Genomic DNA, 72,089 nt, shown 5'->3' on the forward strand with positions numbered 1-72,089 from the left:
CTGTATATCAAAATTTGTGAAGTCAAAGTGATCTTTAAAGGGAAACTTGTAGTTGTATACACTGACATCAGGTCCCTGGTGACTCAGACAATAAAGAATCTGCCTGCAACGCAAGAGACCTGAGTTTAATCCCTGGGTTGGAAAGATCCGCTGGAGAAGGAATGGTAATCCACTCCAGTATCCCTGCCTAGAGAATTCTAATGGGCAGAGGAGCCTGGTGGGCTATGGTCCATGGGGTCTCAAGCAGTCAGATAAGACAGCAACTAAAACATGCATGTTTACATTAGAAGATAAGAAAATTCTTGTAATATACACATGTAGGCAATTATCACATTATATTATATATCTTACACTTATGATGTTACCTGTCAATATCTCAATAAAACTGGAGGAAGAGAGAAAATTCTCAAATGCAATTGTCTAAATTTTGACCTTAAAAGCTAGAAAAAGAAAAGCAAATTGAACACAGAGTAATTAAAAGGAAAGAAATTATAAACAGGAAAAATTAATACAATACAAATTCATAAACAACAAAGAAAAATCAATGAAATCAAATGACCCAGCAATATTATTCCTACACATTTGTCTAAAAGAAATGAAAACATATCTACCCAGAGACCAATAGACTAATGCTCATATGTTGCTGTGTATGTGTGTGCTTGGTCATGTCTGACTGTGTGTGGCCCCATGAACTGTAGACCACCAGGGTCACTGACTGAAACTTTTCAGGCAAGAATACTGGAGTGCGATGCCATTTCCTACTCCAGGGGATCTTCCTGACCCAGGGATTGAATCCACGTCTCTTGCATCTCCTGTACTGGCAGGCAGATTATTTACCACTAGTGACACCTAGGACGCCCAATACTTATATAAGCCTTGTTAGTAATAACTCCAAACTAAAAATAACACAAATGTTCATCAAGAGGTGAATGGACAGATACACTGTGGTAAGTCTATTTTAATGGAATATTAATTTGCAGTAGAAAGGAATGAACTATTAATATATGCAGCAATATGGATCTTTGACATTTTGAAAGCATTATGCAATGTAAAAAAAAAAAAAAAGACATAAAAATGCAAGCTCAGTCACTAAATCATGTCCCATACTGTGACCCCGTGGACTGTAGTCCACCAGGCTCCTCTGTTCATGGAATTTTCCAGGCGAGAATATTGCAGTGGGTTAACATTTCCTTTTCTAGGGGATCTTCCCAACCCAGGGATTGAACTTGTGTTTCCTGTGTCTCCTGCATTGGCAGGTAGATTCTTTACCACTGAGCCACATGGGAAACTCCCAAAAAGGTATATACCACATATAATTCTAGTTATTTAAAAGTCTAAATAGGCAAATCTGATCCTCTCCAGGGGATCTTCTCAACCCAGGGATCGAACCCAGGTCTCCTGCATTACAGGCAGATTCTTTACCAGCTGGGCCACAAGGGAAGACCAAAAATACTGGAGTGGGTAGCCTATCGCTTCTCCAGGGGATCTTCCCAAACCAGGAATCACACCAGGGTCTCCTGCATTACAGGTGGATTCTTTACCAACTGAGCTATCAGGGAAGCAATCTATATTGACTGAAAGTAAATCACTGGATTTCTGGTGGCTGGAGTGAGATAAAGAGATTGACTATAAAAGAGGAAAGGATTTTTTTTTTCAATTAAAAAAAAATGTACTTATTTCTTTTTTTTTCGGCCGCACAGGGTTTTTGTTACTTTTGCACGGGCTTTCTCTAGTTGCAGCAAATGGGGGGCTCTTTTTCATTGTAGTGCACGATCTTCCCATTGCTGTGGCTTCTCTTGCTTCAGAGCACAGGCTCTAGGCATGTGGGCTTCAGTAGCTGCAGCATGCAGGCTCAGTAGTTGTGGCACTTGGGCTTAGTTGCTCCACGGCATGTGGAATCTTGCTGCACCAGGGATCAAATCTGTGTCTCCTACATTGGCAACCAGATTCTTATCCACTGCACCACCAGGGAAGTCCCAGGAAATTCTTCAAGGTGATAGAAATGATCTGTATCTTGACACGGCAGGAACTGGGTATCTCTATTTGTCAAAAGTCATGGAGTTTAATATGTGTGGATTTTATTACAAATAGAATACATCATAATGATAACAATCATGAGAGATACTAAACTGTGAGTATGAACAATACATTATGTAACTTTGGATTCTTGGGAACCAAGAATGTTGACAGTGGTGTAGGACAGGTAGACACTTTTACAAGGATGTGTGGTTCTGTTTGTGAGGATGGGTAGGCGACAGAGGGTGGACAGTCCATTCTCTTCGCCCCCCCTCACTCTACCCTAAAGGAAGCACAACCCCGCCCCCACACACACACTTTGCTCTCACTTACTTTTCAAAGTGATTATTTTCCAGCAGACAGAATCTTTACCATAGAAGTATTTACAACACAAAAATTCAGTCAACAGTAAGGAGAGCTGCAGCTTTCTCAGTTCTCTGCATTAAATGCCTGCTACTGCAAATGGCACCCTACTCCAGTACTCTTGCCTGGAAAATCCCATGGATGGAGGAGCCTGGTGGACTACAGTCCATGGGGTCGCTAAGAGTCAGACACAACTGAGCGACTTCACTTTCATGCATTGGAGAAGGAAATGGCAACCCACTTCAATGTTCTTGCCTGGAGAATCCCCTGGCGGAGGAGCCTGGTGGGCTGCCATCTATGGGGTCACACAGAGTCGGACACGACTGAAGCGACTTAGCAGCAGCAGCAGCAGCAGCAGCAGCAGAGTATTATTCTCTCCAAGTTCCCAAAAAAATACACCACCTACTTCTCTTCAGGGTTTTTTCTAGAAACTAGGTCTTTCAGGCATATTGATTGATGGGTAATAATACACACAGAGAGACTCGCGCACGCACACACACACACACACACACACACACACACACACACACACACACAGTGCTGTACTTCCTGGGGGAATTCAGACCCAGTCTGAACTAGTTGAAAAGTCTGGCAGTTCCTCCGCTGCCTGCGGCTTAAGAGGATGTGGGGCTGCCACTAGCAACCAGAAGCCAGAATGAAAAGCAACGGGACCTCAAAAACTGTCCCTGATAGCGCCCAGTTTCCTGCTTTGAAAGACAGCTCCGCTTTCTGAGAGCTTTGGCCCCAAAGCAAAGGATAGCAGGCCTTATTGCATTTCATGGGTCATGTTTCCTGGTATCTGATTGGTTCCAGGGCCCGCGGGGATACCAAAATCTGGGGATGCTCAAATCTCTTATTCAAATAGTGCAGTAAAGTCAGTCCTCCTTATCCACGGGTTCTGCATTCGTGGATTCAACAAACCCACAAAAACTGAATCCGTGGATACGCAGGGCCAACTATACAATCATTTAAAATTAGTTTGTGAAGGTGTTTAAGAAGCTGGGTACACAGCTTCTGGGCTTTACAGATGGTGCTATGTGGAAGAATGAACAGAAGCAAAACAGCAAGGATTAGGTGGGGCAGAACCCAGGACAGCACACACGTGCCCGGAGCAGCAGAGAGCTGGAACCGACTTCCGGTGCCGGAGGAAGCGGGGCCGGGACACTGCCTTTGGAAGGGGTGCTGCCAGGTAGATACTGCCTAGCCAGTCTGCCTAGTTTTCTGAAGCTTGTTTTCTCAAATTTTCTAAAGTTGCCAATGACATAGGGATTAAGTTCTAGAGTAGGATAAACTACATCTACTCCCTGATAGCTCAGTTGGTAAAGAATCTGCCTGCAATGCAGGAGACCCCTGTTCGGTTCCTGGGGAGGGAAGATTCCCTGGAGAAGGGAAAGGCCACCCACTTCAGTACTCTGGCCTGGAGAATTCCATGGACTATATAGTCCATGGGGTCACAAAGAGTAGGACACAACTGAGTGACTTTCACTCACTTTCACTCCTCTCATGTAGAAAATTTTATCATTCAAATTGATCATGCCTAACACTAACTATTCAATGAGTTCCTCAAATCAAAAATGCTAAACATTGCTTTTTTCCCCTCCTAGTTCTAAGTTTAGGGATACCATTGTGTCATGTGAAAAACACTGGTCTGCCTGCCAGAAGCTTGTGCAAGGGAGAACAGCGTGCCTGTCACAGAAGCCAGACCAGCAATACAGAGATCTGGGCTAAGAGGTTCTGTCTCAAGCCCCTCTACAGCCTTCTACTGGGATCTGAACTTGACTTCGGAGGCTTCTGACACACCCATCAAATGGAGCCAACTCCCCCCTACATGTTCTTTTTGAGAATGGATATAGCAAGGCAGACAAATGACTGACACATTGGGTCTGAAAACTCAGGACCTAAAGAAAGTCAGAATTCTGAAGTTTAATCTAAAGCATAAGCTAATTGTCTTAGTTGCAGAAGAATTTACTTGCTCCCAGGAATGCTGGCCAAAAGATGTTAATCAAGTTCTAAACTGAACCAAAGGTCAAAAATAAATTTTTAAAATCTACCTGTCAAAGAAGAGATCTTGTACTCTTCTGTTCACTTACACTGTTGGTTAAGCCTTGAACTTGAAAAACATTAAAGTTGTTTCATTTTTAAGAATTATATATCCCATGAAAATCATGTGTGCTTTGAAAACACCTCTTAAAAAAATTCCCTGTGCTGCCTTTGTAAGTTTTTTGGAAATAAATCAAGTTAAAACCACTTAATCATAAGGAAACATCTGATATGGAGTCCTAGATTTGAAATGACAAAATTAGAGTCGTTTTAGAATCTGACTAAACAGGTACTGTTGCTCACAAACATAAATTCCCATCAAAGTTAAAAAAAAAACTTATAGCTAAGTAAAATAAGAACAAATAAATAGAGTATTTAACAAGACAGGAAAAATTTCCCCTCTCTGTATAGTACATTAAGTACATGACAGGAGGGTTTTCTTGCCCCAGAAAATTATCAGACTAAACATTAATGGTATTGCAGACAGCAGCAACTGTGAACTTACTAGGATTATTGTCAACAATTTCCCCCCCAATGAGTTAACATTTTCCTCAAAATAAGATATGCACTGATAGCACCAAACAAGAGTCCTCTAACATTACCCTGACAGTGAGCTCCAACTGAGTGCTAGGGTGACTGATGGGAGTGGAGAGTGGATGGAGACAGGAAGAGAACCCCACCCTGACTCATACCTTTGGAAGCACTGATAACTAATAGACCTTTCAAACATTATTAAAATTTAGAATAAGGATACTAGCAAAAAGAATACAAACCAGCCCAGAACAAAAGTTGCTGTGTGTGCCAATTCCTCACTGAAGTAAGTGATTGATAAGGTATTGATAAAAGAGAATTAACTAGAAGTTAATGTTGGCCCCTATAAAAATGTGTTTTAGTACCTAAGCCCATGATTGAAATGGTTCTGGACCATGATAAATTTCCTACTTAGGAAATATCATATTATATTCTGGAAAATGCTATTGTTTGTGTATAGAGATGCAAAGGCTTACAGTCACTTAATAGGCAGATAAAATTTAGCCTTTCCCAATGAACTTCAAAAGTTCCATGAAATTAAATTTTCATCTAGCTCATGAAAGGAAATCCAAGAAGTAGGGTCCTGACTTTCAATATAAAACAAGAAACAAGCCAGCTAAGATCTCTGGGAAGAAGTGTTGTGCATCACGACAGAGCCACATTATGAAGACTAAGGCTGGCTTGAGTCATCTGTCACATGAAGACCCTTCCTCGATACAACTGATAGTTTGTTATTGGGTCAGAATCACATCCCAAACAAAATCCTATATAAGATACTATATGTGTGGTTAACATGGGCTTCCCAGCTAGCTCAGTGACAAAGAATCCACCTGCCAACCACTGGACACAGGTTCAATCCCTGGGTCAGGAAGATCCCTTGTAGAAAGAAATGACAATCCAATCCAATATTCTTATCTGAAAAATCCCATAGACAGAGGAGCCTGGTGGGTTACAGTCCTTAGGATTGTAAGAATTGGACATGACTTGGTGGCTAAACAACAACAACAATATGTGGTTAACATTTGCTACCACTATGCTATTGGGGGAGGGGGCTTCTCAGGTGTCTCAGTGATAAAGAATCCACTGCCAAAGCAGGAGACACAGGAAACACGGGTTCAGTCCCTAGGCTGGGAAGATCCCCTTGAGAAGGAAATGACAACCCCCTCCAGTATCCTTACTAGGATAATCCTATGGACCATGGAGCCTGGTGGGCTACAGTCCATGGGGTTGCAGAGAGTTGGACATGACTGAGGGACTGAGCATGCACGCACGCAGCTATTAATATTATGAGCTATTCTTCAGGAATGAAAACAGGCTACTCTCTGTACAAGCGTCCTCGTGATGCCAGGGCAAAATACTTAGGGCACTGGTACCTGTCCAGAAATGAAAGGAAGTTGCTAGAAAACAGCCAGGTCAGTCAATCAAGATCTTGGACACATTTTCAACTTTCTGTAGTTTAATTCAGTGACAGAAATGTTACCTTCAGCCAACTCTGGAAGTGAAACCACTTCAACCCACTCCTTTGACTATTGCACCTCTGTTCCACTCAAGACAATGCTTTGGAAAGAAATCTCACGTTGCTAGCATGCTTACAGCCCTCAGTGTGAGCTAGGTCAGGAGACTGGGTAGGGGTGGGGAGAGGGATGGAAGTTCCTCTTAAATTCAAACTTCCCAGAAACTTTTTGCCTGAAGTTGTTAAAGTATTGGTAATTTTTTAATGAATTTACTCTATGTTTTGCAAACATTAAACTCTTGAGAGCCCTGTCTTATCAGAAGCAGAAGTACTCGGTTACATGGGATAACAAGGCCCCCAGGGTATTTCCAACCAGACTGGTAGTGAGAAGCAGCATAACCATCTAGCAAAGGAGACATCATTGTTGTACATTACCCAACAATTGGAGTTTAGCCCCAACAGGCTTAAGTAGGGTGCAGAAGTTTTAGAGAGTGATGTGGAGGCTGGCCGGCTCCCAGAAGAGACCCCACAACTCAGCACTTTCCTTGGAGAACCCACTACTTCCCCAAATCTTGTTGGTAATCTTGTAGGTGTAGAAATGATCTTGTAAGCATCCTAGAGTCGGCTAGACTTGAAATGCTGACTCATTCCAACAAAGCCCAGAAGTCAATGATGAGTAAAGCTAGAATGCTCATTTAGAAATTAACATTCTTGATGGCCTGAGTAGCCTACTTTTTCCTTCCAGACAAGCTACATTATCACCAAAGTGGTTGGTGAGCACGGGTGCCAACCAAGTTAATCAAGTGTTAGCCACTCAGTCGTGTCCAACTCTTTGCAACCCCATGGACTATAGCCCACCAGGCTCCTCTGTCCATGGAATTCTCCAGGTGAGAACATTGGAGTAGGTTGCCATTTTCTACTCCAGGAGATCTTCCTGACCCAAGGATTGAACCCGGGTGTCCTGTATCGCAGGCAGATTCCTTGCTATCTGAATCGCCAGGGAAGCCCAAGTGAATCAAATCACTGGGCAAAGGCATAGTCCCTGACAGAATACCTTCTTCTCACATGTATGTTGGTGAGTCTCCTTTTCCTCTGTGTTCATTGCTGATGAATTTCTTTTCTGGGTGACATTCCTTTTTTTTCTTTATGTGACTACATTCCCTTCAGTTTACCAATAGTCCTAGTGAATGTATAGGATCACTCGCTATGGCTGTGCTGGTCAGATGTGCTGATTTCTTTTCTTTTTTCCACCTTTGAAAATGGATATTCAGGGACTTCCCTGGAAGTCCAGTGTTTAAGACTTCTTCCAATGCAGGAGGTGTGGATCCGATACCTGGTCAGAGAGCTAAGATCCCACATGCCTAGCAGCCAAACAAACAAGACGTAAAACAGAAGCAATAGTGCAACAAATTCAAAAAATACTTTTAAAAATTGTCCACAGGGGAAAAAAAAATCTTTAAAAAGTGTTCATAGAAACAATTCCTCATTTTCTGGGACTCAGGAGAAAAGATCCATTTGAGGGGAAATCAACAGTGGAGACAGGTGTAGCCCCATCTTCCAAAATCACCTGCCCAGGTGCCAGGCCAGGTTTGGGCCAGTGCTGACAGTCTCCTGAGCCTAATGGGCCTTTGAAGCCACCCTCTCCTGCCTGGCATTGATTTCTTAATTTAAAGCAGTGTGTAGTCTCATGTCAAGTTGTTAGGGACACCTTCCCAAGTGCTTACATTAGCAAAGGATGTGAGGATATTAGGTGAAATCCTGAAGACACTGTGATTCCTTGAGGGATGGTGGCTCATGGAGGGGCTCATTCGCCTTTCCCAGAAAAGGGTAGAAAATGTGTCACCGAGATGATTGTATATCTGGAGGGTTTTATCCTTAAAGATGATTGGTTACTGGATCACTAAGGTGTGACAATTGAAGGAGGAAGGAGGAAGGGGAAAAGACAGACATCGATGCCTGCAGTCTGGAGGTGTGGCCGCCACATGGTGGTTCTGACCTGACTGCTCCTGGCTCAGGTGTGGTCCCTGACTGAACACCTGTCATTGTCAAGGTACAGAGCTCTGTGCTACGGGGCTCTCAGGGAAAATGAGGACGACTTGTCACAAATGATTCATGAACTTTGCTCTTTGGGCCTTGTCGGGGCGTTCATCGTTTTATTCATTGCCCTGGAATATCCAGTGGAGAGAAAGGCCAGACACAGCAGGAGGAGATTAGGGAGATTACTAGAAGGAACCCAAGGAGATGGAAGACAATAATCACTCTCTGGTATTCCATAACAGGAATCTGCAGCATAACATCAACTTTACAAACTTGCCTAAATCCTTGAGGAAAGTTTGTCCCCAGGTCTTTACCCCTTTAGCTAAGCTGCGAGCCTGCCTGACCAACTAGATCACAGAGTTTTACATGAGGTATCTCAAGAACAGGAAGTGGGTAAGTGAAGGGCAGTGTGTGTGGTGGGGAACAGGCTGTCTTTTTCTAACCCTAGAGAAGCAAGGAACTAGAAGAAAAAAAGGAAGGGAGGCACATAGTCAAATGAGTGTTCCATTTGCCCCTTCTTGGCTTTTGGTTGAGAGTGGGACTATATCTAGTCAATTCTTACTCACTGCAGTTCTGTTCTATAAAATCACTGCAAACACTGAGTTAGCAAATACTGGACCATTGCTTCTGGGGAAATACAAGATTATGATCTTGTGAGTCTATGGTCACACTTTTTTCCCCCTTTTAAATACATTTTATTTTTAGAGCAATTTTAGGTTCACAGCAAAACCAAGCAAAAAGTGGAGTGTGCATCTGTGTCCTCCCCCACTCCCTACACTTGCAGGCTCCCTAACTATCGACATTCCGCACCACAGAAGTGCATTTCTTACAATGAATGAAGCTACACTGACACATCATAATTATCCAAGGTCCAGCGTTTACTTTATATCTCATTCCTGGTATTGTATATTCTGTGGGTTTTGATGAATGACACTTGGCTGCCATTACAGTATCTTATAGGATAGTTTCACTACCCAAAAATCTGTCTGTCTCTCTCCTCTAACGCCTGCAATCACTGATCTTTCTCTGTCTCCATAGTCAGTCATGTAGTTGGAAACTCATTATGGAGCCATTTTAGCTTGACTTCTTTCACATAATAATATGCATTTAAGGTCCTCCCATGTCTTTTTATAGCTCAAGACCTCATTGTTTAATGCTAAATAATATTCCATTGTTTGGATAGACCTCGGTGTTATGGACTGAACTGTGACCTCTCAAAACTTGTATGTTGAACACCTAAGCCCTAATGTGCCTATGTGTAGCAGTGGCAGTATTAGTCACTCAGTTGTGTCCGACTCTTTGCAACCCCATGAACTTTAGCCCGCCCGGCTCCTCCGTCCATGGGATTCTCCAGGCAAGAATACTGGAGTGGACTGCCATTCCCTTATCTGGAAATAAAGCCTTTACAGCGGTAAATGAGGTCTCAGAGGTGGGGCCCTAATGCAGTAGGACCGGTGTCCTTATCAGAAGAGGCATGCTCACACAGAGAACAGGCCTAGTGAGGACAGAAGAAGATTTTGGCCATCTGCAAGCCAGGAATAAATTTCTCACCGGTGACCAAAGTTTTTGTTACTTTAATCTTGGACTTCCAGCCTTCAGAACTGTGAAAAATAAATAAATTTCTGTTATTTAGGTCATAAGGTCTGTGATACTTTATTTTAGCAGCTGAAGACTAATACACACAGTTTATTGATCTTTTCATGTACTGGAGGACATCTTGGTTGCTTCCAAGTTTGGGCAATTATGAATAAAGCTGCTATCAACATCCATGTTGTCGACATAGATGTTTTGTGTGGACATAAATTTTCAACTCATTTGAGTAAATACATTGAGTAAAGGACCATGACTGCTCAATCGTACGGTAAGAATATGTTTAATTTGTAAGACACGACCAAACTGTATTCCAAAGTGGCTGTACCTTTGCATTCCCATCAGTGATGATGAGAGTTCCTATTTCAGCCTTGCTAGTATTTGGTGTTGCATTGTTCTGGATTTGGGCTATTCTAAATAGGCATGTGCTGGTGTCTCACTGCTGTTCTAATTTGCCTTTTGCTAATGATATATGATGTGGAGTGTCTTTTCATATGTTATTTGCCATCTGTGTATCATTGTTGGTGGGATGTCTCTTCATGTCTTTTGCCCATGATCTAAACATGTTGTTCCTTTACTTATTGTTGAGTTTTATGAGTTCTTTACATGTTTGAAATAACAGTCCTTTGTCAGATATATCTTTTAAAATACTTTCCCCATTCTATGGCTTGTCTTCTCATTCTTTTGACGGTGTCTTTCATGAAGCAGAAGTTTTAAGTTCATTAACCAATCAATATATAACCCTGTTAAATGTGTGTATCTGTTTAAAAACACATTACTGAATAGATATTATTAATTCAAGAATATTGAGCTCACAGCCAACAGCTCTATAACACATGAAGGAAGCTTATTTAAAGCTTGTTGTCTTAGTCAGCTCAGGCTGCCATAACAAAATACCACAAACTGTGTGACTTAACAGAAATTTATTTTCTCACAGTTCTGGAGGCTGGAAAGTCCAAGACCAAGGTTGCAGAAGACTTCTGGTGAGAGCTTTCTTCCTGGTTTTTAGATGTCCCCTTTGTCCTCACATGGCCTTTCTTCTGATTGCAGAAAGTGAGCGGTCAACTCTTACGCTATTAATCAAGTCTCCGCCCTTAAGGTCTCGTTTGACCCTCATTACTTCCTTAGATAGCTTCACATACAATGGCACCAGAGGTTAGGATTCAACATATGAATTTTGAGGACACAAGCATTCAGTCCACACCATATTTTCTCATGTATTCAGTCCTTATCACATGTATTTTCTCTATTAAGGCACTTCACAGCCTTCTTGGCTTCCCTTGTGGCTCAGCTGGTAAAGAATCCGCCTGCAATGTGGGAGACCTGGGTTCAGTCCCTGGGTTGGGAAGATCCCCTGGAGAAGGGAAAAGGCTACCCAGTCTAGTGTTCTGCTCTGGAGAATTCCATGGACTGTATAGTCCATGCGGTCGCAAAGAGTTGGGCACAGCTTTCTTGCTCTTAGAAAGGCTACACAGCACTTCAGCACTACACTAGTGGGCCATTTTAAAGAGCAAAATCACCAATTTAAAGCATAAAAATATGAAAAGTATGGCACTACGCCAAACATGTAAAGAACACTTGTTTACAGTGTGAGCACTGAAATAAGAAGGCAGAGTATCACCTTACAGGACTTCATCTGGAAACATATACAAAGGGCAACTCTAATTTTTTACCACTCTGCACATGTCTACAAATGATGGTGCAAGCACAGGAATGTTGATTTGGGAGTTAAAAATAAATCTTAGCAAGTGGGCCAGTTCACAAATATGAAATCTGCTAATAATGAGGATTGACTGTATATATTTTTGATAAATTGAAGGAATCACTCAGAGGAAGGGGCTCCCCAACCTGCCCATTCGGATCTTAGGGAGATGATTACGGTGCAGAAGGCCCATGACATCATGTGGCCATATAGGTACTCAAGAGAGTGAAAGGACAAGAGCAGATAAGAAAGGTCTAGCTAGAATTCTGGAACCTCCCTTGTTGCTTTTGCCCCACAGGTTGCTGAGTTGAATGTAGAAGACCAGCCACAGGCAAGGTGACCCCACAGCAAAAGTCATGGGCAGAAAGCCAAGCCAAGAAGCTGAAGGGACAACAGCAGAAACCTAGGGGATGTAGATCATTAGCATTGAAGAGCAGCAGAGTCAGTGAACAGGAAATGCATGACAAGTTCTTCTCAAGAAACTTGCTGGAGCCAGCTGCAGATTCAGAGTTTGCCAGCTAAAGATTTAGAGTTTGCCAGCTAAAGATTTAGTCCTGAAATGCAACAGGGCATCTTAGACAAGGAGCTGCCTACTGGAGATGGGCAGATTCCTGGCAGTGCAACCCATGAACCCTCATGAGGCCAGGCACCTGTCCAAACCCTTCCTTCCCTCCAGCCCCCAACAGAACAGAGAATCAGTAAACCATGCTCTAGAACCCACCATTTCAACTAGGGGAAGACCAGTCTAATTGTGTCACTGAGCAGTTTTATCCAAAAGTCACTTAAGATGCTAAGTGACTATTAAAATCACTGGACCTTTAAATCAGACTGGACATTTAGCTTTTCTCCTACTTACCAGTGGGTGGGGACTTGGAAGGGGAGCTACTTTAGTTAAACAAATGATAAATTCATTTTTCTGTATGTATCTCAGCTGTACTATGAGCTGAACTATGTCACCCAGTTATGTTAAAAAAAACAAAACACTTTTTCTCAAAATGTGATTTTGTTGGGAATGATGATCATAATCCAGTGAAGGAAATAGATATCCCATCATTAATCATAATGACAAGGCAGTTTATGGTGAGTGCTCTAAGCATTGGTTACATTCATTGGTTTTATCCAGAGGGCAGCAGTGAGCTTTGGCAACACTGTTAGTAAGAAAGGCACTGGACTGGTGCTCAGGAGAGCTGATGCCATGCAGTCTGGCTGCCTTTGGAAGGCTGCTACAGTACATGTGGATGTAATTCTCAGAGTTTTCAGTGCGGAAAGTGACAGAGTAACCTGTCAGGTGTACAAGCAATAGATCCCTGCCCCTCCTCTTCTTTTCTCCTTCTCATGCAGTCTCTTACCTCCACATCCCCATCCTGGGTCCTAGGCTGCTGACCTGGAACACCTTATAGAACTAATTCCTCTAGCAGTTGTTGCTTCCCTTGTGCTCTACGCGCTCTTTTAATTGCCCAGCAACTCTTCATGTTGATGCTGATTGTGTTCTCCAGATTGAATATGTGCTGATTATTTTTCACTGCCACTCCTGCCACCATTCCCATCCATTTACTGTCCTCCTCTGCCCTGTTTGGTCCTCTTGAAGCACTTGAGGGAAGGCGTTCAGGATTCTTGCCAGACTGTTTCCAGGGGGGTTCCACCTTGGAGGGCACTCTCCCTCCTCCTCCCTGTACCTTCCCTGCTTTCACAGAGAGTCTGTCATTTGCTGCATCCCTGCTTCCTTGAACACAGACTTGGCTGGGAGCCATCCTCATCAGCCCTACTGTTCAATGGGACTTCGTGACACTACTGCCCTCCTCTAGCTCCTGTGGTCCTGTGGGTGATGACTTCCCACTGTTGCCAGCCTCTGAGTGCTTAACAACCCTTACTCCTAAGTGCTTACCACTGCCCTTAAACCTGCCCACAATCCTGTAGTCTCTTCATTGAGTTGTCTTTGTTCAGTCTCAGAAGTTGGATTTTGCTGCCTGATACTTCAAGTAATCTCCAAGTTACTATTTGCAATAATTCTTTCAAGCCTTGAGTTTTCCCTAATGCAGCCCATAGACCACCTGCTCTCAGAATCATCCATAGTTGCTGGTTAAAAATGCAAGCTCCTGGGGCCCATCCCATCCCAAACAGAATCCCTAGAAGAGCTGGTAAAGATCAGGGCACCTTCATTTTAAGCAGCTCCTGAAGCCTTCGTAGCTAAACTGAAACCAAAGAACTTCGTACAAGGCGCTCTCAGCTAGCACCTGAGCGCTTTCTTGGGCATGTCAGTAGCTTTCCAGAACCTTTGGGTAAAGCCCCTTCTTATTCTTCAAGATGAATCAGAGATTAATTATATGTATTTCAAGTGATTTAAACTCCTAAGAGAAAAAGTATCTTTAAGTAAGATATTTTTTCAGCCAAGCCCACTAAATGTTTGGAGGCTTGCCTGTGTGAATTCTTGTCTACACTCTTAGGAACACCCAAGTGCATCTGTTAAAGGAGAGCTGAAGCGTTTAGTCCAGTTTGCTCAGTCGTGAAATGGTTCCTATTATAATACAAAGGCACCACCATTTCTGCCAGGCTCACTGTTTGGGATCCTGAGAAGATTCAGAATAGCAGTAAACAGAGCAGCCTGGTTGCTGTCTGGTTTAACTTACTCACTTCATAGAAAGGAAACCAAGCTGAAGGGACTTGCCCAGAGTCTCACACCCAGTCGGTTTGTTTAGTGTATTTTTTGATAGGTTTTCCTGCTTCAATAATGACTTTAGGTGTTGCTTACATATAGTTTGTGACGGAGTTGACCCCCTGGATCCGGTCCTTCCATTGACACTTAGTTGGTGACATAAGATTGAAATGTCACCTTTTTGTTTGTTTTTTTGAGGTCTATATTAGTTTCCTATTGCTCATAACAAATTACCACACGATAAGTAGTTTAAAACAGCAGTCGCTTATTATCTCTACAGTTTCTATAGGTCAGAAGTCCAGGCCCAGCTGAGCTACATCCTTTGCTTAGGGTTTCATAGAACTGAAATAAAGTGTTGGCCATGCTACATTCCTCTCTGGAGCTTGAGGTCCTTTTCCAAGTTTATGTGGTCGCTGGCAGAATTCAGTTCCTTGCGGTTGTAGGACTGAAGCCCCTGTTCTCTTGCTGGCTCGCTGCCAGGGTCAGTTTGTGCTCCAAAGGTTGTCTTCAGTTCCCTGTCACATGGCGGCCTTCCCCATAGGCCTTCTTTTGCTTCCAATCATTTTGTTTTTTCATGTCACTGACTTCTAGACCCAGTTGTAAAATACCAGTGTAATTCCACCAGGCCCACTAGATTCTCTCTCTTTTAAAGAACTCAGAGTCAACTGGTGAGTAACCTCATTACAAGAGTGATGTGCTCTCAATTCAACAGTTCTGCCCAAACTCAAGAGGAGGGAACTACACCAGGAGTATATCCTAGGGGTAGCAATGTTGGGGCCGCCTTACATCTCTGCCTATCACAAGGCCTTAAAGCAGCAAACATTTATTGAGTGCCAAACACTGGTTGGAACCTTGTTGAACATAAACTGAAGCATACTTTTAAATTTTAAGAGTTTATTTGAGCAAACCCCAATTCCAATTGGGGAGCACCAAACTGGAAGTGGTTAAGTGCTCCACCCGCGGGGGCCAAAGGTAAGACTTTATAGAGAGGGTACAGAAGCAAAGAAAAGAAATTATTTGATTGGCTATAGCTTGACGTCTAGTTGGGTATGATTAGTTGTCCTTAGCATTTTGATTTTGTCACCTTGAGACAATTACAGGCATGGATTGTGGTTTGTTTATGTAGGCCACCAGCAGCATGAGAGCTACCTCATTCTAATGGTCTCCTTGTTTAATTAATATACCAAACCTATACATGTCATGTTTTAATTCATATGATCCTTCCCTGGTGGCTCAGTGGTAAAGAATCTGCCTGGCAATGTAGGAATCACAGATTAGATCCCTGGGTTGGGAAGATCCCCTGGAGAAGGGAATGGCAAACCACTCCAGTACTCTTTTCTGGGAAATTCCTTAGACAGAGGGGCTTGGTGGGCTATACAGTCCATGGGTCACAAAGAGTCAGACACAACTTAGCAACTAAACAACAACATGTCATATTTTAGTTCATGTAATCCTTACAACAGCTCTTAGAAGTAAATACTATTATTACTATTATTATCTTCTTTTTATAGACAAGTAATGAGGTATATGAAGGCAAATACAAATTGAAAATAGGAAATTTCATTCCCTCTGTTAAAAAATAAGGGGCAAGACCCACACCTCTCCCGTTTCTTTCAGAATTTCTTTGTCCTCTTCAAAGGTACACAAATCTTTTTAATGGCTAAGGAAACCTCTAGGCAGTCTCACAACTCAAGCACTGGTAGCCATCTCTTTAAAATATAATCATTAAGGAAGACAGTGCCCGGTGTTCTAGTATCCTGGGAGGAGATAGGCTTACTGGCCACTGGGATCCCAGTTGCAAAATCCACCTAGTTTAATGGGTTGGATCCCCTTAACTATATGAGGGAGTGAGATTTCTTTCTGTCTTTGAGATTCCTTTAGCAGGTTACCTGTGATGTGTATCACATTCTGGTCTAATGTTTATTCAGTAATAAAATTGTTTTTTCTTCTATCTTTGTAGCAAGGTATTCCACTTTGGGGGTGAATTTTTTTTAAATTATATTTTACCAGCAGGTAGAGAGAAGGTGACTAACTTGTCAATGATTTCTTGCTTAGAGTAGTAGAGTTGGGACTATGAGCTCAGTATCTACCCATCTCACTATCTTGCTGTTTTACCAGAAACAACTTGTAGTTGCTAACTGTTCCTTAATAGAGGCTTCTCCATGCCCTGTTCTGTGACCAGTGAGGCCTCAACACATTTAACCCTTTAGACCAGGGTTCCTCAACCTTAGAGATATTGGCATTTTTTAGGCTGTGTAACTGTGTTGTGGAAGCTGTCCTATGCAAAGGAGGACATTTAACAGCATCCCTGGCCTCTACCCACTAGATGCCAGTAGCACACCCATTTGTGACAATCAAATATATCTCTAGACATTGACAAACCTTGTCAATGGGAGGAACAAGGTCAAAATCACTCCAGGCTGAGAACTACTCCTTTAGTGGAAAAAATAAGAAACACACACACACACACACACACACACACACACACACACACACACACACACACACCATTGCTTGCCAGGGAGCAGGGAAGGGACATAGGAGAAAGACATCAACATTCACAGAATGGGTTGAGAGCCAACAGCCTGGTAGTAGATGCTGTAGTTTTTTAATTCTTGATTTTGCCCAAATAGTAGAGACCAGCTTTGCTCTCATTTTTCTCTCATCCTATTCTTTTTTGCTGGTTGGGTTGAAGAAGTGCCAGAGAAGAGCAAGTCACAGTAAAAAGCATCCTCCTTACCAAAGATTTGGGCAGCTCTAGTTTGTTCATGGAGACACAAAGAACCAGACATGACTGAGCACTCACACCTACACACACACACAAGTTTATCCTGTATTTCCCTGCTTTGATAAAATTTAAAGTTCTGTTAAATTCCTTAAAGGATCTTGTTGGGGGTGGGGAGGGGGATGGGGGAGGTTAGTGAGCTGGGTCAAGGACTGCACTTTAGTTTTTACCCAGCTGCAGACCACAGCACGAAGGTGACTTCATCCTGGAAAATTCTCAACCTGAAGCCTGGGAACAATTAAATAAAAGACTTTAAAAAAAGATTATTTCCTGCTACATTCGAAACCCTGTTTCTTTCCTGTTAGTAACAAGAAACTTACGCACGCACATGTGCATGTGTGTGCATGTGTACACACAAACACACACGCACTCTCATATATATCTCTCTTGGAGCGAGATTAACTTATGAACCAAAAACCAACCCCGTGTACTTTCACCCCTTTGCCTGAACATTCTGTACTTTAAATACACTTAGAACTATTGCTGCCTTTGTTCTGCTGTCATTTCCTTCCCAACTGTATAAAGGACTATTCCTTTCAAGCAGTCAGCAAAATAATATGTACTAAAGATCTGCTATCTTGTCAGTACTTCAGGGAAAACAAAGAATCATAAGATCCAGTCTCTCCACCCCACTCTCAAGTTAGGTCACTGCTGTGAGAAAAACCAGTTCTGTATCTGAAGTGGGAAAGCATTTGCAAGATTGTCCAATTCGGGAGCCCTTCTGTTCACAAGCAGGTCAAATTTCAAAATTTTATCCATTGATCCTTTTGTTTATAAGTAAAAGGAGGCCAAAAGGTATTTAGCACTGTCTCGCTTCTTGATGTATTTCCACCAAATAGACAGCAGAATGATTTCGTCCATGGTTTAGAATTTAGAAAAACTCTTTTCCTCTTTACTTGAATATGTTGCCATTGAATTAAGTATCTTTTTTCTAAAATAAAGTAACTTTAACTGAAATGAAAATCTATTGAGGAAAATGATATCTCATTTGGTGATATTTCCAATGTTCTATGAAATCCCTTAGCAACTACATTTTGATGTTATGCAAATCCCAACAGAGCCCACCATACCCATAAAAGTATGAAAATCTTAGTTACATTTTCCCCATGCTAATGTTTGGAGTTATTGAATTCACATTCTAGACTTCTAAATTAACCTTGGGCTACGGTGTACCTCATCTCCATGCCTTACCTGGGTGGCCAAGTGGATCCTCTTTCATTTCTGCCACCACAAGCCTAATCCTGATCCTTGACACCAGTCCTTCCAGTACTTTCCATTACGTGCTGCCAAGGTCAAAGGCTGCCTTCAAAGTCTCAAACACAGGAACCAAAGGAAACGTCTCACCTTGGGAAAATCCCTGCTAAATTGACTATGACATCATAGACATTAACACAAGGAGAGGCTGACCTGACCTCTCTATCTCTCAAGTTCCTAGAGGGCATCATATAATCTAGGGCAGGAAAAACTTTTCCTCTATCTTCTCAAGTTCTGTTTCTGCAGGCTGTGAATTAAAATGACTGCAGGAAACCAAAATATGTTACTCTAAAATATGCCACTTAAGTGTATTGATTATTTTGAGTTATAAACAGTTAAGAAACAGCAAGTTCAAGAAGCACACTCTGATCCTCCTTTCTCTTTCTGAAAGCTAGAGATAACCCCCCCTTGTGAAAGGTGCCCTCCCTGTACCAGAAATTCTTAACAGCCAACAGAGATGGAGAGCTAAGAAACCTATACAAACCAACCTTGTTTAATTAACCCTCATTTTCCAATAGCTTCTTCACCATTTACTACCCCCAGCCCAAAACCCTGTCTTGTGTGAATTCTTCACAAACTTATTGTTTCTTTGTCTAAAATGTATCAAAGTTTCCTGCTTTTGTCACTTAGGGCTTCATTCTCTTGAGAAAGCTCCTGTTGCTGCTGCTGCTAAGTCACTTCAGTTGTGTCTGACTCTGTGTGACCCCATAGACGGCAGCCCACCAGGCTCCCCTGTCCCTGGGATTCTCCAGGCAAGAACACTGGAGTGGGTTGCCCTTTCCTTCTCCAATGCATGAAAGTGAAAAGTGAAAGTGAAGTCGCTCAGTCATGTCCAACCCTCAGCAACCCCATGGACTGCAGCCCACCAGGGTCCTCCGTCCATGGGATTCTCCAGGCAAGGGTACTGGAGTGGGGTGCCATTGCCCTCTCCGAGAACGCTCCTATATACCTGTAAAAAATCTGTTCCAATATGTACGCTTTTCTCTGGCTAATATGTCTTCTTGTTGCTGTTTAGTTGCTAAGTCATGTCCAACTCTTTTGAAACCCCATGGACTCTAGCCCACCAAGTTCCTCTGTCCATGGGATATCCCAGGCAAGAATACTAGAGTGGGTTGTCAATTTATTTCTCCAGGGGATCTTCCCAATCAAGGGATTGAACTTTCATCTCCTGCTTGGCAGGCAGATTCTTTATCACTGAGCCACCTGGGAAGCCCGATATGTCTTATCATGGTTTAATCCATAGACCCAGTCAGAGACCCAAAGAGATTAGGGGAGAATTTTTCCTCCCCTACCAGGCAAAAGACTGAATCACAGGAGAAATGTATGCAAATTTATTTGATGTTCACATCAAATAACGTTTATTTTATGTGACATGGAGGTGGGGGAAGGACTTTATAGAGAAGAAATTTTAAATTCCCAAAACTTGGGGACTTAAATACCATTTTAACAAGGAGCAATAAATTGTGGAGAAATGACTAAGCAAAGGAAAGGAGTTTAGGCTTCTATGGATGGTTAATTACGCAAAATGAGCTAGGAAATGTACTAGTGAAACTAATGGGAGTATCAGGGCCCAGGGCACATCATTGAAAACTATACCTCAATGGCATATGGTGAACTTGAATTAAAATTACTAAAGGAATGTCCAATGCAAGAGCGACACTCTGACCTCCTTTCTGTCACCCTGAAAGCAGGAAATAAACCTCTCGTGTGAATGGTTCACCCTCTGCATCTAGAGGCAGAAGGACACCCTTATCACCAGAGGTAGGAATCAGGCTGAGAAGCCTGGAGAGACAAACCCTGCCACTTCTTTCACTGACTCCCCCAAGCCCAGACTCTGTTTAGATTCTTCACTAATTGAGCACCTAAAGCCTAAGTTTCTTTGTCCTGTCCGCTCCTCACCAATTTATTGTTTCTTTGTCTAAAAAGTGTAAAACTACCTGCTTTGGCCACTTCTTAGGTCCCTCCCTTTTCTTTGAGAGAGTTAAAGTTTGTTTCTTTTTCTCCTGTTCATTTTTACCGTGCAAGTACCTTACTCGTCCAGCCACAAGAACTCAAGAGGGTTGGGGGAAAATTCCCCTCCCCAACAGAAGAGAAACATTATTTTCCTAAGGTTTGTTCTGCAGACTCCTCTGAACATTAACTTTATCTCCAATGATAAGAAGTTTCTCTTCTTCCTGGTGCCACGAGGGCACTTTTCTCATGGGAAATGTATGCCTGGCTTTGGGGCAGAAAGGAAAAGGGCAGAGAGGCCTTCCTGAATACTGTATTTCAGTTGTCTTCAGTTCAAAATTATCAATATGCCAAAGCGATGTCTTCGGGGTGGTACGTTCTGATCCCCTTCCATGGGCTTCAGGATTTTCTTATTGAAACATGATTTTCCTGTCCAGACAGGGGCAGGTTGGATGTCTGAGTAATTTTCAGAATGTACTTGGGGATGGCCTCTGGGTGTGGCTAGGAGGTCCTCCACCTCTTGCTTCATTTGCTGTATTTTAGAGAGGGAAATGGTATTGGGTTTCAGGCATGAACTCGAGAGCTGACTTTCACATTTGCTGTACTGGCCTGCCCTGTATGTCCATTTCCTCAGTCCTTTCTTCTCTCTAGTACTGATTACCGAGGCAGGCACAGATGGATCATTTTTCTCAGGTGGCGCGATTCACTCTTTTCCCTTTAAAACATTTGTTCAATTTTGCCTGCAATGCTTGCCATAATCTCACAAGTTTCAATCTATTATCTGTACATTTTTGTCAGAGTGACACATTTCTTCTGGGATAATGATCCTATTTGCAACCAAACCTCATTAACAGAAAAATATAATGGTAAAACATGCACAATGCCCATCGATAGCATCTTTAGGTGCAGGCACAGTTGAAGTGCCTCTTCTCTGGAATAGTTTGATTCTAAGATTAAAAGTTATTTAGTAGAACAGGCTGCTGTGGTGTTATTTGGAGGCAATTACACAGACAATTCATTGTTTATCTTCACCTAGTCTCTTAGAAAATAATGGGGTATAAGGGCAGCAAGGATGGGCTGGGAACAAAGGTCCTTGCCCCACTCCATAGCTTATTTGTTCTTGGATCCAGGTCTCTGCACATCCATTTGGTCTCCTTGAAATGATAGAATAGACTAGATTATTTGAATTTTGCATTCCAGTGCTTCAGTTCAGTTCAGTTCAGTTCAGTCGCTCAGTCATGTCCAACTCCTTGCCACCCCATGAATCACAGCACGCCAGGCCTCCCTGTCCATCACCAACTAACTCCTGGAGTTCACTCAGACTCACGTCCATCGAGTCCGTGATGCCATCCAGCCATCTCATCCTCAGTCGTCCCCTTCTCCTCCTGCCCCCAATCCCTCCCAGCATCAGAGTCTTTTCCAGTGAGTCAACTCTTCTCATGAGGTGGCCAAAGTACTGGAGCTTCAGCTTTAGCATCATTCCTTCCAAAGAAATCCCAGGGCTGATCTCCTTCAGAATGGACTGGTTGGATCTCCTTGCAGTCCAAGGGACCAAGAGTCTTCTCCAACACCACAGTTCAAAAGCATCAGTGCTTAGATTCTATAAAATACTATTCAAAGCCTGTTTTCTGTTCATCAAGAAAACTTTATTGTGTGCAGTGTACCGTGCTGGGTATATTATGCAAAGGGGAATCAGAAAAGTTGCCACTGTTTGAGAGTTAATAGTCTAACAGAAGACATCAGTGCATAAATAATAACAACAATATACAAAAGGATGGGCGCTCCCAGAAAGGAACAGATAGAATAGCATCTGCTTCAAGTCGGTTGTTCATTTTTGGAGAAGTGGTTAAGCAGTGAGACTGCTTATATGAATGGGACTAAGGGAAGGATAGAAAGTGATTTAGTTCTTTTTGTTTGCATAAATGAGAATTTTTATGATTATAAAAAGTAATGCGTGAGAAAACAGGTGAGGGACTTGAACAGGCACTCACAAAAGGCCAGTCAACATATGCGAAGGGGTTCAACCTCTTTAGAAAACAGGAAAATGCAGTTAACCATCCTGAGATACCACTACACACCCTCGCAGAAGGGCTACAATAATACCTAGTGCTCATCAAAATGGGCAACAATGAGAATTCTCTTAAGCGGCTGCTGAGTGTGTAGATTCATCCAATCACTTTGGGACACTATTTAGCATTACAACTGAAGCAGCTGAACCTGTAGACACTGAAGGACACATATAGTCCACAGAAATGTGTGCACTTTGAACAAAAAGATGTGGAACAAAAATGTTTGTAGCAGCATTATTCGTAACAGCCCCACACTGAAAACAATCTAATGTTCATCAACAGTAAAGCAGGTAGATACATTTTGTAAGATTTATAATTTTATTTATATTTACATACTGTGGTATTTTTCTTTACAGTCTTTTTTGTGCATATGTAACATTAAAGATACACACCCTATATCCTTTCATTAAAAATGTAATAACACAAGAGTTTCTTCCCAAGATAAAAAGTGATCTGTGAACATTTTAGTGGTCACACAGTAGTTGACCGTATTCTTGTTGCTGTGATAGCTAACATGCACTGTGTGCTAAGCACTGTTTTCAGTACTTTATGTTCCCTGTTTAGCTCGATCCCAGAGCACTATGCTCCAACCCAATCTATTGTTTCTAACCATCATCACCTATGACTAAAGTCCAAGCCAAGTGCTTCTGCCCAAAGCAGGCCTCTGAGGACTCTGGTCCACTATCCCTCAAAGCATTCCTTTATCTCTTTACCAAACCATTGGCACCCAGGGCTACCACCTCAGGCCCATTGACTAACCAATGCCACCTACAAGAGCAACACTAATACTTGGGACAAAGCAGACGTGGTACCACACTTGCTACTGGTACAGCTGTCCTCCAGTTTATCTATTCCTTTCTGGAAATTTCGGTCATACTGTCTCATCCCTACCTTCACAATTCGGCCTCAAAAACTTGACTGAAGACAGGAGATTAAGAACCCTAACAATGTACTTCCATAATCTTCCTATTCTTTTTCCCTTGCCACAATCCTTCAGGCAGGAAGGAGCTGACTTGACATTCCCTCTTCTTGGCAGGAACTCCTCTTCCTTAAGGCAGCAAAATTGTATGGTCTAAGAGAGATCAGTAGGAATCTCTTCCATGCTATGGTAGAAACTCTATGGTCTGAGTCCTCCAGCCTTAGTTCTTGATATGGAACCAGAAGACAACACCAGAAATTGGTAAATACCTCAAATAAAAACACTCTACTATCCAAAAATTTACATTTATCTTACAATTACTAGGGCTTCCCTGGTGGCTCAGACAGTTAAGAATCCACCTGCAATGCAGGAGACCCAGGTTCAATCCCTGGGATGGGAAGATCCCCTGGAGAGTGGAACAACTAGTCACTCCAGTATTCTTGTCTGGAGAATTCCATGGATGGAGGAGCCTGGCAAGCTACAGTCCATGGGGTTGCAAAGAGTCAGACATGACTGAGCGACCAGCACTTTCACTTTCACACTTAATGATTGCTATTTTTATTGTAGAGTGAATGTCTGTCTCACATCTCTCCTGACCTATATTTATGGATTTTTTTAATCACCCCTTTATAGGCAAAAGAGAGAAAAAGAGAGAGAGATTAAAAAAGAGAAGTAAAAGAAATTTCAGTTACTTTAATTAGCACATTTTAAATTTCTAACATTGAAGTATTTTACATTTGTTAGCAATTTTGATTATTTTTATCAATGCTATATCTTTTGTTTATTTCTTATATTGGATTTTTCCTCAAAGATTTTTATGACCATTAACTTTTAAAAATTAAGCACCAACAAAATGAAGATACATTTCCCAATTTATTTGCCTTTTAATTTGATTTCCCTGGAGAAGGAAATGGCAACCCATTCCAGTAGTCTTGCCTGGAGAATCCCATGGACAGAGGAGCCTGGTGGGCTACAGTCCATGGGATCGCAAGAGTTGGACACGGCTGAGCAACTAAACCTAATTTGATTTACCTAGTTGATTTCTAATAGTTTAAAATGTCATATTAGCAAATTGATCAGTTTTCTGTTTTCCATGGCTTTTAAACTTGAAAAGCCCTTCCACATTCCAAGATCCATCAAATATTTACCAACACCTTCTAAAATGTTTATGGTATGATATCTTTATAGCTAAAGTTTAAGTGAAGTTAAAAATCTGAGTACAATTACTCTTTAAGTAAAATATATTTCTAAATTGGAAACTGGTATTTTATTGACTATGTGCTATACACTTACTGTACCATGAAAGTTTGCTGATGGATATTATTATTTTCCCTCCAAAGATGATACAGCTCAAGATGAGAAAGGTCAAAGTCAAACTTGCCCATGATAATACAGACAGTGACCAGTGCAACTAGATTTAAACATAGACGGTATTAGCTGTGAGATGTGGCTGGCTCTAAAGACCATGCTATACATTGTGGTATTAGCTTAGTGTCTAAAATGTCAGCTCACAGCTGCTGGTGTTTAAACTTAACTGATTTCTCCAAGTTTCCTTTTCAGTTTCCAAACTCACAATGCCACTCAACATAATTTAAATTAGGGTGAAGGGAAAAATTATGCTACATTTTCTGAAAAAAATGAATGATGTTTTTCTCTTCTTTTAGTCTCACTCCCACTCCAAATTTTATTAATAAAAAACAAACAAAAAAAAATATCCTGAATTGTTTTTCTATCTAACTATACCATTACACTAAAGTCTGTACTAGTACCACCCAGAATTTTCTCTGATGATATAAATCTTCTATTTCTTCCCTGCCCAATAAAATACTGTGTCACTGGCCACATATGGCTATTGAACACTTTAAAATGTGGCTAGTGTAACTGATTAACTAAATTTTTAATTTACTTTAATGAACATCAGTTTAAGGAACGACTGGCTACTAAGTGGCCAGTGGCTAGTGTTTAAAGCTCTGTGTTTGAAGAACAGAGCTGATCTTTAAGTCCTTACAATTAAGTACCAAAGGCTTTCAAACCTCAAACTTTAAACCTAGCATATCTTCCCTGATATTAATCCTTTGTCAGCAAAATAATTGCAATTTACCATCTGGTTCACTTTACCAGAACAGAATTACTAGTGACATCTACCAGTTAGTGACTCCTCCTGGGCTATCATTTCTAAAACAGAAAATGTATAGACTTACATAGCACATACACGATTTATGTTAAAACTGCATGCAGTGGGTCTTGCCAAGTGGGAAGGATTATAGGGTCTGCATCATTGAACCCTATCTGGGTCTTTCACATCTCTATCCAAATCTCCCTGAAATCCTTAATAAAAATGGGAGGTACCACCAGAAGTAATTGAAGGTCTAGAGACTCCGATTTCTCTTTGAATATTCACCAGTCACTTCACACTTTTAGAAAACAAAGGTCATAAAGCCCCCAAAAAAGAGTGAAAAAAAAAAAACAAAAATAAGAGCCAAGATGAAAACAGAAAAAATACACTTTTCTGAATTGAACTGGTTACCAAAGAGTCCTTTGATTCAAAGTAAATGAGGTCATTTCTGTATCTTGGCAATTGTAAATAATGCTGCTATGCATATTTGGGTGCATGTATTGTATCCATTTAGTGTTTTGGAGGATTTTTTTTTTTTTAATATATATACCGAGGAGTAGAATTACTGGGTTATATGGTAGTTCTATTTTTTTAGTTTTTTAAGAAACCTCCATACTGCTTTCCACAGTGGCTGCACCAATTTACCTTTCCATCGACAATATACAAGGGTTCCCTTTTCTTTACATCCTGGCCAACAGTTGCAATTTGTGGTCATTCTGCTGATCGCCATTCTGACAGGTGTGAGGTGATAGCTCCTTGTGGTTTTGATTTGCATTTCCCCAATGATTAGTGACATTAAGCATCTTTTCATGCACCTGTTGGCCATCTGCATTTCCTCTTCGAAAAAAATGTCTAGTCAGTTCTTCTGCCCAGTTTTCCCAGCACCAATTATTGACGAGAGACTGGCTTTTCTCCACCGTATATTCTTACCTCCTTCATTGTAGATTAATTGACAACAAGTAGATGGGTTTGTTTCTGAACTTTCTGTCCTGTTCCATTGATATGTGTATCTTTTTTGTGCCCATCAATAGATACAAGGATAAGGAAGATGGGGTATGTACATACAATGGAATACCACTAAGTCATACAAACCAGAAGATTTTGCCACTTGCAGCAACATGAGTGGGCTTGGAGGGCATCATGCTAAGTGAAATGTCAGACAGAGAAAGACAAATACTGTATATTACTTATATGTAGAATCTAAAATATACAATAAACTAGTGAATATAACAAAACAGAAGCAGACAAAGATATAGAGAATAAACTAGTAGTTACCTGGGAGGGGGGAGGGGCAACACAGGAAAGAAGGAGTTGGAGCCACAAACTACTGGATATAAGATAGGTTTGAGGGTGCATTGTACAACCAGGGGAATACGGTCAATATTTTGTAATAACTCTAAATGGAACATACCTTTAAAAACTATATAAAAAATATAAAGCAAAAAATTTGATATAGCAATTAAAAAATAACCCACTCCAGTATTCTTTCCTGGAGAACCCCATGGACAGAGGAGCCTGATGGGCTATAGCCCACAGGGTCACAGAGTCAGACATGACTGAAGCAACTGAACACACACACAAAAATAAACACACACACAAAAATAAACACACACACACACACATTTAGGCTGAAAAACAGTAGATGAGGTCCCTCCTTGCAATCCATCCCACCTTTCCCTCCAAGGTTGGCCTGCCAGAAACTTGCTCTTTCATTGCAAATGGCCAGCCAACCATTTCCATCCTACTGCTGCCCCAGAGCCTGTAAGGTTCGCCTCTGGTCTCTAAAGGTAGGAAGCATTTCTGTCTGGTTCCCAGAGAATCCATCTTTGACTTTGAACTGTGGTGCCCTGTTCTGACAAGGCCCTACTTCACTCCTTTTCCAAAGTTTTTCACTGTTTGTGGACTCTAAAATTCTCCCCACGTTTCTACTCCATCAGTCTTTACACTGGATGGTTTACCCATAGCATCTTTGGAAACCAGTTGTGAAAAACGTAGTCTACTATTCTCAAGGCAGGAATGAAGTAGATGCTGAACAAATGTTTCGTGAATGACTCATAACCCGGGAACATTTAAGTTGCTGAATGAACGGTTAAGCCCCTCCCAGCCAGGGAATTGATGTCACCATCACCCACTTCAGGGCAGTGTCACAACTACTAAAATACCTTAAATATCTGTGACAGGAATAAGATTTTTGAGGCATTAAGTCAATATCTTTTTTGTTTCCGGTGATTTTTTTTCCCTAGTTGTTCTGGAAGTTACTACTCATTTTGGACCCTGGACCAGAATTTGATGAGAACAAGAGCTATCACTGCACTTTGTTTAAAAATGAGGTCTTAAAATATTATAGTTAGACAAAAGTCTAAAACCAAACACTCCAGTTTTGCAAAAGCTCAGTCTTGCTGAGAGAAAAAGAAGAGGTTAAAAAGGAAATACATGTGTGGTCTGATGAGCTGGATGTCAGAGGACTGGTTCTGGGGAAGAAGGGAGAGATAAGCAGTTCTTAGCCCAAGAAGGGATTAGTTGCTAAGCCCCCATGGCAGCCTTCCTGTGCTGTGAAAGGAGCTAAATGAGAGATAAGGGAGAAGGGCCAGGGCTAGACCTGGGCCCAGGAATAATCAGACAGGCTTTGGGGGAAATGTGTGAACACAGTGTGAATGGGGGAAATAGTCAGCCACTCATGGATTTCCAGCAATCCTGCCCCAGGGGAATGGACCTGGGGCCACTTCAGGCCCCATGGGTCTCACACGCTGCAGTGTGGTACTAAGATGGTAAAGAGAGAATGGGACTAGGGAGAAGGCAGGATATAGGTGCCAAGGGAACCATCGGACTGGATGTGGCTTGGAGACAGAGTAGAGAAGCCACAGACCCATGGAGACTACGTGAATGGACCACTGGACATATGCAAGGGACACCAGCACATTATCTGAGGTGCATGGGGTTAATCATACCTCAGTGAACAGCAGACCCTGGGGGGAGTTGGCTCCTATGCAGAAGTCTGGGGGTGTAGAGGGCAACCTAGGGACCAGAGGTTCTCCTCCCTTTACCTGGCACATAGTCCTCTAGTCTAGAACAAGAAAAGAGAAGGAGATTCTTGAGACAGGAGAAACTGTCCTGTAAGAAGGTTTGAAATTTGAGTGGACTCAATTTTACCCCAAAGAACTTTTTAACCTGGAAAGAATGAAAATTCTCATCACTGCAAACAGGGGCTCCAAGTAAGATGAGCTCAGTGAAGGGGGAAAAAAATAAGATGCATTGCTTCATTTTTTTTAATGTATTCTGACTCATGGCATGTGAATTTTTATCCCACTGCAAATACATCACTATTTTTCTATCAAGGTTAAAAGGAAAAAGTGCTTCCTTCTCCCCATATTATAAGCAATGATTACTGGATTGCATCTTAAATCTAGAAAACTCACTCATTCAATGCACACTGGGTTCTTACTATGTACCATGCAATGTGAAAGCTCTGTGCATCCAAATTTAAAATATAATGTTCATTTGGGACATTGTCAACAAAATATCTTCACTGCCAGAGAAAATAGAAAAATCCTTAGAAAGATGACACCTGTATTAATAATATATATTGTGCTTTATAATAGTAAAGAACCAAGGTCTTCACCTTGCTTCTAACAAAACCCCAAGCCAAGCTTATGCATGTACTCACTGGTCAGCAACCAGTGAGTTATTTCTTTTTTCTTGTCTGACTGCTGTGGCTAGGACTTAAAATATTATGTTGACTAGAAGTAGTGACAGTAGATATCCTTGTCTTATTACAGATGAATGGATGTCTAAGTCACTACTTTAGTCCTTAAAATTAAGTAGTATGTCTACATGTAAAATTATTCCTAAAGTCATAATATACCACTATTAACAACTTAAGTTTATTATGTGGGTTACAGTGAATCACACTACTTCACTTAATGTGGATGGCAGACAGGACATTTATTACATCCATTCTACAGATGAAGAAATGAGCTTCACTGTTCCACCATCTTTCTGAACCAGGTCTAACTCATATCTTCAGGTTTTCATACCTATACCACTCTTCATTGGCTATCACCATTCCTGGGATAACAGATTTAATCTTTGCCCCTTATGTAAAATGGATTCTGTCTACTTTAAAGTGGAGTATAGTTCCAGATCCCTTTGTACAAATTCTCCCCTGATCAACAGCCTTGTCCACACTGATTGTGCCTTCCTCTCAATGCTCTCAGCATGTCTGTTCTCTTGACATAGCTATTTGATAATCTATCATACTCTTCCCTGAAAGAGCTCTTTTTCTGGTACTCACCATTCAGTGTTTACAGCTTGTTGCCCTAACTAGACACAGCTCCTCAAAGATCTTTTTCTATCCAGCCCCCTCATACTCCTTTGCAGAGTAGTTGGCATACCACAAGACCACATATATTTCCAGATCCTCTGAGTGGCTGAAAGAATTCTCTTCCTCTCCTTTGAAAGGAAAAGGGCCCCTGAAGATCCCTGAACCCCAGGACAAGAGAAGAACTCTAAAAAGCAGGCAAGCGCAGTGAGAGGGAAGATGTCTTGCTGCAGTTTTTCTTATGACTATCCCTGTTGAGACCCCAGCAATCAAATGTCATTTAGTCCAGTCCAGTGAACATTGGATGATTTCATCCTTCTGACAAGAGTGTTGTTCTGTATTTAATGATTAAAATATACACGCATGGGTTGCAAATATTATAGTAATGTCTTTATATTAAATCAATGCATTCTCAGACTATTCCTACGTCTTACACAAAACGATCAAATGTAATTGGGCTTTCTGACTTTGTGACACAGCCCATCAGCTCCAAAGTGCCTTCTTTATTTCCTTTTCTTAAAAAGTACATTCAATCTACTCTGGACTTTCCCGTCTGTCAGAGTAGCTTGAGGTGACTTCCTGCCAAGTCAGCTGACCGTGAGTCACGTCACTGCTGCACATTAGCGAGGCTGCTTCTGCATCTTCAACAACTAGAGGAAGAGAAGGATGGACATGAGCTATCAGACATTCCCCCTTCCAGGGGGACTGCTTTTTTTTTTCCTGTTCATTTGAACCTCATGGCTATAAGGGTTGCCCTCCCGCTCCTGGCTTTGTGATGATGCTTCAAAAGAAAAGGAAAACCAGTTTCCTCCTTTCCAGAAGGAAAGTACATTAAAAAAAAAAAAATCCATCTCTGTAGTGCATGAATCATTTATCTGGGCAACCCCTTTCTCGGAGGGGGTCCTTTCTTTGAGCCACACTCCGGGGATGTCTTCAATGAGGCAAATGCTAATGACTGAAGTTCTAGTTCTGGGACTTAGCTTAATGCAAGTAGAGTTTAAAAAGAAATTTCAAAATCACAGGAAGGAAGCTATAAGGATAGATAGGGTAGATGTGAAATACAAAGAAGACAATTTCCTGGATTGGGGAAGCTCTTGGAGCAAAATTAAGATTAAGTAACTTTTAGGAAGTTGGAGGAGTTTAGAGACTGCTTTTGCCTTCTACAAATATCTTGCATACTATTTAGCTACTTGAGAATTTAAAGTCTTCTTTCAAAGAGAATAAGGGAGCTGTGACACTAACCTATCTCATCTGATGCATTTGAAAAAAAGCCAACAAAACATTATCGTGATGCGCTCAGCAGATGTAGATGAATTTTAAAATGTCCCCCCACCCCCTCCAATTAGGATAGTGACATAACAATCCAGTTACACTGTCATCACGTTTGATTTATCCAGAGATATGGCTTGTTAGCAATGTCAGGATATTGCTTTGGATTTCTGTTTGTTTGTTTGATTTTGTTTTTTCCCCCTTTCCAGGGGTTGTTGGCACAAAAATGATTTGGAGGAGAAAAAAGCAGGTAAATTAGAGGTGGGAATAGAAGAGTGAACTTATGCTCTCTTTTATGATCCTAGCAAAAGGTGTACTTGTAGATGGGTGGGAAGGAATTGGTCAGCCAAAATCCTCTTGAATTTTAAAGTAGGGGAGATCATTGACCCTGACGTAGTAAAGCTGAGAAAATGTCTATACACTTCTCACAGTAAAATACTCTATCAGCATTCTGCTTGTTTCAGTATCACTAATGATTAAATTACCTGTAACCATTTTAACCAAAGCACCACCAGCTCAACTATTGATATATGTGTAATAGGAACAGATTGCAAGCTCCCATTGTGGGTTTTTTCTATGTCATCTCAATTTGAAACTTTCTTGTCCATTTACTGGACCATACATCTGATTATATAACCTGATACTGATTTTAGAGAAAAAAAAAAGTGTCAGTTTTGCTTTTTTTTTTTAATCAAGGAAAATCAGGCTAATGTCCATCAAAGAAATAGGTGATGATTAATGGAAATTGGCTATTAATCATGGTTTAATTAATTAATTATGGTTTTAAAAAGATAGAAGTTTATGGTCTTCATATAAAAGTCCGAAGGTAGAAACCTAGATCGGCAATGGCAACTTTGATCCCCAAATATGTCAGGGGCCCAGGTTCCTTCCATCTTTTTCTTCTGTTCGTCCAAAACTGTGGCCCCAAAGTTCTGGTCCAAGACATATATTAGTAGCAAGGGAGGGGAATGAAGACTAAGGGGCTTGGATGCCTATGACATTGGTCTGTAAGGAAGGTTCCCCGAAGCTACCACCCACATGGCACTTCCCCTTGTTTCCCGTTAGTCAGAAGTTCATCACTTGGATACACCTAGCTACAAGGGAGTCTAAGAAATGCAGATTTTTTTTCTGAATAGCCATGGACCCAGCCAAAAGCCCAGCACTGATGAAAGCTATTTACTGGAAGTAATTTAATGTCTCAGCCACAGAACAAAAGGGCATGATATATCATGTAGACAGGTTCTACACACTTCTACATAATATGCTAGTAAAGTCATCAGCCTTGCTATGAAAGTTTGAAGACAGAAGTAATAATTCACACTCAATACAATAACCTATGGATCATTTGAGAGTTGTAGATAAGACATAGCTATCTATTAGTTCTATAACATCATAGGTATATATAACTGCTTCTTTATCCCAACCTTTTCTGGACTGATAATACTATAGATTCATGTTGGTGGGATAAATGTAGCCATTAGCATCTTAGATCAGTGCCTTTAAACATAAAAAGAAAAGTATATAGGTAGATCAGGGTTATATCTTTGGAGCATTCATTGAAGTTAATTCATAGCATCCTGTTTTGGAGAAACTTTTATCAATGCTTTCATGTATACTTATATATCATGCTTAAATAAAACATTTCAGTTATCTGTATTCCTTCCCGTAAGATCTAGTGATGTATGGGTACTTCTCAAACACCCATTTCATCTAAGTTAAGAAATTTCAGTAATACAGATTTGGGATTCAGTACTAATGGAGTAAATTGGAAAGTTCAAAATTTTATTAAGGAGTGTTGTGTTAGTCACTCCCACCACTTTCCTCTGTCCATGGAATTCTTCAGGCATGAATACTGGAGTGGGTAGCCATTCCTTTCTCCAGGAGATCTTCCTGACCCAGGGACAGAACCTGGGTCTCCTACTTTGCAGGCAGATTCTTTACAATCTGAGAAGCTTTACCAATTATTTAGAGTAATTTACTCTAAGATTATCCCTGGCTCTCTTATAGAAATACCCTAAAACCTCTGGAATTTAGACATCTTAGCTATCTTTGAATGGCTCATGGAAACCTGGTGATCATGCTCTAGGGCTGAACCTGTCATTCCTAAAAAGGAAAGGAATAACTAAACTTAAAGTGGAATCTTAAGGAAATAGTTTCCGATTCTTTCCATTAAAATGAAACTACCTTTTCAAGATAACATTTCTGCAGAAAATTTTTACAGGTCCTTAAACATGACTAACAGAGAAGGCAATGGCACCCCACTCCAGTACTCTTGCCTGGAAAATCCCATGGACGGAGGAGCCTGGTAAACTCCCAAACCAGGGAAAAGCTAAAATTCTGTCCTGACTCAAAGGCAGAATTCCACTACGTGAGTCACCTACAGAGCCCTGAATTTTGCTGAAAGGAGCTCCAGCCAAGGACTGGGCAGGTTGGGCCATGTTCTTTTATGAAATCAGTTGATGACACAGTCACAAGGACTACAGCTCAAAGGTTACGGGTTGGGTTGATGCCAACCCGGGTAAGATGTCCTCCATGCAGTACAGGGAACTGTAATCTCTCTAGATATCAAGACACTCCTTTAGTTCAAACATCTATGTCGTCTGCTCATGGTAAAAGCACCACTTTCAGCTCTAGCCTTTTGTGATAGCTAAGAGTGTGTAGTCTACTTTGGCTCAGTTCTGTCCTTTCGTGGTATTTATGGAAAACCCAAGTTCATATTCGGCTGCATTTTTTCATTTTTTTTAAAATCCTATTTCTCTCTCTGGCTTGCTTCTAAATTAAGAATCATTCTTAAAACCACAGCATGAAAGTCAGCCTAAAGTATCCATCATCTAGAGGAGCCTGAGAATCTTAGACTCAAACCATGTTAGAGCTATAAAGGCATTTAAAGATCACCTCATTCAAACTCAGTTCAAAGGAGTTAGCATGCCCAGTTCAGTGCTCATAAGAAAAAATGCAATGAGACCTGGACCTCAGAAATTTTCAATGCAACTTTGACCCAGTAATTACATATCTAGGGATCAAGTCTTCAGATACTCTGAGAAACATAAGAGACGTTCATATACAAGCACACTCCTCCAATTAATAAGGCAGCATATCAATAAAAAGATGATCTTATAAAGTGATGGGGTACGTGTAAGTGAAGGAAACTCAGAAAGAGAATGCCCAGGAGCCTATTTCACAGTGGAATAGGATTGGTTGACTAATAGGAGAGGAGGAGGGCCATTCACATTTAATTTTATATACTCTTATCAATATATTTTTTCAATGAAACTGGTTAGGGGTAAAAAGAACACAAGTGTGATTCCCCGACTCTCATGACCATCCTCTCATTGAAAGCATCAGTGTTAACATTTTCCCACCTTAATAAATATGTTTACCAGTTTGCCTCTTTCCCAATATTCAGATAATATAAGCATATTCAACATTCTTTCCTGTTAGCTAATGCTAGAAATGTGAATTTTTAAGAAAGATTCAGTCTAATAGAAAATAATCTGTTTTCCCCACCAACATTCCCTGCAGCCTGTGGAGGTCATGTGGATGACGACATGGGAGTTGATAAAACTGGGCTCTTTCTTCTCTTATTGTAATACTCTGTCAATGAACTAGTTATGAACCTTTGCTTGAGAGTCTTTTGTTGAACCCTGCACATAGAGATGAGTCCTGGCCATGGTAATATGCATATTGTAATTCAACTTTCCTCCGGGCTTACCCAACTGCACAGATAACAAGAACAACCCCGATTCAAGTTTCCCTGGTTCTTTCCATAGCCTGGGGTCATGGGACCTTTAACTCCATGAAAGGTAACTTTCAAATATTTCTGACGGTTCCTAGAAGGTGTCTTCCATGTGCTGCTGAGTAAGATCCCTCCACCAAACTAGTCTAAAGCTCTCCTGGCCATGTGATGACAATCACTGTCCCCTGCTTGGCACTTCCATCGACTTTGGCAGCCAAAGCCCTGGAAATCAGAGGTGTTCAAGTTGCTTGGCATTTTCTTTTAGGTAGGAGGTGTGCTTCCTCCTTCCCACCCCCACTCCTGCCCAATCCCAGAGATGGTACCCAGCAGTACAGCTTCTGCTCCAGTATGTTATAGAATTATTAGTGATTCAGAATTTCACTTTCTCTTTGTAGTTCCCCTCCCTTTCAAAGGACTCAGGCTTTCATTCTTAAATGTGTATTGCCGGCCTGCTCTGTGCAGACTTGTATAATATGTACAATGACACATATTGCTGAGGACACTGCGAGCATAGACTTTTCAGTCACTTCATGGAGAAAGACAATGAACAAGGAAATAAAAGCAAATAAATATATAATTGCAAATGGAGACAGGTGCAGTGAAGGAAACAGAGAAATAAGGAAGCAATTTCTTTAGGTAGGATGGTCAGAAAAGACCTCCAAAGTAGTGCATATATCCTCAGTTACATCTGACTCTTTGCCACCCCATAGACTATGGCCCACCAAGCTCCTCTGTCCATTGTATTTCCCAGGCAAGAATACTGGAGTGGGTTACCATGCCCTCCTGCAGTGGATCTTCCCAACCCAGGGATCAGTTGAACCTGAGTCTCCTGTGTCTCCTGCACTGCAGGTGGATTCTGTACCTACCTACTATTCTTTACCTCCCCAGAGCCATCTGGGAAGCACTCTGAAGAAGTGATAATGTACATAACAACTGAGACATTGAAATGCCTAATTTGGGCAAAAGGAGGAAAGGAGATGGGGGACAGAAGAGAAATAGGAAATAGAAAGCAGAGGAAGGGCTAACATTTTTTAATTATTGGGAAGCAAGAACATTCTAAGAAGTTTACATATGTTATTTCCTTTAATCCTAACACAATCCTATGAAGCAGAATGACTGTTAGCCCCACATCACAGATGAGGCAAATGAAGTATGAAAAGGGTGAGTAAGCAGAAAGGCAGAACTTGACCCCAGGCAGCCCAAGACCCTAACGGAAGAAAGACTTTGGGATATTTCAATAACTTACAGGCCAGTGTGGCTAAAGCAGAAGGCAACAAGGGGAAAGCAGCACATAATGGAGATGGCAAGGCAGGCAGGACTAGACCATGCATGGTACATGTTCTTATTTCATTCCGAGAGCCTTTCATGGTTGGCAATACTCCAAAGGAACAGTACTGTGCTGAGGAACCAGCTGTGGGCGTGAAAACTACTTATATTCTTTTTGTATGCAAAGGTATTAGGAAATGAGTGCGCTTCCCTTCTATTGTGCCTAAGACAGGACACTTAAGATTCTGGAGAATGAATTACACTTTCTGGCACATATGTTGACTTGCTATTTAACTTCGAAAATTGCAGTGTCTCCCAGCACTTACCTGCAGCAACTCATTCTCTGTGTTACAGAATTATGGGGGGCCAAATTAAGAGCATTCTACTTAGGGCTGAATCCTGAGTTAATAAACATAGAGATGAGGAAGAGCAAGAAGAGGAGCCAGTTGTCAGAGTGAGCTGACCCTCTGCAGGCAACCAGGAGTTCTGCCTCGATGTGATCAGCTCTGAGTAACAGAGCTTGTCCACGGCCACAGGTTACCCCCTGGATCTTCTCTTTACACTACCTTACTTGGGCAATAAGCCCTGGAGATGAAGATGTACTAGTGGACCCAGTACAGGAGTGAAGTGACCTCTTTGCAAACTCCAGTGAGTTATATCAATGGGAAGAAAGAAAAAATTGCCATCTTTCCATCCATAAGATCAGCTTTTTTTTTCTTGCTCTTCTAAATCCTTTTAGAGAATTCTTCCACCTCACAGGAAAACCCAAATTTGCCCCCCCTCCCCAAATGAGAAGATGAATTCAATTTAATCACATGAGCTTGAGCCTAACCTCAGCTCTAGTCACATAAATTAGGAAGATCAGACAGGGGATTTCCCAAATTCTGTTTGCTTGCAGTGATAAACCCTTATTGGTTAGAGTGTTCTTCCTTCTTGTTGAATAGTGTAACCATTCATCCACCATGCCCACCTCTCCAGCAGGCCCTCAGTTTCTGTTTGGGGATCCATGTGATTCCTGAAAGACTGATTCCATCTTGGTGGGAAGGAGGGAATATGTGGCCTGGGCTAAGCCATCAGCACATCTATCCCTCATCACCATGACTGTGACTGAGCCAGTTCATTCAGAGGACCCCTTAGGACTTTTGCTGGAGTTGCAAGATGAAGCTTCCCCATCCCTCCTGCTGTATTTGAACTAGAAGCCCTGGAGTTAGAGCCACCAGGGGCCCACAAGAGGAGCCTGACTTAGGATAGCATAGCCTCTAAGTAAAACAAAATTGATAGAGAAAAGAGGGAAGATCTGGGTCCTAGATGACATCAATGAGATGAAGGACCCCACTCTACCAGAAACCTGGACTTTTCAGGGACAGTTCAGTTCAGTTCAGTTCAGTTGCTCAGTCATGTCCAACTCTTTGTGACCCCATGAATCGCAGCACGCCAGGCCTCCCTGTCCATCACCAACTCCCGGAGTTCACTCAGACTCACGTCCATCAAGTCAGTGATGCCATCCAGCCATCTCACCCTCTGTTGTCCCCTTCTCCTCCTGCCCGCAATCTCTCCCAGCATCAGAGTCTTTTCCAGTGAGTCAACTCTTCACATGAGGTGGCCAAAGTATTGGAGTTTCAGCTTTAGCATCATTCCTTCCAAAGAAATCCCAGGGTTGATCTCCTTCAGAATGGACTGGTTGGATCTCCTTGCAGTCCAAGGGACTCTCAAGAGTCTTCTTCAACACCACACTTCAAAAGCATCAATTCTTCGGCGCTCAGCTTTATTCACAGTCCAACTCTCACATCCGTACAGGACCACAGGAAAAACCATAGCCTTAACTAGATGGATCTTAGTCGGCAAAGTAATGTCTCTGCTTTTGAATATGCTATCTAGGTTGGTCATAACTTTTCTTCCAAGGAGTAAGCATCTTTTAATTTCATGGCTGCAGTCACCACCTGCAGTGATTTTGGAGCCCCCAAAAATAAAGTCTGACACTGTTTCCACTGTTTCCCATCTATTTCCCATGAAGTGATGGGACAAGATTCCATGAACTTAGTTTTCTGAATGTTGAGCTTTAAGCCAACTTTTTCACTCTCCACTTTCACTTTCATCAAGAGGCTTTTAGTTCCTCTTCACTTTGTGCCATAAGGGTGGTGTTATCTGCATATCTGAGGTTATTGATATTTCTCCCAGCAATCTTGATTCCAGCTTGTGCTTCTTCCAGCCCAGTGTTTCTCATGATGTACTCTGCATATAAGTTAAATAAGCAGGGTGACAATATACAGCCTCGATGTACTGTTGATTAAATTGAGTTCAACAAAAATTCACTGAGTGACAACTTACATGCCAGATATGGTATCAAACACTTAGAATACATGAAATAGACAAGAATCACCATCCTTATTCAGGAGACAATAGACAATAAACATAACAAGTGAACTGGTAGTGTGTTAGAGGGTGAAAGACACTGTGGGAAAAGGAAAAGAAGAGCAAGGTAAGGGGATAGAGGGAGACAGGGTCTCTGTGGTTTAAACTGGAATGAGGTGTGTCTCTTTGTTACTTGCTGTCTATTTATTGCTTGCAAATGAACACCTTCTGCATGCATGGTCAGTTCTTCAGTCGTATCAAACTCTGCTACCTCATGGACTGTAGCCCACAGCTCCTCTGTCCATGGGATTCTCCAGGCAAGAATAGTGGAGTGGGTTGCCATTTCCTTCTTCAGGGTATCTTTCCAACCCAGGGATGGAACCCGAGTCTCCTGCATTGGCAAATGCAGCTGCCTGGGAAGCCCCAAATAAACACCTTGCTGTGCTGTGCTTAGTAGCTCAGTTGTGTCCAATTCTTTGCAACCCCGTGGACTGTAGCCTGCCAGGTTCCTCTGTCTATGAGAATTCTCCTGGCAAGAATACTGGAGTGGATTGCCATGCCCTCCTCCAGGGGATCTTCCCTACCCAGGGATTGAACCCAGGTCTCTCACACTGCAGGTGGATTCTTTACCATCTGAGCCACCAGGGAAGCCCAGATAAACACCTTAGGACAAATACTTGAAATACCCCCATGCCCACCCAAGCAAATACGGAGATGCAGAAATTATAACAAACACCCCAAAGAAATAAAAGGAAGGTTAATTATATTTGTCTAAGCATCAGGAGGGGGAAAAGGTATCTGAATTCAGGATAAAGATTGAACTAGTTCATTTCAAAACACAGATCCACATTTGGGGGCAGGATGTGGGGAAACCCTTGAAACGCTTCCATTTCAAACCTGTAGCACTTTGATATAAATGACAACGGTTTCCTAAAGCAGCAAGATACTTGTACTCCCACTGTTTCTGCTTCTTGACATACAAAAATGGTCACTTGTCTCTGTTTCCAATTTTGATTGATGGAAAACCCAGCAAATGAATGTCAACAGTGCTTCATAACTTAAGATGTTAGATTCTGTGATTCATTTTCCCAGGGACCAACTTGTAAGAACTATGATAAAGCCAAACTTTATCACAGAACTAAGCTGAAAGCTAAGAAGCAAGAAAGCAAAGAAGAAAGAATGAATGAGAAAGAGAGCAAATTACCTTAATAAAGAGATGTCTGCTCCCACCCACCTTTCTGAGTACGTGGCTAGTGGCTTCCTGTAAAGGAAACTTTTTGTCGACTCTTGTCTTCATTAGTTAAGACTGGCATTCCCCCCTTGTACTATTGTGCAGTGTTGTGTGAAAGAAGAAACTATCACCATAGAGACTCTGGTCACTTGAACGCTAGTCAGGGTGGCAGATACTCTGTCTTTGACCACAGCACTTGCTTTTCAGTGGGTATCTGTTTGCAGGCTGCATGTTTTTAGATCCTATGCCAGACAAACTAAAGTTACGCTCTGGTAATGCCAAAAGACATTTATAAATATTACTAAATTGGTACAGTGGGTTTTCATGCAAATGCATTGTGCCCTTACCAGTTTCATATCTTAGGCACCTGCTTTCTCTAGATGCCTCAGAGTTTAGCCTCAGTGAAGCTAAACTGTGGAACCCAGTAGGCAGAGCCAGGGAGAAGGGATGGGGTAGGGAGAGAAACACAGATGGTTTCCTCCTCATCAAAGTCTCTCCCTAAAACCTAAATGACAAAAAAGCACATGACCACTTCAGGAATACACACTGACACTAGAATAATATTGTTTCTATGTTTGTAAAAAGAGGCATCTTCAATCATTGGGAAAGGAAAGATTATTCAATAGATCATGTTGAGACATTGGTCAGTCTTTTGGCAAAAGAAGATCCACCCAACCTACCATTAAATTCCCAGTGGCTTCCAGAAAACTGCAGAGGAAGGTAAACTGCCAAACTCATTCTATGAGACCACCATCACCCTAATACCAAAACCAGACAAAGATGCCACAAAAGAAGAAAACTACAGGCTAATATCACTAATGAACATATATGTAAAAATCCTCAACAAAATTCTAGCAAACAGAACCCAACAACATATTAAAAAGATCACACATCATGCCCAAGTAGGGTTTATCCCAGGGAGGCAAGAATTCTTCAGTATTTCCAAGTCAATCAATGTGATACACCACATTAACAAATTGAAAGATAAAAACCATATGATTATCTCATAGATGCAGAGAAAGCCTTTGACAAAATTCAGTGTCTATTTATGATTTAAAAAAAAAAAAACCCTCCAGAAAGCAGGCATAGAAGGAACATACCTCAACATAATAAAAGTCATATATGATAAACCCACAGCAAACATCCTCAATGGAGAAAAATTGAAAGCATTCCCCATAAAGTCAGGAATAAGACAAATGTGCCCACTCTCACCACTATTATTCAACATGGTTTTAGAAGTTTTAGCCACAGAAATCAGGGAAGAAAAAGAAATAAAAGGAATCCAGATTGGAAAAGAAGAAATAAAACTCTCACTGTTTGCAGATGACATGATCCTCTCTGCAGAAAACCCTAAAGATACCACCATAAAATTACTAGAGCTAATAAATGAATATAGTAAAGTTGCAGGATATAAAATTAACACACAGAAATCCCTTGCATTCCTAACAAAGAGAAAATAGAAAGAGAAATTAAGGAAACGATTCCATTCACCATTGTGATGAAAAAAATAAATTACTTAGGAATAAATCGACCTAAAGAAACAAAAACCTATATATAGAAAACTATAAAACACTGATGAAAGAAATCAAAGATGACTCAAATAGATGGAGAAATATACCATGTTCGTTGATCAGAAGAATTAATATAATGAAAATGAGTATACCACCCAAAGCAATCTATAGATTCAATGCAATTCCTATCAAGCTACCAATGGTATTTTTCACAGAAATGAAACAAATAATTTCACAATTTTTATGGAAATACAAAAAACCTTGAAGATCCAAAGCAATCTTGAGAAGGAAAAATGGAACTGGGGGAATCAACCTGCCTGACTTCAGACTATACTACAAAGCTACAGTCATCAAGACAGTATGGTACTGGCACAAAGACAGAAATATAGATCAATGGAACAAAATAGAAAGCCCAGAGATAAATCCACATACCTATGGACACCTTATCTTTGACAAAGGAGGCCAGAATATACAATGGAGAAAAGACAATCTCTTTAATAAGTGGTGCTGGGAAAACTGGTCAACCACCTGTAAAAGAATGAAACTAGAACACTTTCTAACACCATACACGAAAATAAACTCAAAATGGTTCAAAGATCTAAATGCAAGACCAGAAACTATAAAACTCCTAGAGAAAAACACAGACAAAGTACTCTCTGACATAAATCATAGCAGGATCCTCTATGACCCATCACACAGAGTGATGGAAATAAAAGCAAAAACAAACAAATGGGACCTAATTAAACTTAAAAGCTTTTGCACAATGAAGGAAACTATAAGCAAGGTGAAAAGACAGACTTCAGAATGGGAGAAAATAATAGCAAATGAAGCAACTGACAAAGAATTAATCTCAAAAATATACAAGCAATTCCTTCAGCTCAATTCCAGAAAAATAAATGACCCAATCAAAAAATGGGCCAAATAACTAAACAGACATTTCTCCAAAGAAGACATACAGATGGCTAGTGAAGTCACTCAGTTATGTCCGACTCTTTGTGACCCCATGGACAGTAGCCAACCAGGCTCCTCCATCCATGGGATTTTCCAGGCAAGAATACTGGAGTGGGTTGCCATTTCCTTCTCCAGGGGATCTTCCCAACCCAGGGATCGAACCCAGGTCTCCTGCATTGTAGGCAGACTCTTTACAGTGTGAGCCACCAGGGAAGATGGCTAATAAACACATGAAAAGATGTTCAACGTCACTCATTATCAGAGAAATGCAAATCAAAATCACAATGAGGTACCATCTCACACTGATCAGAATGGCTGCTATCCAAAAGTCTACAAACAATAAACGCTAGAGAGGGGGTGGAGAAAGGGGAACCTTCTTACACTGTTGGTGGGAATGCAAATTAGTACAGCCTCCATGGAGAACAGTGTGGAGATTTCTTTAAAAAAAAATGGAAATAGGACTGCCTTATGACCCAGCAATCCCACTGCTGGGCATACACACTGAGGAAACCAGAACTGAAAGAGACTCATGTACCTCAATGTTCATCACAGCACTGTTTACAATAGCTAGGACATACATGTCCATCAGCAGACAAGTTGTTTAGAAAACTGTGGTACATATACACAATGGAATATTACTCAGCTATTAAAAAGAATTCTTTTGAATCAGTTCTAATGAGGTGGATGAAACTGGAGCCTATTATACAGAGTGAAGTAAGATCAGAAAGAAAAACACCAATACAGTATATTAATGCATATATATGGAATTTAGAAAGATGGTAACAATAACCCTGTATGCGAGACAGCAAAAGAGACACAGATATAAAGAACAGTCTTTTGGACTCTGTGGGAGAAGGAGAGGGTGGGATGACTTGAGAGAATAGCACTGAAACATGTATATTACCATATGTGAAATAGATCACCAGTCCAAGTTCGATGCATGAAACAGGGCATGCAAAGCCAGTGCACTGGGACAACCCTGAGGGATGGGATGGGGAGGGAGATACAGGGGAGGGAGATTCAGGATGGGCGACACATGTATACCCATGGCTGATTCATGTCAATGTATGGCAAAAAAATACTACAATATTGTAAATTAATTAATTAAAGTTAATTAATTAATTTAAAAAATTCCCAGTGGCTCACACCCCAGGACACATGCACATAAGTGTGTACACACACACATACACACACACACACACACACACAGGCAAAGAAATCTAGCTGTATACATGCCAGAAAAAAAAAAATAGCTGAATATTTGATCACTGGTGGTGAAAGGATTGTAGGAGTCATGCACGAAATCTCAAGGAAAATGAGGACAGACCCGATCATATGAAAATATTAAACTTAAGAATGTATGATTTAAAAAAAAGAAAGAGGAAAATGCAAGCATCTAAGCAGAGAGGAAATTCTTCAGTGAATATCATAATAATCTGACAACTTTAAAACATGGTGTATAAAAAATGATTGTAAAAACATGAAAGTTCTAGAATAAAAATGGGCAAAAGACACCAAACAATTCACAATAGAGCAATACAAGTGAGTTTTAAAATAGATGAAAAAAACGTCCATCTCAAGATTTAAGGCAAAATTGAAACAGCTGAGGGGAAACTTTCTTAATACCAAGTTAGCAAAAAAAAATCATTTCTAATAGTGCTGATAAGAGTACAGTGAAACAGGAAATTTCATTCACTACTAGTAGGAATGTACAACTTTCTGGAAAACAATCTGTGTTTTCTCAAGAGGGCTCAAAAATGTTTATATCCTTTGACCTAGTAATCCTACTTCCAAGAATTTATCATCAGAAAGCAATTTTTAAATTCCAAGATAAAATTCCAAATAATCACTGCTTGTGAAAACCAGAAGCAACCAAAAATACCCACTATTCATTTCAAGGGACTTCCCAGGTGGCACAATGGGAAAGAATTCACCTGCAAATGTAGGAGCTGCAAGAGATATGGGTTTGATCCCTGGGTTGGGAAGATCCCCTGAAGAAGGAAATGAGCTAGAACAGAATCCAAACACAAAGTAGACATGGCCCTCATCCTTGCAGAATCTGGGTGGAGATAAGTAGTTAACCGAGTAGTTACGACATTTGCTACAAGACCTCAGAGGAGAGGGAACCTAACCAGAGGAAGTGACATTTAATCTAAAATGAGAAAAATGTGTGAAGTTAACCAGAAGATGGGGATGATAGAGGGAAGAACATTTCAGCAAAAGAAAACAGCATATGCATGACCTAGAGGAAAAATCGGCTAGAGAGTCTGGAAGTTCAGTAGAACTGGAGCAGTGGGGCAGGAGCCAAAATGTAGCAGGCTGCAAATCAGGTTAAAAAGTTTAGATTTTATCCTTAAAGCAATGGTTTGAAAATTATGTCATATTTATTACATAAACACTGAAGTTATTAGGAGAATAGTTTCCATATTGTTTATCATCTGCTGTTTGTTGCTTTTTGTTGCTTAGTCACTAAGTTGTGTCCAATTCTCTGCAACTGCAGCCCTCCAGGTTCCTCTGTCCATGGGATTCTCCAGGCAAGAATACTGGAGTGGGTTGTCTTACCCTCCTCCAGGGGATCTTCCTGACCCAGGGATGTAACCCAGCTCTCTTATGTCTCTTGTATTGGCAGGTGAGTTCTTTACCACTAGCACCACCTGGGAGGTCCAGGGAAGCCCTGAAGAGACTCAAAAGAATACCAAAGGTAATTTTACTCTCTTCACCTTCTCAAGCACATGGAAGTCTGCAGATCCAGGCTTTGCTCATCTTCCCCTCCTTGAGCAACTCTCACCCTTCCCTTCCAACTCAACTTAGAGAGTCTTTGTGTTTCTAAGTGACAATAAAGAGAACCAAGACTCTATTGGCAGAATTGGACCTAATAGGAAACAAACTAGAATTACTTTCCTGGGGAAGGAAGAGATAGATGTGAGGGAGTGGGTTCCATCAAGAAGAGATCTTTCCAGATTGAGAGAATGGCTGTGGTGGTGATAAGGGGAGCTAAGTGCTCAATATTAGGTACCAGGTCTTGAATTCCTTAGTAAAGATGTGAAAATCTACCCAGTAGGAGGACATTCCATGTGTATCACTAGGGCATGCAAGGAGCATGGGCACAACTGTCAAGGGGGACTGAAAACCGGAAGCCCACATCCCTGGGTTTAGCCTGTGTCGGGCTCCAGGGTGATAATATATGTGTGTGTGTGTGTGTGTTTATATCTCTAAGAGAATGATAGAATCATCTAAAACACAAGGGAGGTTAACTTTTCCAAAGAACTTTTTCTGAGTGTGGTCAAGACAGACTTCTGACTTAGAAATGGAATCTGTGATCCATGCAGGATGCTTATGAAAGAAAAGAAAAGAATGTTGATCTTCTGTTACAAATAATGTAAATGTTTTATAACAAAAAAGTTTATTTATGAAGAGCTTGTAAAAATTAAACCAAAAAAAAAAACCCAAATTGTATAAAGAGTATATTGCCAGCTTTGCTTAAAATATACACACACACACATGCACACAGAGTCAACAAAATGCAAGAATATAGGCTATTAATGGCAGTTATCTCTCCCCTCTGCTTTAAAGCATGTTCCAAACTGCTGGATAAGTGTATATATATATATATATATATATTTACATATGCTTTGTATATATTTTAATCATTTTAAAATGTTAAGATCTGAATAGAATAAACCCAGTTAATTTTTGGCCTATAGTAGTACTACATAAGTAACATTCATCAATAAATGAAGCAACTTCATTGCAATAGTGTACACAGATTATGAAAACTATTCAAATGTTTTTGACCTATATGATGTGGGCATAGTCCCCATTGACTGTTCTCAATAACTAACCTATAATCATTTTCCTGTTTGGGGGGTCAAATGAAAACAAGACTGATGCTACTCCTTTGCTCTCAACAAACAAATAAGAAAAACTACAAAACATTTATTGCTTTAAAATCTGCATATCTGCAGTCTTGTCACTACTGAGTTTTAAGGCCTGAGAAACAGGGACACAAATTTATATTTACTTTCTTTTTTAGATTATTAGTCATATGAAAATTTAGCAAAATGAATTAAGAATATCCAAAAAAATTAAAAACTTCACTTCCAAGGTCCTTTTAGTCTAAGCTAAAGATAAAAAAGCATCAAGGAGGTGCCACAGTTATCTGGCTGAACTGACAATCATGAGAAGTATGGATAGTTGTCTACAAGTTCAGAAACAGGAAGCAGTGCTTGTGCTGCTTGCCGGGGCATACAAATCGAGGTCGTTGTAACGTAGGAAATCAAGATAAGAGGATGAGCAGCGGTCTTCGAGAACAAAACAGTCCTTGGTGAGAAACAGTGACGTGAAGTTGTGTTTATGTGAACACAAGCCATTCTCATCCCAAGTCTGATGCCTGGAGTGTTTTCTTTCCCCCCTCAACGACGTTATGGTCAAATGACATCGTGATATTCATGCGGAAGCATGTCTGTCACTAATAACGTATCAAGCAGAGGTCTTGATACGATCTGCAGCTGATCAGTTGATTAGGTTTCACCTGCAGGAAAAGCCTGGCCACAGCCTGCCACAGGCTTGCCAAACATGACGTACAGAAACATCCTTGTCGTAGCCCCAGTGAGAGTATGCAGGCCTGAAAAACACACATGATTCCATCCCTCTCCATGGCAACAGAGTCAGATAATAACGATCCATTAGCAGGAAGAGGGTGATCCCGTGACAGCAGGAGTTTTCAAGGGCAATGCATGGACAACAACACCCCTGCAGCACGTTTGTTTTGGTGGTAGACACGGATGCACAGCCGGGCAAGGCTGCCAGAGGAGCTTTCAGAGGGAACCCAATATTCCTGCCCTGGAAGAAGGAACAAAGATGTAAATGTTCCCTGTTTCCTGGGAGGAGGAGGGCAACTAGGCATCTGCTGAGTTGGAGCCTCTCATATTTATCAGATGAACAGAATACTGCCCTTCTAAACCTCCCAACACCTTGCACAGAACTTCAAATCTCTTCCATTTAAGCTTGTTAGTTGTAAGTAGAAGAAATCAGGGAAGTACCTGGAGGAAAACTAAATGAGAGAGGAAAGGAGTCATCTACTGTGTACCCTCCCCTAGGGCAAGGTGAGTCCCTTACCCACTGGAACTCTCTATTGGCCTTTACTAGGGGCTGTTTGGGATTTTGTTGGCTTGTTTGCTTTGGGTGTTTATCTCCTCTACATTTCTCGAGGGCAGTCCTACCATCTCTTTTTCATCTTTGTATCCATGTTACCTGGCATGGAACAGAAGCTTAATCAATATTTACCAGTTGCTAGGGGCGATGCTCAGAGAAGTCAATGGCAACCCACTCCAGTACTCTTGCCTGGAAAATCCCATGGACGGAGGAACCTGGAAGGCTGCAGCCCATGGGATCGCTGAGGGTTGGACACGACTGAACAACTTCACTTTCACTTTTCACTTTCATGCTTTGGAGAAGGAAATGGCAACCCACTCCAATGTTCTTGCCTGGAGAATCCCAGGGACGGGGGAGCCTGGTGGGCTGCCGTCTATGGGGTCGCACAGAGTCAGACGCGACTGAAGTGACTTAGCAGCAGTAGCAGGGGCGATGTTGGTGATAGTTATATGAAGTACAGCTAAGTGATAGGACATTCTCCTAGCCTTAGACAGTTGTGACATTCTCTGGGAAATTCCAGTCCGGATCTTGGACCCTCTAGTCAGGCTATTCAAGAGTGGGACATCTCCTACTGTCTGCTCTAAGAGAGATGCACAAACCTTCTAATTGACAGAATGGGCTCTGGAGCCAGATGGCCTAGACTAGAATCCTGGTTCCACTTCAAGCTGCATGAGCTTGAGTAAGTTATTTACCCTCTCTGTGCCTCTGTGGGACTGAAATGAACCCATTAGAATGGTGCCTGGTGCCCTAGACGAACTCTTGTAAGTTGTCACTATTTTCAGTATTGTTGCTCAATTTTAGGGAGAGAAAATTCGAGGTGATGAGAGCCTTCTGCTTCAAATTTTGTGTTTCACATGTAACTCTGCAGTATTATCCCCTGGGAGCCCCTGCCTAGATGGAAGATGAATTAGGTATCTAAGCTTCTTCCTTAAAGCTATCAGTTCAGCTACTGCCAATCCCCAGGGGGACCTATGAGACCCTCACTAAGCTCCTGCAAATGTATAGTTCAGTCACTTGAAAAGGAAAGATAAATGGTCCAAATTGACCAATCCATTGTAACTGTACATGGGGTATTCAGTTTCCCCTGAATCAGTATTATCTCCTTACCAGGTGTGATTGCTACTTATTGTCTGGAACCTTCTCAGATACCATGGCAGGAACTGTAAACAACAAGCACCCAAAAGGCTGAGGGGACCTAAAGCCAAGTTGGAGATGCAATGTGAATACTGGGTGATTAACAAACATACGGGTCCAGAGAGTGGTTGTGTTATGCAACCCCTCCCAACATATATACATGCACACCATGAGCCCACAGTGCAGTGTTCCAGGACACTTTAAAACTTAAATGATACAGGAGGAATTTGATAAAGTTCACTCTCAAAGTCAGTGAAATAAGGTCACCCATAACTACAAACCAGCAGCAAAATATTGTCTGGGGAAAAGACTCTGACTCCCCTTCATTTCAACCACCACATTGAGCACCTTGTCTTGGATCTGCAAAAAAAGAAGGCACGGAAAGAGAGAGATGGGTCACCATGGTGATGTTTTCCAGATGAGGAGAATCAAAGTGTTGGAAATTTCTACTAAGAATTTTAAGTCACTGGGACAGTTGCCTTTCATACTAGGATTATATTCCTACTGTGTGGCTGTAGTGTGAGAAAGGAAGAGGAGTCATTTTCCCATGTTATCGTATTACAGTACATTTGTCACAACAAATGAATCAATATTCATGCATCATTCTCTCTAATTTTCCACAATATCTCTTTTTCTGTCCCAGGATCCCACCCAGAACACCACGTAACATTTAGTTGTCTAATATCTCCTTAAGCTTCTCTTGCTATGAGAGTTTCTCGAACTTTCCTTGTTTTTGATGATCTTGAGAGGTTTACTTGTCAGGTATGTTGTAGAGTGTCCCTCAGTTGATATGTCTGATGTTTCCCCTATGATTAGACTATGCTTAGTCACTTCATCATGTCCAACTCTTTGCAACCCTACGTACTGTAGCCCGCCAGGCTCCTCTGCCCCATAGAATTTTCCAAGCAAGAATACTGGAGTGGGTTGCCATTTCCTCCTTCGGGGGATCTTCCCGATCCAGGGATTGAACCCACATCTCTTACCTCTCCTGCATTGGCAGGCAGGTTCTTACCACTAGCGCCACCTGCGTGATACACTAGGTGAGTATATTTCTGCAAGGAAGACCACAGTGGTTAAGTGCACTATCCCATCCTCTCAAGGCTGCTGCATACTGTGACTCACCTTCCCACCATGAGGAGGTTCTTTGCAGGTCTAAAGTAAACCCCTTTTGTCAGGCAGTGGTTCTCTGACAGTGCTCCCCAGATCAGAAGTATCGGCATCACCTGCAACTTGGTAAAAATGTTAATTCTTCGCCTGGTCACAGACTCACTGAATCAGCAACTCTGGGGGTGAGGTGCAGTCATCTATATTTGAATAAGCCATCCAGGTGAATATGATGCACCTGAAGTTTAAGAAGCACAGTGTTGGAGGCTGCCTGACATGTTTGGCTCCATGTACAACAGAACGCTTCTCACAGCTCACCCATGGAGCCCATGGCTCTCAACCTTGCTGTGTTTCATGAATAGCTATCACCACACAGCATCCCCAGAGACTCTGATTGATTGCCAGTTTACATAGGGTTGACACCTCCTGCATCTGGCCCTCTGCTGAGAGCAGCACCCCCTTCCTCCTAATCACATTTTCCATCCCTTTCACAAACTCCTTCTTTGCCACCTCAGACTTCGGAAAAATGGATCAATCAGTAGCTTTGTTTCTTAGAAAACATCAAACAAGATTAAATACTGTAGAATTTCAGAGCTGGTAATAGTTATAAAGGTCAACTAGTTGAGTGACTTTAAAGTTTTTTTTTTTTTAACAGGTTTCTTTCTTCAAAGGAAATCTTATGGGGAAACCCAATATTAAAAAAAGAAAGTTTAGCTGCTCTGATGTAGGGTGAGGGGCTGAATGATGCTTCTGGTCCTCCTGGCACAGGGGGCTCTCACTGGCCAAGTTCAACCTTCCCAGGTGATGGTTGTCCATCTTCTCCTTGACCACCTCTAGAGATCAAAGCTTCTTTACCACTAAACTACTTCCATTTTCAGTACAGCTCAAAGCTTTTCAAATAGTCTTCTTTCCTTTGAGCCCAGATAAGCCTTCATATCACCCCTTAGCACTAGTGCTGATTCTTTTCTTGGGGTGAAGCGAGGAGACCTAGTTCATTTTATGTTTGAAGGCTTTCCTCATTTCACAGGCAGGCCTACTGCCCCCTAAACAGGGGTTCTCAGCTCAACTCATCCAAGGAGCTTTTAACACTCCTGGTGTCCAGATTGCACTTGAAATCCAGGTAAATTCAAAGTGTCTCAGGAAGACACAAGGTACAGCCCTGGCTGCTAATGAGAGCCTGTGCCATAGCTTCCGCTGCCCAAGGCAAACGTGACCACCTTTTCTACCTGAGCCTTAGTTGACATCATTTTATAGTTTCTCACCATCCGCTCTGCTTTCTTCTCAGAGTGCTACATCATCCAGGTGCAAACGTCAGTCATAAGAGCACAATAATTTGTACCAGCTGTTTTTGTAGAAAGTGAAAGAAAGTGAAAGCGTTAGTCGCTAAGTCATGTCCAACTCTTTGCGATCCCATGGATAATAGCCCATCAGGCTCCTCTGTTCATAGGATTCTCGAGGCAAGGATACTGGAGTGGGTTGCCGTTCCCTTCTCTAGGGAATCTTCCCGACCCAGGGATTAAACCTGGGTCTCCTGCATTGCAGGCAGATACTTTACCATCTGAGCCACCTGGGAAGCTGAATGTAAAAACTAAGTGCTGGGTTGATATGATATCAAATGCTTCCTTGCCCAAGGAAATTAAAGTCAACCAGTTACGTACTACTCACCCATTTCTGATCAGACATAGCCCTCCTACCTTTCTCTAAGCAAGCTTGAATTTGATGAAAAGGAGCAACCTTCACCTCCGCAGCTAGTATAACCACTGTCTTAGTTATAGGAGACGTAGATGGTATAATGACTTTTGATGAATGACCCAAAGCCACTCTCCCCAAATGGCCCAGTTCTTTGGTGTGGATTACTCTCTCCTCTATCCCCAAACCTGTCAGCAAATAACTTAGCTGTGTATAGGATGTCAAGTTTACCAGCCTCTCTTCTGAAGCCTCTTAGGCAGAATTTCCTGAACAAAGCTAAGATCATACAGGCCAGGAGCCAAGGAGTTTTGCTAGAGAGGGAATGGGTAAATCTCACTTAGAGGAAGCTTTGAAGTATCTCTATTCTCCAGAGCCAATGGCAATTACTTGTCTCTACCAGGCTGAAGAACATATTTCATCGGTTCCTATCTCCATGCGTTAACTTCTCTTTATTGAGTGACTCATAGCCATCAAGTCCAAGGAAGCATGAAGGGGATAACATCTACGTAAACACTGGTTTCCACCAACCGCTCCGGGCTGCAGAGTGTTATTGAGATAAACATAGTAACTGTGTTGAAAGCTTCATCTCAAACCCACGTGTTCCGTCCTCATTTGGACCCTCAATTCTCCCCTGTAATTATTTTGTCTTACTTAACTCGCCACCCCCATGCCCTACATCAGTGTCTCAGAACCTCCTTCCACAGCTCCAGCTTTCTCATCTCTAACATGGGGATAATTATAGCATCTACTTAGTAAAGCCATTCTGAGTGTTAAATGAAAATAATGAGCATATGGTTATAAACACATGATATCATAAGTACCTAATAAGTGCTGTTATTATTATTATATTATGTATATACTACTACATATTATATGCTGTTATTATTATGTAACATAAATAATTATAAAATGACAAAATAATAATTGTGTAATTTTCTACTCATCTCAGAGTCAAGAAACATTTTTCAATGCCAGCTGTATGCCAATTATTGTGACAGGTACTGGGATTTTAAAAAATTAGTAAGACGTAGAATTTGTTCATCACATAGGGAGAAAGAAGTGTGGGATTTAGCATTGATACAACATTTTGATATATACTCTCTGAAGAGCCCAGCTTCCTCCCTCTAGATTTCCCTCATCTGATGGCTGTTTCCATCTCAGAGACGGTTTCACCCTTAGCCTGTGCTGTGAGCTCTGAACACTGCAGCCCAAGATTTAAAGCTGAGTTCTTGTTCCTGAACAGATTAGAGCAGAGCTGAGGCTACAGAAGAAAGAAAAAGAAAGAAAGAAAGGAGGAAGGGAGGAAGGAAAGAGGAAGACAGAAGAGAGAACGAAAGAAAAAGGAAGGAAGGAAGAAAACCAACCTGGAGATAACTCATAGCCTCATAGCAAGCGCCATATGAGTCATTAAAGAAAAAAAAAAAGAGAGAGACACCACAACCTTCAGCAGAAGAGAACCATTAAGCTCCAGTTGGAAAAAAATATATATGTGTGTGTGTGTGTGTATATATATATATATATATATACACACACACACATACCCACATACCTTTCCCAATAGGAATAAAGCTAATTCTCCAAAACTTTGTAATCACATTCATAACACTTTAATATCTTACAGTTTTTATAAAATAATTTCACATGCACAAAATTTCGTTTCCTTAAACCACTTAATTCCTTAATTCGGTGAGGAAGGTCAAGAAATATTCTGCCCATTTTATAAATGAAAAAACTGAGGCTGAGAGAGAAGGGGGTGGTTAGGAGAACTGAGTCAGCTAGTAAGTGCTGGAAGCGGACTTTCAGCTGGGTCTTGGGGCCCTGCTGACCTGCTTTTCCTCTCAGTATGTTAACATTTATTCATTTATTATGTGCCAACATTATGCTGGGAAATTAGCATTATGTTTTCTCACCTCCACTGTACAACTCTGAAAGTTGTCATACTGCCTGCCTTGAAGATCAGGATAACCTCATGAGGAGGACCTGGGTAGGAAGGGAAACTGTTAAGTAACTTGCTCCAAATCCCACTTCCAGGAATCTGAAGTTGGTATATAAATCCAAGCTTATAAAACCTGAATTCTACATATTACGCTATATTCCTTATCTGTCAAGGACTTTTGCTTGGGAGAGCAAAAGATATATATATATATATATATAAATGAAAGTCAAATTTAGAGCAGGTGGCAGTGGCAGCAGCTAAAACTGGATAAGATGACTGTGGTCAGGTAACCTGTGTGCTGAGACTGGCTGTAGAGCAGGATGGAGAGGGGAAGACCCTCTTCAGTAATGGCCAGAAATACTCAGTTATCTTCATAAACACTAATTCATAAGTTATTTCTGGAAACATTTTTAATTTCACTCTCGGTTTGTATTACTCTTTATGATCACATGAGATCCCCTGCTAGAAAGTCTTCAGTGACCCAGGTGCATGGCAGTGATCTGCACGTCCATTCATTCTTATTACTCACACAGACAACCTCTGACAAATGATATGATGGCTTATGTTGTTCAAATAAACTCAATAGTTTATATTACACTTGACATGACATCTTTTAAAAGTACCTTAATTAATTTGAAGCTTAGGATGTCAGCAAAAAAATCTCTTTTGAAGAAAAAAAAAACTGAGGAAGAGGTTATGAACAAGTTTAAAGAGTGTGTGTTCAACAAAATATGTTAAAAATAGCACAATATAGTGTAACAAAGTTTATGGCAGATGCTTGATATGGCAGCCTCTTTGGAATGCTAAGTGTAAATATTTCAGTGGGTTGGATCTCAAAATTCTGAAGCGGCACTGAATAATTTTCTACTGGGTACACTGTACTTTTATGAGGATTTCATCCTTTTTTTCCCTTTTTGTATTCAAACTGAACTGGTTGGTGACTATGACTCAGACTAACTGGCTGTGGTTTGAAGAGTATCCAGTATCGCTTCAGAATGCTAATCTCCTTTGTCATGGACCATCCCTGGGGATTCCAAAGTGTTAACCACCTTAAAGGAACTCCCCTTCCTCAATAACCACAACTCCCAACAAGAAATGAGCAACTTCTGGTATTGAAGTATTAACCTCATTTTAGAAGTATTAACTAAAAGTAAAACCAAGTCAAGAAAACTCTCTCTGAAACACACTATTTGCCATATTAGGAAATAAGCTTGGGAGATAGACAAAAACTTCCTAAGAAGTAAACTGAATTAATTTTATCAAAAGCTTCTCAACCAAAGATTTGTATTATTATTGCTTTTCACCTATGATATATAGTGGATAGAAATAAAGAAAGGATAAACTATAACCTACATAAGGACTGAATACCCCACTTTTGGGGCTCAGACACAGAAAAAGCAACAATTCCTAAGAATTTTTAAATCAAGTTGAGATCTAATCAATATCTATCAATACCTACTAAGTGCCACCCTGTCTTATCAGATACTGGCGAGTTAGAAATACAAGGTCTTTTCCTTTAAGAAGTTTACTATCCAGAGGAGGAGTTCCTACTATATTCACAAACTTTTTAATATCTATTATCAGAGTTATTAGGTGATACTCCCTGCTAAGGGCTTTGATCTGTCCTCAAGATGAATCTGGGCTTCCCTTATAGCTCAGTTGGTAAAGAATCCACCAGCAATGCAGGAGACCCCAGTTTGATTCCTGGGTCAGGAACATCCCCTGGAAAAGGGATTATTCCATTATTCCACTATTCTTGCACTTTCTCTGTGGCTCAGATGGTAAAGAATCTGCCTGCAATGTGGGAGATCTGGGTTCCATCCCTGGGTTGGGAAGATCCCCTGGAGAAGGGAAAGGGATAGTTATTTATACTGGATAATACCCACTCCAGTATTCTGGCCTGAAGAATTCCTTGGACTGCGTCCATGGGGTCGCAGAGTCAGATATGACTGATGACTTTCACTTTCATTTTTCATGGAGAAGGAAATGGCAACCCACTCCAGTATTCTTGCCTGAAGAATCCCCCTGGACAGAGAAGCCTGGTGGGCTACAGTCCATGGGGTCACAAGAGTGAGAGGTGACTTAGGGACTAAACCACCAAGATGAATTCTTGAGAGGAGCCGGAGACACGTGAAGACCTCACACAATCCATGTCCAACATACATTCTCACTGTAAACTATAAACCATTTGTGGTCTTATTTTTCTTAATCCATTTCAGGTAGAGACATATTCATTTACTAATAATACCATAAGTACAATGTACAATGCATTTATATAAGTACATCTTCTATATATGCATCTATTATAAGTACAATGCATCCCAGAAAATACAACATACTTATTTTCAACTTGGAAACCTAACCCTCAAAAAATAAGAGACTAATTGGAATCAAAAAGGAGCCTAGGAAGTGAAGGGGCACTGGGAAAACCATCAGAGGGCCAAAGTTACTGTTAAAGCCAGATTTCCCGGATGTGGCTTAATGTCAATACACTGAACACGCAGATTGAAGAGTGTAGGGGTTTGTACAGATGGTTTTCTAGAAAGATTGTATCATACATAAAATACTTGAACTTTTCAGATTCAAAATTCCCAAATGGAAGAGGGATTAGGGACTTTTTAAAGGGACTCAATGACTCAGCTTGACTCCCTTTGTTTCATGAGCACTCAAAACCAAACAAACAAAACAAAGCACACATACACACCCCAGACGTGCCTAATTCTATATTAGGTAATACAGTCGAAACACCCAAGTAAGTTTGCAAATTTGTGAAACATCAAACAGTGGTATGAAGAGTTTGAGACTGAGTTTCCCATTTCCTTTAATTCCCCCACAGTGATGAGCAGAGTCTTACTCCCATCATGGACATTCACATTTAATGACTATGCCTTTTGAAAGAATGAATGAGTAAATAAATAAATGAATCAATCAATCAGTGCCTCCATAGGCCCAGACATATGTGTTGATATATAGGTGTGAGGACTTGTGGAATTTACCTTCTAAATTCCACATCAGGATATTATAATGAATGGATTCAATACTTTTTAAACTTGCCTGCTTCTAAGTCAGGGGCCATGTGTTAAAAGTATCCATTTCTAGGTTTCTGTCCAGAAGATTCTGATAGGAAGGAAATCTAGAAGTCTGTATTGTTAACACATAGCTTCTGTTAATACTTGTTATCCAGCAGGTGTAGGAAATACCAGACTAACTGATACATGCTGCTCAATTATAACATTTTATTTGCTTAAATAAGGGTTTTTATTTTATTCCTTTTTATCATGGACATTCCCAGTGTTCCCCACATTTTCATTTTTTGTTTCTGAGAGCTTCATTTACTTTTGTAAATGTTGGCCATAGAGCCCTATTCCTATCTTTACCCTTAACCTAAATCTCTATTTCATTTCTACTCACACAGTCATCATACTACTCCCGTTAGAATTCTAATTATCAGAATGATAAGTGTTCATTTCAAGAACTTTTAAAACCTTGGAGGGAGAAAACAATTTCACCATTTCAATAGACTTCAGGAAGATTTGAAGAAAAAAAAAAAAAACTTGAGGAACTGAAAATGCCTGAGACCTGTAGTCAGGGAATATACCTAAGGAATAAACCCCAAAATGTCTTGTTCCCACTTCCTCCAGACTCACTTGTAAATTATTTGCATATTCCCACCTCAAAGGAGGTTATTTTCTCATTTAGTCAAAGTGTAAAACATTGTAGATGACATTCATGTGTCCTGACCATAGCTGGTTGGATACATGGATGTCTATGTGTCCCACTCCCTCTAACGTGGGCCCACATGAAGAAATTTACCTATTTTTCAATTTTTATTCATTCAGTAATTTACACAATGCAAATGCCTACTCTATGCCACAGGCTAGTATCTGAGCTAATACACAAAGACTAGTAAGAGGTTATCCTCACCTGTAACTAACTCATAGGTTATTGGAAAAATAGACATATAAATAAGTAATTATGTTACAATAAGACTATTCTTAATATATGAGGGTATATATGTAAGATGCTATGAGAACATAGAAAAATATATCGTGGGTATGGAGTGGGGTCACCTTTAGAAAGGAGATGAAATTTTTTTGCAAGTATCTGTTACTATGACTATTTTTTAATTGTATAAATAATATAACACTAAGAAGGAATTTTTTTTCATCACTTTGCACATTAACAGTCTTTCTTTTCTGATGTTCCTATCCAGTCTTTTTGTTTATATGTAAATATATATGTTTATGGCTTCCCTAGTGGCTCAGCAGTAAGACTCCACCTGCAATGCAGGAGACATAGGAGATGTGGGTTCCATCCCTGGGTCAAGAAGATCCCCTGCACGAGGAAATGGCAACCCACTCCAGTATTCTTGCCTGGGAAATCCCACGGACAGAGGAGGCTGGCAGGCTTCAGTACAAAGGGTCACAGTCAGACATGACTGAGCACACATACACACACACACATATATATATGCAATATATATGTACACATTAGAATATATAACACACATACATGTATGACATAATATACATAGGTAAATGTATACTTATGTGGTTTTTTATTTATGTGTATATTTATGTATATTTATATTTTGGAAAGCTGAAATCATAGCATCTATGTGTATTCCAAAGCTTTGCATAAATATATTTGGCTGTTTGAAACCTAAAATATTTCTCCTATTAAAACAAATTTATTTTCAGGTTTCAGACAATTTATTAATTAGTGTAAACCCCAACATACCAACATGATTTTGTACATTTAGAGGGGAACTATTTCCTGGTTAAGTGGAAAATTGTGCAGATGGCTTCTGGAAGACCTTCATTCTAAGCAACTTATAGTGAAACATTTCATTTGGAGGTCTGGACCTCCTTTCTTTGGTTTCCTTAATCTACATTCACAGATCCCCTGGAGAAGGGATAGGCTACCCACTCCAGTATTCTTGGCCTTCCCTTCTGCCTCAGTTGGTAAAGAATCTGCCTGTATCATGGGAGACCTGGGTTTGAATCCTGGGTTGGGAAGATACCTTGGAGAAGGGAAAGGCCACCCACTCCAGTATTCTGGCCTGGAAAATTCCATGGGGTCACAAAGAGTTGGACATGACTGAGCAACTTTCACTTTCAGATTCACAGAGTAGAACTTGTACTGATCATTAGGACCCAGCTGGTTCCAGCGTCCTGGGTTATTCTTTCCATTCCAAGATAGATGCTGCTTGGCCTGACCAATGATCTGGCGGATTGCAGTTGCAACAGAGACCTCGAGTCCAAATGGAGAGAAAAACTAATCTGCAAGGCCCTGGATTAAACACTCTCTGCTAAAAACAAAATGATTAAAGGTTGTGAGCTTTCCTGGAATAGCCTATTTAATACACACCACTCTACCGCTATACTGTTATGGCTGTACGGTGGTAAAGTAACTGTGTAGTCATTAGACAAATATATTGCTTTTCTAATGCATTCCTCTAGTAAAAAAGAAAACAGTAAAGTGATTTTTAAAATTTTAAAATATATTCCAAATGCTCATTCATCCTCAAGATGGGAATTTAGTAGATAGCCCATGGCCTGGTTAGGGAGAGATGGCAACAAGATGGTAGGGGCATGGGCAGTTCCGTTTCCCTTTGATAACATTAAAACTGGGGGTATGAGGAAAGGAAGCTCAGAGCGAGTGGAAGAGGGGATACAGCTTGATTTTCTAATTTGGAAATAGATGCTCTCGCTGTTATAGGAAAAAGCTGAACAACTGCAGGTTGAGGTTAGCTTCTGGCTAACTGGGAAAAGTAGAGCATGTGTATAGCAGAGTGGGAAGAGGAAAAAAGAAAGCAAGTGACTGGGTCCACACCCCAGATGATTGACTGTCACGAGAAATTGTTTGCTCTGCCTGCGCTTATAGTGAGGACAGCAGAATGACAGACTGCAGGCATCCCCCATTCTCTGGATCCTGGACCTTGGACCCTGGACTTTGGACCCTGGGGTCATGTCCAGGTAAGGTTACTACTCATGCATGCTTCTACTTGACCTCATGTCACTTGACAACCATTTTTGGTGTATTGCTTCTTGCATTCCTCATTCTAACCGGTTTCAAGGGGCTTCCCAGGTGGCTCAATGGCAAAGAATCCACCTGCCAATGCAGGAGATGCAAGTTTGATCCCTGGATGGGGGAGATCCCCTGGGGAAGGAATAGCATCCTACTCCAATATTCTTGCCTGAAAAGTCCCATAGACAGAGGAGTCTGGCAGGTACAGTCCATAGGGTCCCAAAGAGTTGGACACGACTGAGCGATTAAACACACACGCAGCTACTTTCACACTTTATCCTCCTAACCCCAAGCCTGTGTTCCTGTCACATTTGCTTCCCATTTCTTTGATTAGCTACCCATCCATAAGTCACCCATGCCAGGAGCCCAGGGGTCTTCTGGACTCTTTTGTCTCACTCTCGCATTCAGACAGTCTGCTAAACCCCATTAATTGTGACCTTGGTTTCCCAGTGAAGTTCAAGTGAGGAGCAGGGAAAGAAGGCTGATCTTTACTCTGGAGTGAGGGGTGGGAATGTGGGAATCATAGAAGGTCAAGCAAAAAAAACAGAGCTCAGGTACTAAGAAGGGTTTGATTGAAAGTGATTGCCCCTGAGCTCTGTACTGGAGGAAGAGGTGTGAAGTGGGAGAAGAGCCCAGTGAGTGAGAAACAGTCAGGAACAGTGACAGGAGTGGAAGGTGCTCAGAGGCCCAACAGCACCTCAGCGGGTAATGGAGCAATAAGTGGCCGTGACCACTGAGAGGATTTCAGGATTTAGGATAACAGATGAAGCGTTGTCAGATAGTAGACTTTATTTTTTTAATATCTATTTATTTACTTGGTTGCATCAGGTCTTAACTGTAGCATGTGCCATCTTCTCTACGTCATGTGGAATCATTCACTGGGGCCCACGGACTCTCTAGTTGTGGCCCATGGGCTCAGCACTTGTGAGGCACCAGCTTAGTTGCTCCCCAGCATGTGGGATCTTAGTTCCCCGACCTGGGATTGAACCCATGTCCCCTGCATTGTAAGGCGGATTCTTAACCATTGGACCACCAGGGAAGTCCCTTTGTGGTTCAGTCACTAAGTCGTGTCAGATTCTTTGCAACCTTGTCCCTCACCATCTCCCAGAGTTCACCCAAGTTCATATCCATTGAATTGGTGATGCCATCCAACCATTTTCATCCTCTGCTGCCCTCTTCTCCTTTATCTTTCCCAGCATCAGGGTCTTTTCCAATGAGTTGGCTGTTCCCCAGTTGACTTTAAGTTCAAGGCGTGGCCATGTTCAGCTGCATCTTACTTGCGAAATTGATGTGAAATGTGGATGCTGAAGTCATTGGGTCTCCTGGCAGGGGAGGGGAGGGGCACATGTTGAAGGAGACTAGTGATGGCCTGAAAACCCTTCTTGTGGTTTTTGAGGCCTAGTGCCCTTGGTCCCCTCCCAGTCTGTCTCCATTCTGCCCAGGCTCTGCCCTACCACTCAGGTCCAGCTGGCCCTCTTTCAGTTCCTTGAATGCTCTGGACTCTGTTTCACCCCAAGGCCCCCACAAATGTAGTTTCCTCTTCTTGGAATTTAGAACACACTTCAACTCCTGCTCTCCCTTCCTCACTCCAATCAGATCTCATTTTGAATGTGACTTCCCCCAAGAGGCTTTCCCCAAGTCCTCAGGCCATAAATCTGCGTTGGAATTCTGTTAGACTTCCCCATGTTATTCTGCCCTTCTCAGTACTTACCACCATTGTAACTAGTTGTTTCTATCATGATTTGCTTACAGCCAATCTCTCTCAATGGGCAAGATTTCTGAGGGCAAACAGTGTATCCACCCTCTCTACCAACACAGTTCCATTCCTAACACAGTATGCATTTATGTATTTGTACTTACTCTTGATCCAAAAGACGGTACAAAGTAGTACAGTTGTATGGGATATTCTGATATTGAAACAACATTGCATTAAATAAATTTCAATTATTGGATAAACTGTCTAAATGAATGTGAAGGTAAAGGATTCACTGGGTGTTGAAATAGTTAATTTCCCAAATTAAGACACTACGGTATATAAAAACAGGAGGAGCTTCTACCAGAAGGACTACCTCTCAGTCTTTAACAAGGTCTGCCGCTGCCACGTCAATCTTCTTTAAATACCATTTTCATTATAGCTCTTCCCTGCTTCAGGTTTTCTCAGATTCCTTTTTCCCTCCCCTAAACAAAGCTGAGGTCCTATGGTGATTTGAAGTGGCCCTTATTGAGTCCAGTTTTTTTTCTACTCAAATCAGGCAAGTGTTTTTCACTCTCACATTAACTTTCTGCACTCATTTCCACTTCAGTGACTTCATACATATAAATTCCCTCTCATGGAAGGCCCTTGCCCTTCTCCAGAACCTATCTGACATTGACCCTGTCATTTAGGACCTGATCCTGATGAGGAGGTCATTTCAGCCTTGTTAGTGTATCCTCCTTTGAATTGGATAACATTTGATCACTGGAAGCACAAAATATTAATAGTACTTAACTATATACAGTCCTGAATTGCTCAGTATAGATTTTGGTAAGTTACACGTGTCTCAGTGTCTCCTGCGCTATGCTGGACTCAGATACTCAGTCGTCTTCGACTCTTTTGCAACCCCATGGACTGTAGCCTGTCAGCTTCCTCTGTCCATGGGATTCTTCGGGCAATAATACTGGAGTGGGGGGCCATTAATAAATTCCTCATCTAACCAAAGTGATGGAGAAGGGCCTGCCAACCCACTCCAGTATTCTTGCCCAGAGAATCCCATGGACAGAGGAGCCTGGCAGGCTACATCCATGAGGTCACAAAGAGTCAGACTCAACTGAAGTGACTTAGCAACCAAAGTGAACCAAAGTTTAAAATAGCCTAAATTACTTTGTATTCCCCAAACTATGATGTTGGTCAGGTTTCCTTTTTGCTGAACGTCCAAACCCTCTTAAAAGTCATTTGCCTCAAAAATTTCTTTTCAGATTAAAAAATTTTTAGGAAATGTCTTTTAGCAACTTTTTTCCTGTGGTTTTTCTAGTCTAGTGTAAGCAAATATTAGTTAACAGGGCATTTTGAGGTTGAATTATGAACAATATCCGTCTGGAACACAAAATCAACATTTTACTGCCATAACGATGGGTCTCCAGTCACTTACTAAAGATTATATGGTGTTTATGAGTGATGCCAGACTGAGGCTAGGAATTCCTGGTGTTCTGCACTCTCAAAACATATTAAGAAATTGCTGCAAAGCATGTTTAAAGCAATTCAGGACTTTTTTTGTGACTCTCATTTAACTAAATAACTCCAATTATTTTCTTGGCTGTGTATTTCATAGAAATGATGCAAGTGCTGCCTTTTATCCACTATGAGGATATTTCTTATACAACTGATGTAGATTTGATTAAAACATCTCTAGCTGTTTTTTTTTTATTTTAAATAATGCCTTTATTTTTATTTAAGCAACACCTTAGCGGGCATAAAGATCTCTAGGTATTAAATCACTAAAAAAGAAAACTGTCAGTCAATCTGGCATCACAAATGCCAGTTATGTATGAAGTCCTTATATTCATGATTATCATTATAATAGTAAAAATATTATCATTATATAGTATTTTCTATGAATAAAATATTAATTATGTACTGGGCTAGAAGTCAAGACTTACCCATTACTCTACAATGCAGAGATATACAGTCACCTGTACACAGTCACCTGAATACAATCACCTGAGTGATTTCATAGAGAATTTAAAGAAATTGAAAACATTCTGGTTAGCTGGGAAAGCTGACACAAGTTCATGGTCAAAGCTTATGAATACAGTTTTTTATAACCATAAAGAGATTCAGTTCTTTATCCTTAAGAAAATGTAATAATTTCCCTAAAAGATAAAGATTGGTACAGAATAGACTAAGTTATACAACCTGAGGATGTACTGGGCTACACCTAATGGAAGTTCTTAGCTTAATTCTTACTTATGACTTTAATAATCCTGCTAGCTACGTAAAAAGAAAAGGTAACATAATATATTCAGGCTCAGCGTTCTTATCACAAATTAAAAAATAAAAGTGGTAACGATAACCCTGTATGCGAGACAGCAAAGGAGACACAGATGTATAGAAGAGACTTTTGGACTCTGTGGGAGATGGAGAAGGTGGGATGACTTGGGAGAATGGCATTGAAACATGTATGATATCATGTAAGAACGAATCGCCAGTCTAGGTTCGATGCAGGATACAGGATGCTTGGGGCTGGTGCACTGGGATGACCCAGAGAGATGGTATGGGGAGGGAAGTGGGAGGAGGGTTCAGGATTGGGAACTCATGTACACCTGTGGTGGATTCATGTTGATGTATGGCAAAACAAATACAGTATTGTAAAGTAAAATAAAAATTTTTAAAAAAATGGTAACAACAATTCTGGAATATCCAGGAAATCTGATCTCATTGTTGAGGAAGCTACCAAATATGGGCGTACAGAGGGATATAATTTTCCAGGGCAAATTCTCTGGGGTATATAGAGTTGGGAATACCCTTATTAAAAATTCCTTTTCCAAATTGAATGTAAAAAGATCTGCTTAATTGTTAGACTGTAACTTATGGGAAAAGCAGTAGTCATGATATGGGGAATCACCCAGAGTTTTCTATAGACTCATAGGATCCAAGTAATCAGAGGCACTCATTTCGGGAGACCTGCTTCAAATGACATTTCCTTCTGATCCGCGATGGGTTTCTTTCTGTTTCGTGTTGTCTGTGCACAGTCTACACTGAACCCAGAGTTGTCACCCATAGAGAAAAGAGGCAAAAATGTGTGTGCCGCCCCACACACTTCTGAAAATGAAATCTGCATCAATATATAGACTAGCCTCAACACTAACTGTACACCGTATGACTATAACAGAACTCTGGCTTCAGTGGTTAGTAAATGTGAAATACAAAGACAAAAAGAGGGTTCCCATTGCCACACGAATCAGATTTACTCTCATACCCTCAAGGCATAAAAGAATTGTAAAAGTCTAGGACCCCATTGGCTTCCTGGAAGAGCTCCCCTACCCCCCACATCTCCATGTTCTGCCCAGCTAATATCATTGAGAGACCCTAGAGCTCCAGGAGTGAACACTTCCAGGGCGGTGATGAATAGCAAGGATGCTGGAACCAACCTGAGCTGCCACTTAAAAAAAGGGTGGCCTTGGGCATGTTACTTACCCTCTCTTTGCATAAGTTTTTGTATCTGTCAAATGAGGATAATAATAGTGCCTACTTTATTAAGTGATTTATGAAGATTAAATAGTTACTGCTTATAAAACACTAGACTATTACAAGGTCAGTGCTGTCAGCTATTAATTGTTACTATTAAATTAATACCAAAACACTAGAACTTGACCGAGCACATGGTAAGTGCTACATCAGTTATTAACTGTTATTATTAAATTAATACCAACCATGCCAACAGTTCTCTTGAGGGTTTCCCTGTGTGTGTTTGTCACCCAGTTGTGTCTCTTTTGTGACCCCATGAACGATAGTTCACTAGGGCCCTCTGTCCATGAATTCTCCAGGCAAGAATACTGTAGTGAGTAGCCATTCCTTTCTCCAGGCGATCTTCAGACCTAGAGATAGAACCTGGGTCTGCAATGCAGGCAGATTCTTTACCATCTGAGCCGCCAGGGAGGCCCTGAGAGCTTCCCTTGCCTGTCTTAAATAGACATCTCCATACAGGCCCTGCATTGACCTCACCCCCACTTTATATAACCGTATTTAATTCTCACTACCTCAATGTGCTTTCCTCAAAATTGGATGGTCATTTATACCCATGTGCTTCCCTGATAACTCAGTTGGTAAGAATCTGCCTGCAACGCAGGAGACCCCGGTTCAATTCCTGGCTCAGGAAGATCCACTGGAGAAGGAATAGGCTACCTACTCCAGTATTCTTAGGCTTCCCTTATGGCTCAGCTGGAAATGCAATGCAGGAGACCTGGGTTCAATCCCTGGGTTGGGAAGATCACTGAAGGGGAAGGCTACCCACTCCAGTATTCTAGCCTGGAGAATTCCACGGACTGTATGGTCCATGGGGTTGCAAGGAGTCAGACATGACTGAGCAACTATCCCACCCTAGGCTCTGGATAACCATGTTCACTTCACTTTACACTCATAGTGTGATCAGGAAATTCTCTCTCATGTAATCTGAGCTGATCAGCTCTGAGGTCTAATCAGGTTCTGGTAGGTCCTTGTCTTCACATCCTGTTTCAGCCATGGATGCTAACACTGTAATTCTAACATTTTAATTCATCCCTCCTGGGTATCACAAAAGCTTTCTGTAGTTCATTTCTTTGTGTCTTCACAATAACTGACTCTTTTTAGTCCTACTTTGCACATGAGGAGACTAAGACACTAAGATATAAAGGTTTTTCACTGAAAGTGATGAGGCCTGTGACAGACGTGGGTCTGACTCCAAGGCCTTCGCTGTCCCATCTCAGCCACCCATCTGCCAACTCTTGTGGATGCTATCCATCTCTGAAAACCTCACACCCCAGGCCATCCTCCTTGGTAAGTTCTTCACCTCCATCAGAGTAACATCATTACATTTCTAGACTGACTGGGAGACAGGAAACAATGGTCTATGAGCTGATCGTGTTTTTCACATTTTTAAATGGTTGAAAGCAAACCAAAGGAAAAATAGTACTTTGTGACATATGAAGATTATGTGAAATTCAAGTGTCAGTCTTCATAAATAAAGGTTATTGGGCCACAGCAACAATCATTTCTTTATGTATTATCAATGGCTGCTTTCACTTTCACTCCTCACTTTCGTGCATTGGAGAAAGACATGGCAGCCCACTCCAGTGTTTTTGCTTGGAGAATCCCAGGGACGGAGGAGCCTGGTGGGCTGCCGTCTATGGGGTCGCACAGAGTCGGGCACGACTGAAGCGACTTAGCAGCAGCAGCAGCAGCTTTCACGGTATGCTCACAGAGCTGCACAGATATTGTGGAGACCATATGAGCCACAGAACCAAAGCTATTTACTATCCTGCCATCCCTGCTCTAGACCCTTGCTATTCACTGTGCAGTTCAGAGACCAAGAGCATCAGCAACACTGGGGAGCTCATGAGAAAAGCAAAGTCTTGGTCTCCATCTCAGAATCTGAATTTTAAACCCAGTAACCCATCTGCATATGAAAGTTTGAGCAGCACTGGTCTAGGGAGAGGACCATGTCAAAGAGGTTTGAGGAGGAATGAGGCGTTCTGAGCCTGACAGTCCTGTTCCAACATTTCTTGTCTATGTAGCCTTGGGCATAACATGGAATTTAATCCTCAGGTTTCACAGCTGTAAACTGGATACAAGACCATCTACCTTCAGGTATCAGGTAGAGGAGTAGAGCTCCTCTGTATAGTGGACCTATCCCAGTGACAGTCACATAACAAGCAATTAATTAACTCCAAAGATTATGAACCCTGAACATTTGGGGCATGTGACTTACTTAAAAAGAGTCCACCATCTTGGCTTCATGGAAACTGGGGAAACTGGCAACATTTTTCAATGGCTTTGATCAAAATTGTAGACCATTTCAATATGTGCTATGGATTGAATATTTGTGCTCCCCCCACACACACTGAAATGTTGAAATCTAATCTTTAATGTGTTGGTAATTGGAGGCAACGTATTTGGAAGTGATTAGGTCTTGAGGAGAGAGCCCTCATGGATGAGATTACAGCCCTTATAAAAGAGGCCCCAGAGAGCTCCCTTGTCCTCTCCCCACCATGAGGGCACAATGGTCATTTCTAAATCAGCAAGAGAGTCCTCATCAGACACCAAATCTGCCAGCACCTTAAGCTTGGACTTTCCTGTCTCTGGGACTATGAGAAATAAATTTCTGTTGTTTATGAGCCACCATTCTTTGGCATTTTTGTTATCACATCCCTAGCAGGCTAAGACAGTATATTTGATTAAAAACGAAGACCTGATAACAATGTAAAGCTGCCAAAGAAGTACGGAACTGCCTGCCTACTCCTTATTCTCCTAATTTCCCCACTGGACCCTTGACCGCCACCTGCAGGCTCGGCCCCACCCTCGGCTCTGGGATAACCACGTTCTTAGTGTACAGGTGACTCAACATCAGGTCACCTCCACTGACAGACCTGCTGGCACCATGCGTCCTACATTCAGAAACTGGATGCCTGCCTCATGACTCATATATTCAAACCACAAATACTTAGGTGAATGGCTCCTATGTGCCAAGCAGAGGACCTCCTGAAAACGCACACAGAGCTCCTACGAAGAGTCTTTTCCCTTATGCCCCTAGTTAGTATTAATTTCACCTGAGAACCTGCCTTGCTAAAATGCCAAATACTTCAGTTTCTCCAAGACCATGTCCTAGACTTTATCCCCCCAGTTCCTCTGGGACTGAGGTCCTCTGCCACCTAGTCCAGCCAGCATTTCCTGCCAGTGCTGTGACCACGTGGATCTCCATGCCCGCTGCTCCCAGACTCCAGGCCCGTCCTCCTGTGGGACTTCATCCATGCTGACTTTCTCACCCACTGGTGGTCCCTGGCTCCAAGTCTCCACTCCTGGAAGTAGTCTACTCTCTTCCTCTCTGACAGAGCAGCCTTCTGGATGCTTTAGTGATGATCTCTCATTCTTTAGCATGACAAGCCTCACCAGCCTGTTGTAGAAACAAGCCCAAGCTGATCACATCAATGGAAACTATAAAAGGAACTCTAGCTTTGTTCATTCACCTTTTGTGATCATGGGACAGTCCTGTGTCCTGTGACTCATGCTGAATGCCTTGAGTGTGCTCTTCCCTGGGTAGTCAATTTCCCCTGATTCACTGGCCACATGCTTTTTCCCCCTTGGGAATAAGCAGTTCACTGGATCATCTTTTTATGTGCTGAAATATTTCTTGAAAGTTAGATAGGTTACCTGGGAAAGGCCAGTTGGAAGTGTGACACAAATGAGTTTCCTTCCAAACAAAGGCATTTAAAAGGGAAGACAGATAATTGAATAGAGTCCTCCCTGATATTGCTGCTATGGTACAGTCAGATCACATGAAAATGTAAATCATGTTCCCTGAAAGCAAAGGCAGCTGAAAAGATCATTAATTTCCCCCAGGACTTTTTCGGGTTGATTTTCAAGAAGGGCCAGGAACTGTATCCCCAAGTTGAGGTATGATTTTATTAACAAAAAGAAAACCTACACTAGCATGACAGGGTTTCCGTTCCAGATGAAGAAGTATGCTCGGACATGCAGTCAAATAGTATCTCAGTTTATTTTACATTTGATTTTGTTTAAGTTGTTAAAAATCTGCTAAATAAAGCATTGTGGTTAAGAGCACAGACTTTGGCAACAAGCAAATCTTTAGTACTGTGCCAGTTTTGTCAGTTTCTATATTTGTAAACTTGATTCTGCTATTTTATCTGGAAAATGGGATAATGATACCCACTTGTGAAGATTAAACATGATAAGACAAGTAAAACATTAAGCTCAGTATCAAGCATACAAGGAGTCTGCCACAAAGGAGTATAAAACACATGGATATCAGGCACCAAGTATCAGAAGATGATAATAGAGGCTCTCCATTTGATTGACAACTGAGCAACCCTAATCAAATCCTCTGCTATCTTGTGGAGGGAGATTCTTCACCTTTAAAATAGAAATAGAATCTATATAGTATTGGGCAATATTTTCTTCATACTGTACACAGTTGTGAAGAGAGATGTGAAAGGCATGGCCTGTTCAGTCACCTCTGTCTGGGTGCTGATACCTTCTTGGATAAGCCAGGTAGTCACAACCTGTTTAATTAACTCATATCCAACAAGAATGTTGCAGATGTCCAAGTGGGACTTCTAGTCACCTTGAAAAACCTGCCACAGAGGTGAGTATGACAGAGGAAAGAGTGCAGAGACAGGGAAATCATTTCTATTCCAGAGTATAGACAAGTATGAGTCATAATAATGGAAATTTCAGGTGATTGGAGAGACTAATTTATCTTAATAGATTAGTCACACTTACTCCAGGATATGGCAGTGGAGTGTGCGTTTGTCATATACTGTAGTTTTTGACCACACAAAGGACGAGGCACTGTATATTAGCTTCATTTGATCCTTAAAATAACTTTCTGAGGTCAGTACCATTATTATCCTTCTTCCTATTAGCTCCACTTTATCACATCTTCTACTGAGGGATACAAAAATAGTTAAATGGAAAAACATACCATATTCTTGAATAAAGTTTCAACATCATAAATATATAGTCTTCCTTTAAAAATTATAAACTTAAGGCACTCCTTTCACCGAAAAACTATTTAATTTTGTTGTAAGGGGAGGGAGTAGATAAATGGATTCTTCATATAAGAAAGTAAATAAGCAAGATTAGCTAAGAAAATTCTTGAAAAAAGTAGAAGATATATACACTTATTAGATGATTTCCCAGGTGGCTCAGTAGTAAAGAATCCACCTGCAAAGTAGGAGACGCAGGTTCAGTCCCTGGGTAGAGAAGATCCCCTGGAGAAGGAAATGGCAACCCACACCAGTATTCTTGCCAGAGAAATTCCATGGACAGAGGAGCCTGGCAGACTACAGTCCATGGGGTCATAAAGAGTCGGACACAACTTAGCGACTAAAGAACAGCAACTCTATCAGATATTATATTTAATAGTCTAATTGTTAAAATGGTATTTTTGCATAAGAAAAGACAAAAAATCAGCAAGACAGTGTAATAAGTCCAAGCATATATTAAAAGACATACAGAAATTTAGGCTATGATAAATTAAATTGGAGATTAGTGTGTTATTGAATAAGTGACTTTGGAACAACCAAGTGGCCACCTGGAAAAATAAAATTAGAACCCCACTTCATAGCTTAAAATGAAATAAATTTCAGATGTAGCAAACATTTTAATGTAAAATGAAATCAGAAAATATTCAAAAGGAAGTTGGGAGATTTTAATTTTTAATTTCAGAGTGAGAAAGACCTTTCTAATATGATATTTTTAAAAAATCATAGACATATCTATATTTGCAATTCATACACAGACAAAAGACTGTTTTCATGTATATAAGCAGTTCCTACATTCTAGCAGGAGGAAAGCCAACACCCAAGTGAAATTGCACAAGACTTGAGCAGTTACAGAAAGGTTCTTTAAAACATGAAAGAATGCTCACCCTTAGTGGTGACAAGAGAGCATAAAACCAGCATGATATGCTATTTTCACCCAACAGTTTCATAAAGATTTCCATGAGGAAACATCACTGACGGGCCTGAATATAAAGGGACAGCCACAGTGCAGAACAATTTGGCACTATCTATCCAACTTTCAAATACAAATATGTTTTAACCCAATATTTCCACTTGTAAAAGTATATCTTACAGAGATGTATTCCTGTGTGTGCTATGGCCCATCCACACTGCAGCATTGCCTACCAGAACAAGAGACTAAAAGCAGCCTAAATGTCCATCAACAGTTAAATCATGGTCCAGCTACATAATGAAATACTGTGTAGCTATTTTAAACAATAATAAAGTGAAATCCCATGTGCTAATATGGGTCAATTCCAAGATATTTTAAGTGAAAAAATATGTAAGCCTGAGGAAAGAGGCTTTGTGAAATTGAGTAACTTGCCTAAAATAACCTTGCTGTTCTAGGGTTGTTGGCACTAGAACCCTATTCTTTCTGAGGACAAGACCCTGCTTAAATGTGCACTGCTGTTCTGCTGTTGTGGAAAAGTCATGTTGTAGAAAGACCTGAGGTCAATGGATTACATGTCTTCTGTGACTCTATGGATCCACTGTTTCTTTGGGCAGTTTTTCAAGGAGGAGGGGAGAGCGTGTGGAGTGTGGAATTGACTGCATAACTTCACTCTATTTAACCTTGTTTCCTGAGCAATTTATTAAAGCGTTCCCCTTAATCTCTCAGACATACCAGGACTGGCAGGGGAGGTATGGCTTATTGATTCCTCTCTGTGTCTCTGGAGCAGAATTGAAGCCGAGGGATCTAGTATTTCCTAACCCTTGGAATTACTGACTATGCCAAAGCCTTTGACTGTGTGGATCATATATGCAGAGTATATCATGAGAAACACTGGGCTGGAAGAAGCACAAGCTGGAATCAAGATTGTCGGGAGAAATATTAATAACCTCAGATATGCAGATGACACCACCCTTATGGCAGAAAGTGAAGAGGAACTAAAAAGCCTCTTGATGAAAGTGAAAGAGGAGAGTAAAAAAGTTGGCTTAAAGCTCCACATTCAGAAAACCAAGATCATGGTATCTGGTCCCATCACTTCATGGCAAATAGATGGGGAAACAGTGGAAACAGTGTCAGACTTTATTTTGGGGGGCTCCAAAATCACTGCAGATGGTGATTGCAGCCATTAAATTAACAGACACTTACTCCTTGGAAGGAAATTTATGACCAACCTAGATAGCATATTGAAAAGCAGAGATGTTACTTTGCCAACAAAGGTCCGTCTAGTCAAGGTTATGGTTTTTCCAGTAGTCATGTATGGATGTGAGGGTTGGACTGTGAAGAAAGCTGAGCACTGAAGAATTGATGCTTTTGAACTTGGTGTTGGAGAAGACTCTTGAGAGTCCCTTGGACTGCAAGGAGATCCAACCAGTCCATCCTAAAGGAGACCAGTCCTGGTTGTTCATTGGAAGGACTGATGCTGAGCCTGAAACTCTAGTTACTTTGGCCACCTCACATGAAGAGTTGACTCATTGGAAAAGACCCCGATGCTGGGAAGGATTAGGGGCAGGAGGAGAAGGGGATGACAGAGGATGAGATGGCTGGATGGCATCACCGACTCGATGGACATGAGTTTGAGTGAGCTCTGGGAGTTGGTGATGGACATGGAGGCCTGGCGTGCTGCGATTCATGGGGTCGCATAGAGTAGGACACAACTGAGCGACTGAACTGAACTGAACTGAAACCTTGGAAAGCACTGTGTACCTTGAAAAGGACCAAGTACTTAT

This window comes from Ovis aries, chromosome 8 (assembly GCF_016772045.2).
Source record: "Ovis aries strain OAR_USU_Benz2616 breed Rambouillet chromosome 8, ARS-UI_Ramb_v3.0, whole genome shotgun sequence".
NCBI lineage: Eukaryota > Metazoa > Chordata > Mammalia > Artiodactyla > Bovidae > Ovis > Ovis aries.